Source organism: Leopardus geoffroyi, chromosome E1 (assembly GCF_018350155.1).
Source record: "Leopardus geoffroyi isolate Oge1 chromosome E1, O.geoffroyi_Oge1_pat1.0, whole genome shotgun sequence".
NCBI classification, from domain to species: domain Eukaryota; kingdom Metazoa; phylum Chordata; class Mammalia; order Carnivora; family Felidae; genus Leopardus; species Leopardus geoffroyi.
In genome coordinates this window covers 37,390,839-37,455,100 of record NC_059330.1, presented here as the reverse complement: position 1 = coordinate 37,455,100, position 64,262 = coordinate 37,390,839, and the positions used below count along the sequence as shown (strand labels likewise).

The 64,262-nt window shown below is 50.3% G+C and overlaps 2 protein-coding genes across 5 annotated transcripts; both read left to right on the top strand.

The window, feature by feature from the left end:
* Window positions 1-4,619: 4,619 nt before the first annotated feature.
* On the top strand, window positions 4,620-33,157 carry KPNB1 (karyopherin subunit beta 1). Its single transcript, XM_045488594.1, has 22 exons — window positions 4,620-5,111; window positions 5,216-5,274; window positions 7,459-7,641; window positions 10,820-11,020; window positions 11,961-12,113; window positions 13,972-14,031; window positions 14,857-14,946; window positions 15,304-15,414; window positions 16,217-16,318; window positions 18,142-18,366; window positions 19,269-19,460; window positions 20,238-20,368; window positions 22,620-22,767; window positions 23,093-23,164; window positions 24,380-24,524; window positions 25,729-25,811; window positions 26,306-26,413; window positions 26,784-26,927; window positions 27,038-27,143; window positions 27,787-27,901; window positions 28,898-29,059; window positions 29,989-33,157. Coding segments are annotated over exons 1-22 (2,631 nt in total). The 5' UTR covers window positions 4,620-5,071; the 3' UTR covers window positions 29,990-33,157.
* A 6,971-nt stretch (window positions 33,158-40,128) lies between these two features.
* On the top strand, window positions 40,129-57,698 carry TBKBP1 (TBK1 binding protein 1). Of its 4 annotated transcripts, XM_045488598.1 has the most exons (11): window positions 40,131-40,260; window positions 41,663-41,798; window positions 42,179-42,438; window positions 42,800-42,922; window positions 43,206-43,310; window positions 44,347-44,527; window positions 45,108-45,283; window positions 45,448-45,509; window positions 54,068-54,186; window positions 54,438-55,165; window positions 56,105-57,698. In XM_045488598.1, exons 3-11 carry the CDS (start codon window positions 42,214-42,216, stop codon window positions 56,231-56,233), a joined length of 1,848 nt encoding a protein of 615 aa, XP_045344554.1. In that variant the 5' UTR covers window positions 40,131-40,260; window positions 41,663-41,798; window positions 42,179-42,213; the 3' UTR covers window positions 56,234-57,698. The 4 variants fall into 4 exon arrangements, with proteins under 4 accessions (XP_045344553.1, XP_045344554.1, XP_045344551.1 ...); XM_045488597.1 differs by lacking the exon at window positions 41,663-41,798 and having other exon boundaries at window positions 40,129-40,260; XM_045488595.1 differs by lacking the exon at window positions 40,131-40,260 and having other exon boundaries at window positions 40,851-41,798.
* Window positions 57,699-64,262: the final 6,564 nt, after the last annotated feature.

Sequence of the window (64,262 nt, the reverse complement as noted above, 5' to 3'; positions counted from 1 at the left end):
GCCATTTTCATAGTCCCATGTTAAACTTGAAATGCCCAGGGGAGGGGAGCCCCAAAATTAATGTAGTCCAATGAACAAATTAACAAGAGTACCACCTTGAAGACAGAGAGGGACGAAGAGGGAATTCCAGGTGGGGGACAGGCCTGGGACAGTGATGAGCTACTTCTGCAGGATACAGTGACATGGTTGGCTTGATTGGACCAAAGGTAATGCATGCGGTGCAGTATGAGTAACACTGGAAAAGAGCGTGAGGTAAGTTATAAAGCACGTTATAACACAACTAGACAGTCACTTCTCACAGGCCAGAAGAACATGTTGCATGCTTAGTTATGCTTCATCCATTTCATAAATATTTGAGCGCCTACCACGGTATGAGACACAATTTTAAGCGACAAACAAGACAGACATGATCCCTGCTCTTGTGGAACACGCATTCTGGTGGGGGTGGGGTCAGACAGCAGCAACAGATCATTCCGGGTATCGTGCAGTTCTGAAGATAATCAAGTAGGGTCCTGTCACAACGAGTATCCTGGAAACTACCTGAAATGGGGTGATCAAGGAACGCCTCTCTGAAGAAGTGACATCTGAACTGAGAAGAACGGGAAGGAACGACCGGGGGAGAGTGACCCAGGCAGAAGGGACAGCAAATGCCAAGGTCCTGAGACTCACAGATCAAGGTGTGTCCAAAGAACCACAAGAAGGCTAGAGCCTAGTGAGCAAAGGGCCCGGCCACAGGAAACAAGAGAGATGTTTTATGATAATAGCATTTCTGCCCTGCTTTTCCGTGCAAATGATCTCTTTTCTAAATTACTTGGACGAAGTGGGATGTGGCAAGTCAGGAAGATGGCAATAATATTTTGCCCCATTACTAAGCAGGGGGCACTCAGTTCTCCAGGGGTTGTATTCACCTCCGTTCTTTCTCAGTGCCGAGGAAGCCACGGTTTGACCCCTCTGAGGTCAGTGAGCTTTGCTCAGGAGGAAAGGGCATCAGGCCACAGCCTGACTGCTTCTCCCCCTGAAGCCAGTCTTCTCACCCACAGGCACCGTGGGCTGCGTGACTGGGTGGGGACACGCCAGCAGGTCTGTCCCTTCACGAACACACTTGCTTCAAAGATGCCGGTGAGCGCCTCCTGGCACAAGACACTTGCAACGAGCACTTTGAGGAGAGGTTCCCATTTATGTTCAAAATCGCACAGATTCCCCCCATTTCACGGATCCAAGAGGTTAAGTAATGTGTTCAAGAGCGCACGGCAGGAAGTGGCAGAGTAAGACGAAAACCCAGTTCTCTTTAATTTCAGAATTTGTCCATCGGACGTGAATATTCCTGACGTTCAAAAAGTTACACAGAATAACATATTAAAACCTGAGGACACCAAGTACAGCTCAAGAAATACAACTCGAATGGGGTGCTTGGGTGGCTCAGTCAGTTAAGCATCTGACTTTGGCTCAGGTCACGATCTTGCAATCTGTGAGTTCGAGCCCTGCGCTGGGCGCTGTGCTGACAGCTCAGAACACGGAGCCCGCTTCGGATTCTGTGTCTGCGTCTCCCTCTGCCCCTCCCCAACTCATGCTCTCTGTCTCTCTCAAAAATAAATAAACAATGGGGCGCCTGGGTGGCGCAGTCGGTTAAGCGTCCGACTTCAGCCAGGTCACGATCTTGCGGTCCGTGAGTTCGAGCCCCGCGTCAGGCTCTGGGCCGATGGCTCAGAGCCTGGAGCCTGCTTCCGATTCTGTGTCTCCCTCTCTCTCTGCCCCTCCCCCGTTCATGCTCTGTCTCTCTCTGTCCCAAAAATAAATGTTGAAAAAAAAAAATTAAAATATAAATAAATAAATAAATAAATAAACATTAAAAAGGAAGGAAGAACGAAGGAAGGAAGGAAACTTGAAGCCCCTGTGTACCTCTCCATTCTACCAGACCACATGGCCTCCAATTTCTCCTACTTGGGAAACACTGCAGATGCCATCACATCATCATCCATTACCTAGTGTAAGCCAGAAGTCAAGTAGGCACCAATGCTCCCTCCCTCTTCTTCCAATCAATTACCAAGTTCAATTAATCTTGATATCTATTCCTATTTCCACTATAACCTCCCTTTCTCGCTTCTACATATATCATCTCTTATCTGGATTATGGCAATGGCCTCCTAACTGGTCTCCCTGCATCTCCTCTCCCCTCCTTCCAGTCTAATCTCCACATTATAACCACTGATTTTATGACCTTAAAACAGCCGCTTTTGCTCTTAGAATACAGACAAAATCATACGCATGGCACACGATGTCTCATATGCTTTTTCCTTTACTCAACACTCCCAACTTTATCTCAATCCCTTGCTCTCTGTGCTCTGGGGGTATTGGCCTTCTTGCAGATCCTTATAATGCCGTGCTCCTTCCTTTCACAGGGCCTTTGCACATGCTGTTCCTCCCTTCTCCATCTGAATAACTCTTCCCTTTCTCAGGTAAGCTTTCCCTGAGCCTCTGACTGGATCACTCTTCCAACTTTACATTTGTTTATGAGATTCATTAATTAAAGTCTTTCTTTCCTAATAAGCCAAAGACGAAGAACTGCTTGCTTAATACAAAATAATGCTTAATAGGTAATAGCCAATGCATATATAACATATATAACAGGCCAAGCAGTGTTCCTAGCATTTCACATGTATTAACTCACTTAAGATCTCCCAAAAAACCTATATGAAGTAGGTACAATGATTAGCCCCATTTTACATATAAGCAAAGTAAGTCACATAGGCGAAAATGTGGCACTGCTGGGAATATGAACGCAGCAGGAAGTTTCTGGAGTCTGTGTGCTAAACTCTCATGTTATGGTGCCTCACTAGCATTTGCTGAATGCAGGATAGTGTGGAGTGCTTTCAATAGGGACTAGACAGCGCCATCAGTAACCTTAGTTCAATTAAAAAAATTATTTCACTTGGGTTTTGGTAAGGATCTTACCAGTCAAACGACTGGAACTTTGCGGCAAAATGCGTATCTTCCCAGCATTTTATTCCAGCTACTTTAAAAATGTGTTTGCCCTCACTGGTATTATCATATTGAGCAAACTGCCGGAGGGCAGGAGAAAGTTGGACTGGAGTGAGGCAAAACTGTGGATCATTTGCAGTATGGATAATCCACATAAGGACAACTCAAGGGATTTTCCTGCACGTTGTCTTACTTAACCTCCACGGACTCCTAATAAAGTCACACACACAGTACGGTTCTCCTTCAGTTAACAGATAAAGCAAAGGCTGGGGCTAGGTGGGCTGCTAAGCCATAGGAAACCAACCAGTCACAGGATGGGCTGACTGGTTGGTTTCACACTTTCAGCTTCTGAACTGCAAAGATAGCTCTAGCAGAGAAAGACCTCTTCTTCTTTTAGGGATTAAAGGTAGCTAACCAACCTTCCCTAATTCTAGGGTGGAACCTCTCAGGAAGGATAGAGTTCCTCCTAGGTTTTCCCAGTTTGGCTAGAGTAGGGTAATTATTCTGCAAGCTCAAGCTATATGGTAAAGAGCTCCACAAACTAGCTACATCCAATGAACCCTAACTCCATATGGTGAAAATGTAGCAATTCAGGAAATTCTTCACCAGGAGCCTATGTACCAATCTAAGAGGAAGTCAGTGTATGCACGTTTTCTTTATGTGCATTTTGCTACAGAAAGACTTTCATTAGTTTCTTGCAGGATTTGAACTAAAAAAGGCTAAGAACTACAATCCTTTATGCCTGCAAACACATTCTTTCTGGTTCAAGAGTGTGCGTTTATAGGGGTACCTTCCCAGGTTGAAACACCTGGTAGCTAAGGATAAGGGCATCCAAATGCCCACCCCACCTTAGTTAGGCCTCAAAACCTATCAATAAGGTTAAGGGAACTGGATTAGCATTCACCTCCTGGAAGGGGAGGCTGCGTGTAAGGCCAAGGGCAGTCAGGAGCGCTTATGGTCAGTCCCCAGCAGGCCACTAACCGGCTGCGTAATCTTGGACACGTTGCATACCCTCTCTGGGCTTCAGTTTCCACATCTGCAAACTGGAAGTTGAGCTGCCTGGTCTTCAAGGTCCTTCCCAGCTGAGAGCCTGGTACCAAGTAGGCCTGGCCAAGAAAGCAGCTTCCTGTGGGCGCGGTGCAGGGCTTTAACGGTCCCCCCCCCGCCTCCCCCGCTAGGGCCCGCGAAACCCTCCTCGACACGCCCCTTGGAGTGACGGCGCTTTCCCAACCGCAGCCCGAACATGGCTCCGCCCCTTCCCGGGGGCGTCCCATCGTGCCCCGCGCCGGGCTCCTAAAGCAGCGGGGCGCCTCCCGCCTTTCCGCGGCCCCGACCCCGAACTCCTCTCCCCAGTTCTCCCGGGCGCCCTATCCTATCAACGTCTCGTGTCCCAGCCAATCACGCGGGCCAAGAGTCTCGCCTTTGGTCCACCCTCCTCCCAGCGCTCAGCCGGTCTGAGCTCAAGGCCTTTACCAGGCCAACCCAATAAGCGGCTGGCTCTCGCCTGCCCCACCTCAATTTCCCTCTCTTCAGCCAACCCGCGCGCCTCATTCCGCTGCCCGCCCAGCCAACCCGGGTCTTGAAACCAGCAGGCGAATGGGCGCAGGGCGGCCCTTCAACGCTGACCGCCTGGCCAATTGGGGATTCCGCGTGGCCAGGAGGGCAGCCAATCAACATGGAGCGCGGTGCCGCCGCGGAGAGGTCCGGCCCGAATATCCCTCCGCCTTCCTCCCTCCCTCTCTCTCCCTCCCTGCGAGCCGCCGTTCACTTACTGCCTCCCTTCCTTCTTTCTCCCTCCGCCACCCGAGCACCAGCCGCGCTCTGAGCTACCCCCGGGGTCCCTCCCCCGCCGCCAGAGGAGCAGCTGCCGCCGCCGCCAGCAGCAAATTAGGAGGGAGGAAGGAAGGAAAGGAGGAAGAAAAGGGAGCCCGGGCGACTACCAAGAGGGAGCCGGTGAATGGGCTTGTGGTGACCCCCGCCCCCCACCCCACCCTCCCTTCCCACCCGACCCCCAACCCCCATCCCCAGTTAGAGCCGCCGCCCGAGAGGCCGGACCGTCATCTTAGGAGGAATCCCCGCCACCACCTCCGCCATGGAGCTGATCACCATCCTCGAGAAGACCGTGTCTCCCGGTAGGACGCGGGGGCCGGGGGTCGGGCTGAGGTGACCGGGTGGGGGGAGGGGAAACCCTGGCCCCTCTGACCCTGTCCCCTTCCCGCTTTCCTTTCCCCCCCAGATCGGCTGGAACTGGAAGCGGCGCAGAAGTTCTTGGAGCGTGCGGCCGTGGAAAACCTGGTGCGTGCCACCCCGCCGTCCCCCATCCCGCCGTCCACCCATCCCCTGCGTGCGGGCCTTCCCGCCCTCCCGGAGGCCCAGGCCTCGGGAACCCACCCCGCCCCATTCCGTCCCCCTCCCCCCCCGTCCAACCTAACCCCGCCGTCGGGAAGCCGGTGGGTGTGTCCCGCCCCGGGCCCCGGCAGCTGGCCAATGGCGCGGCGCGCCGGGGTGACTGCCGCCCAATCGCCGCGCGGCCTGAGGGCGGCGGTGCAGCGGGAGGGAGAAAGAGGGAGGGAAGGGAAGTTAGGTTGCGCGGCGCTGCGTGTTCAGCAAGGGTGGGGGTGGGGGAGCCGGGCCTAGGGGCCATGTGGAAGATCCGAGCCCAGCTGCCCGCCCTGCTCTGACCCGGGCCGGCTTCTCCTTCCAGTCCCGTGCCCCCTATGATTCTCTCCACCTACTTCCCAGAGTCTACCCTTTCCTATGTCCCTTGGTTGTGTGCTCATGGCCAGGCCTGGTACCCGAATACCTCCTAACCCATTCCGGCAATGTTTCTCCCTTTTCTGCCTGGTTATTCCTCCATGGGTCATTTAGTTTTGGGTTCGGAGGGGGTTGGGGTTTTTGGGTTTTTTTGGTTTTACTTCGATGGGTAGAGACTGATCTGTATCCATACAGCGGGCTGAGGCTCATCCTTGATCGGGCCTGTTTCCAGATGAAATCACAGAGGAAAGTTCCTCATTTTAATATTTTCAAGTTTAAGGGGTATAGAAAAAATGAAGATGAGTCCACTAGACCGGATCTCTGCATAAAAAATGTGTGATGGATGGGGTTGAAACAGCCTCTGTGGCAGTAACGATTCTCTTTGAGGTCCCTCTTACTGGGGGGGATGGGGAGCAGGTGGAAAGGTAGTTGATACTTGACATCTTTTAAAGGTAATAGAAAATAAGCCTAAATAACGCCATAACCAAATGTGTTCCTTTGTTCAGACAAAATACAAGCAAAAAAAGTGACAAGGCTTATTTTATACAAACTGCCTTAAATCCCCCCCTTATGTGCTAGTTTTTACTACTCTTTTTGTCCATAAATTTTTCATAGAAGGGGTTTTTTTCAGTAGTCAAGACCAGCAATAATACGTCCATTTGGGGTATGTTCCTGTTTCTGCCTCTGCTAATTGATAAGCGTTTTGTCTTATTCCTAACATTTTATTTCCGACATTCCTAATATTTTTTAGTGGTATATAATTAATAAAACCTTTAAGAATTATCTTCTGCTGTGACTGCAGAACTTGTTAGTGGTAAGAAATTGTCTGCTTTGGTTTTTCCTATTGGAAAACTTTTCCAATTGGACAGAGCTCTCTGTAGGGAAGAGGAGTGTGTCTTAAAATTTGTAAACAGGGAGTAGTTTAGGGGTCCTATGCGTTACAGAAGATTGAGTATGCTTTTCAGAAATGCACTATGTTTGGTGGACAGCTCAAGTCCAAAATATATAGGAGCCTTTTGTGTGTTAACTGTTGACTCTTAAACATAAAATCATTTTTCTTGGCAAATTTGCCTTGACATTTTTATCTTTCAGTTTTCTCCTGTTTCCAAATATTATGAGATTTTCCAAGTTGTCTTTTTTCATTGTTCCCCTCTTGCTGAGCACTTCAAGCTAAAACAGAGGACTAGCCTTCTAAATCTGTGTTTTAGGTTTTTAAGTATTTACCTCTGTTATACAAGATTACCTGCCTATGTGAGATCAAAAGCCACCCTGAATATTCATCTTGGACTAAGATTTTTTTTTTTTTTTTGGATTTAGAGAGACAATTTTACTTTTTACCCTGTCCTAACGTATTGGTTCATTTAATAAGTGTTTATTGAGTATTAGGCATTATTACCTAGAAGAATCCTTTGACTACTAGACTGTCAAACTTATTTTTTTCTGGGAGACCTAATAGGAAGATTCGGGCACTAAGAATTATGTTGGTAGGAAAATCTGTACTCTTCCTTGTTAAGTGCTGAGTCTGCAAGGGAAGATGGATGACTTCCTTGTGTACCATATAACATTTTTATAGAAATCTTGAAGTAGTATTGTAGCGTTTTCTGAGACGTGATGTGTCCTGAAAAACTTAAGTTTCCCCCAGCGTTGTGGTGCTCTGGAAGCTATCCTCAATCGGTGAAATTCCCGAAAGAGATTTTCATTCACAAATGCATCTTCTCTTAATAGCCCACTTTCCTTGTGGAACTGTCCAGAGTGCTGGCAAATCCAGGAAACAGTCAGGTTGCCAGAGTTGCAGCTGGTCTACAAATCAAGAACTCTTTGACGTCTAAAGATCCAGATATCAAGGCACAATATCAGCAGAGGTGGCTTGCAATTGATGCTAATGCCCGACGGGAAGTCAAGAATTACGTAAGTAACTTCATTTCCTTTTGGTCGTGTTAGCCCTTGGGAACAAGAAACATCCCTTCACCCCCACCCCATCCTTTCCTCCTGGACCCCCTGCAAGAAACATCTTGATCAGTTCTGTCATTTACATAGGATGGAGCTGACAGTGTAATAGGTTTCTGAGATCTAAGCCTCACTTAAAGATGAAAATTGTATGTGATTAAAATTTCCTTTCTCAGTTCAGCTTGTCTGTACTGTGCCATCATTTCCCATTAATGAATGCATTGGAATTTTTTTCAGAACTAAGGTAAACTGTAGCGGTTTGGGGAACTTGCATTAGATGCCACAACTTGTAGAATCTGTGAATTGACATAGTATATGAATTGGTGGTTCCTAAACTTGAACTATCCGAATCACTTAGGAATGTATAACAGTAGTATATTTCCAAGCTCCCTCCAGAGATTCTGTTTTGGAGTGAGGCTTGAGTATTTTGTAAATATTCCTGTCTTCCAACATGATTTTTTTTTCACAGCCAGCCCCTGCTCTTGTTGAAGTTCTGCTGTAGATAATTCTCATTGTTTGGTGATATAAGGCATGGCACAGTGTGGGGTTCAAAGGGGAACTAGATGGTGTCCTGGGCCTTTCAAGCCCAAAGAATTGGCAAAATAAGAGTGTGATGTTAATGATGCTTTTATCTACTTAGCAAATTAGGAAAACTTCCTTAAGAAACATCAGGCCTTTAATCAGGGCGTTCAAAGAGTGGACTGATGAGGTTTGAGGAAAGTAGGATGTCCCTTGCATCATGGAGTTCTTGTGACTTTGTTGTTGAATTAAAATCCATAATTCTAGCTGCAGCGAAACATTCAAAATATACGGCCAGATGTCCTCCCCACCCACCCTACTTAATGAGGTTCTTAGTGGTCTGTCTTAATGTGGATAAGGCACCAAAAACGGTAAGTCAAGCAGTTGGTCCTTGGTATTTAGGGGGAAACCGGTGGGGGGCGGGGGAGGGGGAGCGGGATTCCTAAATGTGTACTTGTACATGTCATGGTTCTACACATCATATTTACTGTTTCCTGGTTTTAGGTGTCGGCATTAGGTAAATATGTGCCCCTTGAGGCAATAAGCTCTCTTTCAAGTTATATATCCCTTCCCTCTCCAGTCTTACACGAAGGTACTTATGACTGGGAACTAGATTATGAAAGCCAATTTATTTTGAATCTTTTTTGGAATATGTAGAGCTATTTCTATCCACATTGGGTCTGCTTATGTAATAACATTATAATCTTCCCTTCAGTAATTTGATACAAATGAAGCTCATTCATCAGTCACTGGAAATCTTGGTGCGTGTAGTGCCCATTCAGTTTCTCTTCTTCCTTGAATTACGCAGTAGTAAATGAGAGGAGACCTGATTAGAACTGTAATTGACTCTTTTTGGCACATCACTCTTTTAACACTTTTTTAAATTTGGGTGAATTTTGTATATGCGTTGTTGAACCCTTCTGCATGGAAAAAAAAGACCAGCTGATATGGCCTTTTTTCCCTTTCGTAGCACCTCTGGTAATTAGTACTTTCTCAGTGTTGATGGTTATTTCTTTTTTGAAATGTGGGTCTTGGACACAGTTGAGAGCTACTTCATTATTCTTCTCATTTCTGATAATGAATATAATCATTAGGATTACCCCAGGTCAAAAAAAAAAAAAAATTTCTGTACTTAGGAGTTGGACATTTGTGACCCCTAAATCACCTCAAGTAATATTGATTGAGAGTTTTCCAGAAGCAATTTAAAGGAGAAAAGATAAAGTTACAATGGGATTCGGTGCTCTCTGCATCTGTACTAGGAGACGGTGTGGCATAGTGGAAAGGCACCTTGAACTGGAACTCTTAGTCGGACTTGGGTTGATACCTGTTCGGCCCCTGCTGTTTTGGACCGGTCATCTCATCCCCACTTGCCCACTCCATGTCTTCGGTGTGCAGTTTTTTGGTGTACCATTCTAGCTCTGGTAACCCTAGAGAGCAAAGCCTTCCTTTAGAATCAATCAGAACAGTTTGTTACTGGGCAGAGCTGTTGGCAGTGGGGATAGGGGATGATATACTGTATAGGGGAAGGATGGGGAGTTCATTATTATTAGCTACAAAGCAGGATACTAAGTGACCTGACCCAGTCAGCAGAGCTGGCCTGAATATCTGGCAGCTAGTCTTTGTCCTGTGTTCATGCCAGGAACAGTTAACTGTTTGCCTTTTGAGTGCACTGGTGATTCTTAGTGAGTTCATTGACTGAATTAGCTGATTGTGGTAATGATTAACTCTGGGTCAGTTGTGGCTTCATCGTTTATCTGTACCTGTGCCTTTACCCTTTACATAAATCCTTGTATGATTATCATTTCAAAGAAGACCAGTTTAATGATAAGCAGATCTCCTTTTAATTGGCGTATCTAACTAGTTCTTGGTATCTGTTGAAAGCGGAGAGAAGAGTTCTCTGATTCTTGGGCAAACAAAACAAATCCTTCTAGATTGGAAGTTCAAGAAGGATTCATTCTTAGGTGTTGGTAACATCATTAACTTTGTGTCCGCGCTTAGTGATGTTCCCTGACCGAAGGCCTTTCTATGAAAGTCATCCCGGGTGCTAAATTGTCAATGACCAGAGGGAAGAGGCTATGTTCCATGTTTCATGAGTGGGAAGATCTCTTCCCTGAATCAGGCTAGACCATGATCTACAGTGAATCAGACCCATTTGAATGCCCCAGAGTTAGCCTCATTCTAAAACCCCCCATTTTCTGTCCACAAAATAAGGCCGTGAGCATCCTCCCATTGTACCACCAACAAGGAGCCTGGAAGGTGAATTTTGTCATCCCTTGCCTTCTAACGTTGTCTCCCTTCTGACTGTTGTTTTCTTACGTTGCATTGAACGTTGACGTGAGGTGTCTGTCTGGCTTTGGAGAATTCCATTTAGAAGCAGGGGGCGGTTAGTTTTGTTTCTAGGCTCTGGGACAATGTTGATTATGCAGGTATTAGTACTGAGGCTGGTTTTGTTTTTGTTTTTTGACAGCTGACTATACCATTTAGGCCTTCTCTACTTTTGCATGTTGCATGCAGAAAATTGAGACTGATATAAGAGGTTTGGCGGTAGGCAAAATGTGTTCAAATATTATTAGAAACTGATATCTTTCATCTTGTTTTGTGTGTGTGTGTGTGTGTGCAGGTTTTGCAGACTTTGGGCACAGAAACTTACCGGCCTAGTTCTGCCTCACAATGTGTGGCTGGTATTGCTTGTGCGGAGATCCCAGTGAACCAATGGCCAGAGCTCATTCCTCAGCTGGTGGCCAATGTCACAAACCCCAACAGCACAGAGCACATGAAAGAGTCGACATTGGAAGCTATTGGTTACATTTGCCAAGATATAGTAAGTACTGCCTTTTGTATCTAACATACATAGCTCTGATTCCCCCTGGTTGTCCCATGCACGGTACTACGATTGTTCTTTATCATACGATGGAGGAAACCAAGCTACTACAGAGTGTTTTTGCAAGTAGGACTGCTTTTTTGTAATCTAGACTTCTATATTTGGATAGCTGGCTTATCCTCATATTGCTAATCATGCCCTAACGTAAAGAGACTTGAGGGTCGCAAACTCAAAAGTAGAAATCTGTATGCTTGGAGAGGCATAGATTCTAGACTCTTAAAGGAGGATATTCTCTGCCTTAGAACATCCCTGACCTGGATCCCTCTCTCAAGATCCTCAGTGTACCAAGGATGCTGTGTTATTTTTCTTCATTTATTTTTTTTTTTTACAGAAACAGTTTGCCAACCCTTGCTGTAGTTGGCTTAGCCACCATAGGCACAGCATAGTTTGTGAAATGCAGCCCTCCTGGGACTCTGGCTGCTGCCGAGGTTACCACCCTTGGTGTCTGTTTTCATATACAGACTTGATGAAGCAAAGACGTCCACAGCACTTTACCTGGACTTAGACTGCCTAGATGGTGTGCCTAGGTATTGATCCTTGGTCCTCAGAAGCTTTACTTCAGTCGGTACAGATAGACTAGAAAAAACACCAGCCTGCCATTTCCCTTTCACAAGAGGGGGAAGAAAAAGTCAGCATTACCTCATGTCCAGAGTCATCGTGCTAAGAAATCAGATGAAGTTGATGAGTTTAACTTGTTTCAGATTGATTTTGGACGACTAGACCTTGGGATATTTTGCAGGTGATTTGTCCCTAAATGGAAATGTGTGGAAAGAGATCAGAGAAAGTCATGATACTCACTCGAGTGATTTCACAGTTAAAAGGACTGCTGATTAGTCATGAGCTCATTATTTTACTCACTGCGCTTCTCTGCTCGTTTCAGGACCCAGAGCAGCTACAGGATAAATCCAATGAGATTCTGACTGCCATAATCCAGGGGATGAGGAAAGAGGAGCCCAGTAATAATGTGAAGCTGGCGGCTACTAATGCACTCCTGAACTCATTGGAGTTCACCAAAGCAAACTTTGACAAAGAGGTGAGTCTCTTCTGACAAAAAGGTTTAGAAGGTGCGGAGTAACTATTAAATGAAAGGGCTTTTTGTTTTGTTTTGTTTTGTTTTGTTTTCAGTTTTGTGATTTAGCGCACTACTAGGTGCACTCATTTCCATTCAAGATTTGTGTTATGTAAGAAATGGTCTTGGAGTAGGTGTTTGCCTTTTTTCATGAGGCTTTGGGGAAAATGTGATCTGAAGTGTTTCTAAGCTTAGGTTTTTCCTTCTGCAGATCAAAATGTGGATGTGCTCTGAGATTTTAAAAATACGACAGAAGTTGTAGAGCTTACTTCGAAAGGGCGGGGGGCACCTGGGTGGCTCAGTGGGTTGAGCATCTGACTTGATTTCAGCTCTGGTCATGATCCCAGGTTGTAGGATAGAGTCCTGTGGCGTCTCTGTGCTGAGCGTGGAGCCTGTTTAAAATTCTCTCGCTCTCTCTCTTTCTCTGTAAAGAAAGCAGGGGGTTGGGGGGTAACTGGCTGGCTCAGCTGGTAGAGCATTTAACTCTTGATCTTGAGGTCACATGCTTGAGCCCCATGTTGGCCATAGAATGTACTTGAAAAAAAAATTATAGAAGTTGAACTATTTCACACCTCCTTAGAAGGGGGCTTTTGAAAATTAATATATAAAGAAAGTTTATCTTGCCTGAAAGTATTTCCCCCTATTACTTAAGTTCTGTGAAAATCTATAGTAACCTAACATTTACATCTTAACCATTGTAAGTGTACAATTCAGTAGTGTTAAACATATTCCCGTTGTTTTGCAACCAGTCTCCAGAACTTTTTCATCTTGCAAAACTGCAACTGTATGCATTAAACAACTCTCTGTTTTCCCCTTCCCAGGCCCTGGCAACCACTCTTTCACTTTCTGTTTCTATGAATTTGATTACACTAGATACCTTATTTAAGTGTAGTCAATCATACAGCATTTGATTTGCCTTTTGGTGACCGGCTTATTTCATTTAACGTGATGTCTTGGGTTCATACATGTTGTGGCATGTGTCGGAAATTCCTTTCTCAGGCCGAATAATATTCTGTTGTGGGTATACATCATGTTTTGTTTATTCATCTGTCGGTGGACATTTGGGTTGCTTCCTTTCATCTTCTGGCTGTTGTGAATACTGCTGCTATGGGCATGGGTATACAACTAGGTCTTTGAGGCTCTGGTTTCGGTTCTCTGGGACATACATGCTCGAATGGAATTGCTGGATTATATGATCTGAAAGTTTTTTTGTATCTATGTGTGTTGACACTTCAGCTGTGCTTTTTGCCATTTCTTGGTCTTGTGGACAAAGTAGGGAGGTCCAAGAAGACAAAGCAAATTGTAATTCTAATTGTTTAGAAAATAGGCTTTTTCCTTTCACATTTCAGAAGACTTGGCATAGTAGCAAATAAGTTCATTGCTCTGTTCTCCGGTATCTTACCACATTTGATGGGGATTTGCCACCTCCCGGAAAACAAATTTGTCCCCTAAGTAAAGCAGATGTTTTGAATTCTCAAATTTTAAATATGAAGAAATTGATTTTCCTAATGTAGGGATTTTTGTTTGTAACCATTTTTATTTAAACTCTGTGACCTACATTTTCCTTTCTACTTCCTCCTTGGAGTCTTGTTAGTGAAGGTCATTTTGGGGATTAAAAGATTAGGACCTCTTTAGAGGGCAGGTCATATAATAGACACTGGGGGCAAACTCTTTTATAGCTTTCACAGTGCCATTACTATGTCAGGGCAATGCTGCTCAATTGGTCCACGGTTATGGGAGTGCTAGGTTTTCCCTGAAGAGGTAGTCTAGGATCTTCATATATGTGAAGAACCTTATTCTCTTCTTTTTATTCTTCCTACAGTCCGAGAGGCACTTTATTATGCAGGTGGTCTGTGAAGCCACACAGTGTCCAGATACAAGGGTAAGTATGAGGTCAGATAATATCTGTCTTCCATCTTTCCTAGGAAATGCCATCTCTAGCAGAGTAGTTTGAAATGTTGGGAATCTGGGGCACCTGGGTGACTCAGTTGGTTAAGCGTCTGACTCTTGGTTTCAGCTCAGGTCATGATCTCATGGATCGTGAGTTTGAGCCCCACGTCAGGCTCTGTGCTGACAGCACGGAACCTGCGTGGGATTCTCTCTCTGCCCCTCCCCTGCTTGTACTCTCTCTCTCCCTCTCAAAATAAATGAATAAACATTAAAAAATAAAAAATAAATAGATGTTGGGAATCAGGTGATTTCAGAAATAAGGTTTGGCTGACATCTAACATTGTTTTTAGTAAAAGAGGGAAAAACAGTACTTGGAAAATTAACATAATGTAAGTTGCTATGGTCTTATAAAAGGTTTAAGGAAGAAATCGTTTTTGGTCCCCCTTGCTACTTAATTGCTGTAATTACACAAGTGATTGTTTTTCATTGTAGCCATTGAAACAGCTTTTGCTGTGGCTGTAACCTAAACCTTGACCCTCGAGACAGGTGGGAGTAACCTCCAGTCTCAGTGGCATTTGTGACTTTAGTCCCACCACAGGTTCCACAGGCACCTTTAAAGTTGAAAGAAAGAGGAAAAATAAATAGGGCTAGTGAAAAAAACTAAGGGAAGAGATTGATTTTTGGGAAATGATGACATTACCCAAATGTACCTCAACTGACCCTTCAGGTTACTGTCCCATTTGTGTGAAGTAGTTCTATATCTTTGTCAGACTACATTGTTAAGCTAAATAGCAAAGTAATCTTTTCTTCTTAAAAGGTACGAGTGGCTGCCTTACAAAATCTGGTAAAGATAATGTCCTTATATTATCAGTACATGGAGACGTATATGGGTCCTGCTCTTTTTGCTGTAAGTATTTCTGTTCTATGTATTTCAGCATGTAGCTAGTTGCAAAGCCCATCGTTTTTGCTGTCTTGTTATTTCTGTAATTTTTTTTTACTTAATGTTCTGAAATCAAGAAAACTCCTGGAGTCCTGAGTGTTAACGTTGACGCTCATCACTAATGTACTAAGCAGACTTGTACTATCTTTGTGCTGGTAAAGAGTGTATTTTTAAATCAGTTTCCTCTTTCTACCTTTCCTTCCAGACGTAGCGTTCATAAATCTACGTTTTTGACACTTGAGTGTCTGTGGTTAGAAGCAGGGGTCTAACTTGAACTAGCACTTATCGGGGTCTGCGGTGTCATTTTTTTTTTTTCCTCTTAAGATCACGATTGAAGCAATGAAAAGTGACATTGATGAGGTGGCCCTACAAGGGATAGAATTCTGGTCCAATGTGTGTGATGAGGAAATGGACTTGGCCATTGAGGCTTCTGAGGTGAGCCTGGGAGAAAGTCGGTGCCGGGGGGAGAGGGCTGTTTCTCTTTGGGCTTTGGGACATAGCTCCTTTATGGGCATTAGTCTCCTCTGGGAAGGCCTTGTTTTGACTCGGCTTAGAGGGCGTCTCCATTTGTAGAGATTTTGCTTTCTCTGCTAGCCAAAGCTTCTCAGGAGGGAGACAGACCCTTAGTGAGGCATGTCATGCTTTTACCGATCAGCCAGACAGGATTTATTATAAACGTTGGTATTAGTACCGTGAACACAAGGGGGCAGCTGGCAGTCACCATTTAATGAGGTGATGTCTGACGCCGAATTATTTCCTTTTGGAAGTCCTTATGCAAGTACGGGATGCATAATTGCTAGTTTACTAACTCTGGTGAAGGAATTTGATCTAGACAGAGGGGCTAGTTCTGCACTTTGCAGTCTTTGAACTCCAGCTTTGTTTCCAGCCTTCACTGTCTTGCACACTAAGAAACAGTTTTATTTTTGGCATCATTACGTAAACTTAGTACATCTCTTGATCCAAAGGTTAGTTAGATGACATCTTGTTAATATGAATTGAGCTTGTGAAAAAGGAATGTAGTTCTTACGATTGCCTTGGCCCTTTAAGGTGGATTTATATGTATGGCCTAAAAGAATCCCATTGAAGTAGACCAAAAAGTGAGCGCCTCCAGAGATCACAGCAAATGTTACATTTGCTAGGTGTATTTCTGTACAGACCCCTGGGCACCTCTTATTGTATGCCTCTAGTATCCGCCTGTTTGCCGCCGTCCAGAATTTGCTTTTATGTTTTTCCTCAGGCAGCCGAACAAGGACGACCTCCTGAGCACACCAGCAAGTTTTATGCCAAGGGAGCACTCCAGTACCTGGTTCCCATCCTCACACAGACACTAACCAAACAGGTGAGTTACCTCACAGATCTAGCCGGGGAAGCCGTGAAACCTTGTTGAGGATGGATTTGCTGCGGAACAGTTTCCGTGAGGGAACTCGGCAACTCTTCAGCCGGTTGGTGTTCTGTTACGCTTGACTCGGGAACAGCCAAACAGATCTCTAAGATCCTCTGGACTCTGAGTTGTTTGTGAGGGAGGACTGGGTCTGACCGTTTCGGTCTTGATGGCAGACGAGCTACATCCGCTGCCGCTCTGATTTGAGCCTTGTCCAAAGGCGTGCGGGGGAGACCTACGCCATGAAAGTTGCAGTGAAGGTTAGCGAGGGTTAGCGAGAGAGATGTACTAGTTTGGGCCACTTAATTTATCTGCTAACATCTGGATTGTTTTCATGAGTTCACAGTACGTGTGTACGCTTTTCAAATGTTGGTGAGGTTGGCTAAGAATTATTCACATCCCGGTGAAGGACGTCAACCTGTGGAAGAAATTTCTGATCCTTCCTGATTATTAACATCCATAAGATTCAGGACAAAGGAAAAGTAATGACTTCATAAAGATGGGGGTATAATGGATATATATAGAAGTTTATTTTATAAGAAGTGTATCTTGGCATCGTTCCCTTTTGATTTGGGGCATGACAGTTTTTCTTGGTGTGGTGTTTGGAAAGATTGTGTATCTCCTCCCTCCTGATACATGTAAAATATTACCAGAGGGCTGGGAGTGCTCTGAGGAAACCTTGTTGTCACTTTGAGCACTGCAGAATTTCCTTGGAAACAGGGAGGTTACTTGGTTTTAGGAAAGTACGTGACTTTCAATACAACAATCTCAAAAGATAAGTAGAGACGTATTTGGTTTGAAGTGGACTGGGTTCTCTCTCAAATTTTCATCTCCTCTTTGAGTTTTACAGCCACTTTTTATCTTTTGACCTTAGTGTCTTCGCTTTTGTGTATTTTTGTTGTGTTTTTCGCATTTGGGAACAAATCATTCTTTAGGTGTGTAATATCCTGAAGGTGCCTAAGGCAGCCTACCTTAAATTGATTGTGTGGTGTGAGTAGCCACAGTAAGGAAGCTAGACCTTGAATTCTAGTTTCCGGAGAAATGCGAATGGAATCTTGGTTTTGACGTCGGTTTTTGTTTAACTTTTCATTGAACTGTAATAATTATTAGCACACCAGAAGTTGCCTCACGGCTTCTTCCGAGTCATTCACTCCCTCACCTTTACTACCGTAAATTAGTTTTGACTGATTTTGGCCTTTACATAACTAGAATCACACGGCATATACTCTTGCCCTGCCTTTCACTTGCTGTGTGTCCCAGTTTCATCCTTCTTGTTGCATGTAGCGGGAGTCGTCTGTGTCCTTGTGTAGTATGAAGTGGGACTTCCCTCTGTCTGCATCACAGGCTATGCTGCGATGAATCTTTATGGAAGAGATTAAACATAAAGGTTTCATGGGGTGGCTCAGTCGGTCGAGTGTCCAACTCTTGATTTTGGCTCCGGTCACGATCTCCTGGCTCATGAGATCGAGCTCTGCGTTGGGCTCCACACCGACAGCATGGAGCCTGTTGGGGATTCTCGCTCTGTTCCTCCCCTGCTCACGTACCTGTGTGCTCTCTCAGAATAAAGAAGTAAACTTTAATATTGTATATACGTATATATACGTTCGTACGTGTAAAGGTTTTACATTTTATTTACATCCGCAAAACTTAAGTTCCAGTGACATCTGGGAGTAGTCAGAAGACCTTTGGATGTAGTGATTTTCTTTTTTTTTTTTTTTTTTTTTTGAGTTGAAGTGATTCTTTGAACAAAAACTGAACTAGTGCCACATTCTCTTCATCAGGACGAAAATGACGACGACGACGACTGGAACCCCTGCAAAGCAGCAGGTGTGTGCCTCATGCTTCTGGCCACCTGCTGTGAAGATGACATCGTCCCACATGTCCTCCCCTTCATTAAAGAACACATCAAGAACCCGGATTGGCGGTACCGGGATGCAGCAGTAATGGCTTTTGGCTGTATCTTGGAAGGACCAGAGCCCAATCAGCTCAAACCACTAGTTATACAGGTGAGGCTGGGGGCTTTTAAATGGGATATTTATCACTTGAGCTTTTTACTTGAGAGTGTGCCTTTATTTTAAAAACAAAACTGTACGTAGTCCTCCACAAAGGTAATTTCTGGATTGTTAACAAAACTCAGGACTTGACAGAAAGGCAGAAAAAGTCCCCTTTAATCACGTGCTGAAGGATAACATTCTTAACTCTTAGCGTTGATCTGTGTCGCTGTCTTCTGTGTGCACGTATGTGTGTGCGACAGGATGGGCATCTTCCTGTGCAGCAGTCTCAGGACTTGTGTTTTCACTTACCTGCTGTGTCATAAACCTTCCCCGTAATTTTTATGTGATGATTCTGTCCTTGGGATGCAATGATAGCTGTGTAACGAAAAGTCTTGTGGAAACAGGGTGTTTATTTTACTATTACAAAGCGCTACGAGAGCCCATTGGAACTGAGTGCAGTGCGGTGGAACTCGGCCTTTCCCAGTGGAGCCACACGCCATCGCCACTGCACGGAGGTGCACCACCTGAGAGATTCGGCGGAAGTCTGCTGGAAGCTTTTTCTTGCTAGACTTCTAATAAAACTCTCTGCTGGGATTTGGTGAAGAGAGGACTGTTTCACTTTTCCTTTTGTTTTTATCATGCTGTTGGATACAGGACAGACGTATCTTCTAAAATGACACACCGTCTTGATGCTTTGGGTTAAAACCCAACCATCAGGGGGCACTGGGTAGCTCAGTCAGAAGACCGTGTGACTCTTGGTCTTGGAGTCGTGAGTTGGAACCCCATGTTGGGTGTAGAGAGTACTGAAAAAAATTTTTAAGGAAAAATCCCAACCATCGGCATTTTCTCCTCTGAGGTGTCAGTCGACATGAATCTTAATCTTTGCTTCGCTTTGCTAATTGCTATATTTGCAGGCTATGCCCACCCTAATAGAATTAATGAAAGACCCCAGTGTAGTTGTTCGAGATACAACCGCGTGGACTGTGGGCCGAATTTGTGAACTGCTCCCTGAAGCTGCCATCAATGATGTCTACTTAACTCCCCTGCTGCAGTGTCTGATTGAGGGCCTCAGTGCTGAACCCAGAGTGGCTTCAAATGTGTGCTGGGTAAGGGCTCTTCTTTCCACTGAGATATGGAGCTGGGCTGAGCCATGGGCAAGGAGGTAGGAGGTGTGGGAGAGAAATGGGTCTACCTCACTGGAAGGCCTTTTCTGAATAGCATCTCCTTTCTCATTTCTTCAATTAAAATGTGGGGGATGCCAATTGCATGAGCCAGTGGGAGCTGTTGACTCATGGTGAACTGGTTCCCAAACCATTTAGAACAGTCATGCTAACCCGGTGGGAAAACTATCTGGACCTGGTTTTCTTTCTTCAGTTGCTTGGGGAACAAGAAATTTTGATTAAGGTAGAGAGTTGCTAGCTACAAAAAGTACCATTGCTGAGAAGGGGGCAAAAGAGAAGGAAGGTAGGCGGCCCAAGTGCTGAGTCAGTGCAGGCTGAAGGTAGTTCATTAGGGACCTTTGGGGGTGTGGGGGAGGAAGTTCAGACAAGGAAGGAGTGGGGCTAAAAAGCCTTTCTGTAAGTGGAAAAAGAAATGACGTCGTGGCAGGTATTTGTGGTAGATGAAAGAACTCTGCTGCTGAGAGAGTTTGGGGTGGGACAAACAATATAAATAAACAAATACATAAATATTTAATTTTAAGGATACCTCTTGTTAAGTGATTGTCTTAGGACTTTGACAGGAAAAGTTGAGGATTCACTAGCATTGATTTATTCCTAGGTCAGTTGGAAACGAACACTGCCCATAGTGTGTTAAGGAGAAATGAGGTTGTCCTGGGGAGGGATTCTTTTCAGGACTAATGTTGACTCTGTCTCTGTTTTAAGGCTTTCTCCAGTCTGGCTGAAGCTGCTTATGAAGCTGCAGATGTGGCTGATGATCAGGAAGAACCAGCTACCTATTGCTTATCTTCTTCTTTTGAACTCATAGTTCAGAAGCTTCTAGAAACTACAGACAGGTGACTGATATATACAGAAGTGGGTGGTATCTTTGCATCCAAATGCTTTTGCCTTGTGTGTGGTGGGGGGCGCCTCTGTATAACCTAATCATGGGAACATAGTAACAGGAAGCATTAAAAGAGTCTTCTGGTACACTATTTGTTTAAATAAGAGAAAGGGACACCTGGCTGGCTCCGTCGTGAGAGCATGCAACTCTTGATTTCAGGGTCATGAGTTTGAGCCCCATGTTGGGGCTAAAAAATAAGAGAAGAAAATACATGGGCGCCCTGGTGGCTCAGTCGGTTAAACGTCTGACTTCGACTCAGGTCACGATCTCACAGTTTGTGGGTTTGAGCCCCGCATTGGGCTCTGTGCCCCTCCCCCACTCACACTCTGTTTCCCTCTCTCTCTCAAAAATAAACATTTAAAAAAAGAAGAAAATACAGACTATGTCTACCTTAGAATGTTGAGGTTACAAGTGAAGTCAGAAAATAGTCTCATATAAAGAGGAATTGGTCGGGGCGCCTGGGTGGCGCAGTCGGTTAGGCGTCCGACTTCAGCCAGGTCACGATCTCACGGTCCGGGAGTTCGAGCCCCGCGTCAGGCTCTGGGCTGATGGCTCAGAGCCTGGAGCCTGTTTCCGATTCTGTGTCTCCCTCTCTCTCTGCCCCTCCCCCGTTCATGCTCTGTCTCTCTCTGTCCCAAAAATAAATAAACGTTGAAAAAAAAAATTTAAAAAAATAAAGAGGAATTGGTCTAGAGAGGTCCCTTCATTTTTCAGTGTCTACTCGTAACAGGAGCCTTTGGTTATGGTATAAAGGAAATCGTAGCTCTTACTATGGATTTAATTGCCACACTAGATCATTAATTACTACTTTTGAAAATAGGTGAAGAACTTGGCATTAAAATGCAGTTGTTTTAGAAGTGAGCTTTTGAAAAAAATTTTTTTAAAGATTTATTTTTAGGGGCGTCTGGGTGGCTTAGTCAGTTAAGTGTCCGACTTCAGCTCAGATCATGATCTTGTGGTTCATGGGTTCGAGCCCCATGTCAGGCTCTGTGCTGACAGTTCGGAGCCCAGAGCCTGCTTCAGATTCTGTGTCTCCTCTCTCTGCCCCTCTCCCACTTGTGCTCTGTCTTTCTCAAGAGTAAACGAACATTAAAAATTAAAAGAAAATATTTTAAAAAATAAAGATTTGTTTTTAAGTAATCTCTACCCCCAATATGCAGCTCGAACTTAACAACCCCAAGAACAAGAGTGACATGCTCCACCACCTGAGCCAGCCATGCGCCCGTGAAATGTAGTTCTAAGGGGTTATAAGTTGGAACGACCTTTAATTTTGGTTGTATGTGAGCTATACCTAAAGCCATGCTCAAAAGAAACCATTAGGAAGAAGGCTGGGTTTAAACTCTTCCATGCTTCCTTAGTTTATCTTTACTTCTTTGATCAAGAGTATATATAATACCATCTTTCACAGATGAATGAAGAAAATTATCTTTTTCTTAGCTATTCAGGCAACGTCTTCATTTGTCCACATGCTTTCGTCTGCATTTTATTTTTATCCCCTCCCCCCATAAACCTAAATTCTTTTTTTTTTCTTTTAATGTTTATTTTTGAGAGAGAGAGAGAGAGGGAGACACAGAATCTAAACCAGGCTCTAAGCTGTCAGCACAGACAGCACAGCTCACGGGGCTCAAACCCACAAATGGCGAGATCATGACCTGAGCCAAAGTTGGATGCTTGACTGGCTGAGCCACCCAGGCACCCTTCAGCATTTTAAACTAATTTGTTTCCCTATAATGTTAGCCCATTTCCAAAGAGTTATTCTAAAGTTTAACCAGCTCTGGAGACCCATAATGAAGATAGCCGTTGGCTTCACAGTTGAAAATTTATTTCCTGGTTGTATTATGTTGTCAAACTCAAACCACGTTTGCAACCGTACCAGTTCTAGGATCCTTATTTTCTTCCCTTTTTGTTTTTTTTAAACGTTATTTTTGAGACAGTGTAAGTGGGGGAGGGGCAGAGAGGGAAACAGAATCTGAAGCAGGCTCCAGGCTCTGTGCTGACAGCTCTGGGCTCAGACTCACGAACCATGAGATCATGACCTGAGCTGAAGTCAGATGCTTAACTGACTGAGCCCCGTCCCCCACCCCCCCCCACCCCCCAGGCGCCCCATAGGATCCTTATTTTCTTTGCAACAAGGTCTATGTCATAACAACTCTATTCTTTTTCTCAGGTGAGACTTTAAGATTGTTGTTGTGTCTTCCTTACAGACCTGATGGACACCAGAACAACCTGAGGAGTTCTGCATATGAATCTCTGATGGAAATTGTGAAAAACAGTGCCAAGGATTGTTACCCTGCGGTTCAGAAGACTACTCTGGTTATCATGGAGCGACTGCAGCAGGTGCTCCAGATGGAGGTGAGACTGGGCTTTCCTGGCTTGGTCGGAGGTGGGAGGCCCGTCCTTTCTTCTTAGTGTTTATATTTACGTGTAAATATATATTTTCTCAGAACGATGTAAGGCTTATACAAAAAATGTTGCCTCTTTAAATCTGCATTGCTCATCCCAGTTACTTAGACACATCACATCATATACATCTGTGAGTTTTTTATTTCCTACGTTAGAATCAGTAAAGATTATTTAATGGTCTTGCTAAACCCAGCAAAAATGGAAGCATTGAGGAAGTTCAGCGCTCTTTTAGAAGGTGTTTATTCAGAATATGATGATCTTCTTTTCTTTGTAGTCACATATCCAGAGCACATCGGATAGGATCCAGTTCAATGACCTTCAGTCTTTGCTCTGCGCAACTCTTCAGGTACAGTGGTGCTTTATCGCTTACCAGTTCTGAGGCCGATCAGAAAGTGTTCTCTTTTCTTCTCTGTCCATAAAGACAGAATTTGTCTTTTGCCCAGTTTAGGGGAGGAAACTGCTCGTTTTATGATGTTGTACAGCTATGTTGTGTTGGCAGCTTCCAGTCTTGGTTTTTTTATTGGGTTGTCCAAATGTAGCCCAGCCAGATTTGGCTCCCAGCTGTGGTTCACTCAGCTAAAAAAATGAAGCCTTGAGTTTTTCTGCCATCATCTTTTGAAACAACAGTTCCTATTGGAAGCTTTATTATAATTTATGTCATTTATAGTACCTGTTATTCAGAGTAGTCTTTTGAGGGGAGACCGGGAATCTTTAAATCAAACGTCACCCATTCATGACTGGACTCATGGAGTGGCTGAGGTGCTATTCCCTTTTTTAACCAAAGGTAGGAAAACCCTGGAAATTGTCTAATGCTTACATAGGTACTAGGTTTTAGTATTGAGTGATGCTAACTAGGTCATCTTCCCTATGAACTCTCTTTTCTTTCTTAGCCAAACTCAATTTTTTTTTTTTTAAGCTTGACTGTTAAGGTCTTTAGTTATCCGACAAATGCAGGAATGATCTGGTAACATTAGTTGAAACAAATTAAAGGCTAAGGAGGGAAGTTTGAGGAATACTGAATTAGGATAATTCAGTTGGCTTAATTTTATCAAAGCTATTTCTTTCCTATCATCTGTAAATAGGTTAGGATATAGGAAGGATTGCTTTTTTGTTTTATGCGTAGGAACTATAATATAACCTGTTCTTCTTTAAAGCTGAAGTAAATTCAAGTGCCATTCCAGGAAGATTGGAATATGGAGGCTACTGATGGGTTTATCAGACATAAATGAAATGTAGAAGAAATGAGTTTATGTACCATGGAAGATCATCTCGTGTTCATTCTGAATTGGGGAATAGAAGGGATCTTAAAATGCATGTTTTGTTGCAGGTGATTTACACTGTGAAAGCTTTTGATTACAAAAAGTGTATTTGGCATTTCCAAAAAAAAAAAAAAAAAAAAAAAAAAGCTAGAAAGTCAAGGAATTTAATTGATTTTTTTTGATTTTTTTTTTTTTTTTTTTTTTTTTTTTTTTTTTTTTTTTTTTTAGGAATGTATGTTTAGTGTTCTGATTGGAAGGTTTAGAATCAACAGATCCTGAACTCTTTCTTGTTCATTTCACAGAATGTTCTCCGGAAAGTGCAACATCAAGATGCTTTGCAGATCTCTGATGTGGTCATGGCCTCCCTGTTAAGGATGTTCCAAAGCACAGCTGGGTCTGGGGGAGTGCAAGAGGATGCCCTAATGGCAGTTAGCACACTGGTGGAAGGTCAGTGAGCCAAAATTGGGCAGGGAGTGTCTTTAGGGTATGGGAGTTTCAACGGCCATGGGAAATTTTTGACCAGAGAAAGCATAGTCCTGTCTTCTCATTTACTGGGGCATGACTGGAGTGCAAAGTTGGGTTGAATATAAGCATAACTTTGTGTATAATTGCTCTGCCACTCTCACTGAAATAAATGGGGAGCCAGTTTGGATCTCAGATTGGCAACTGTTCTGGGGAAGAAACTATTATCATCTACCCCATGTTCGTCAGGTTCCTTTTAACCCTGAAAGTCTGCTTGCTTTATTGAAGTTTGGTTCCTTTCAAGGATGGAGGAAGGAAAGGTTTCTGTTTTCTTTGCTGGAACTTGCTACCTTCTGGTTCAAGTTGTAATGCTTCAGACTCCAAGTTGACACATCATGCATGGTCCCTTGTATGGAATGGAGTAAAACATTGAGAGTTCTAGGAATTAATTGGTTTTCTGGTTGTTATATGTCTGACTATACAAAATTGCTTTGGGGGAGCCACGTCTGCTTAAGACTCTTCGAAGGGCCATTTAAAAGCACATTAAAGAGCACTTCAGAAACCTGGAATGCTTCAGGGATGGCCTGTAAAGTGTATTACCAAGGCCATTACCAGAGGACTACTTCTCCGAGGAGCAGACCTATTTCTAGCATAAGAAGCATATGTTCAACTGATCTGGCCACATGTAACCACCCTGACAGGACCCGGCAGTTCATTATGGCTCCCGGAGTGGTGAATTCGGAAAGAAAACTAGTCTGCTTTCCCTGACTGGCTTGTTAAATAAGTCCTTGATGGGATTGCCCAGGGATGGACCCTGTTTTAAACCTGGCTGCCAGAGAAGACATGTTATAACCAGGTGAAGAGGTGGCCAAGAGGCAGCATTGTTAGCTCATCCAATTCAAAATTAACCCTGACGCTCCGTGAAAAAAACCACTTGGGTTTTTTTCAGCCAAAGTGAAATCCCGCTCCGTGGAGATTTGGCATTATCTTTGGGGCATAAGAGGCCCTTCCAGCACTTAGGAATTTGACTTGTCTGAGACAGCCTTAACATCTTCATTGGCGAATTGGTAATTAATGCACGCTCCACCCAACCTGTTGTGTGGAGCGAATACATTTTGGGAGAGCCAGGATGGTTATTTTTGCTCATTTCTGTGATATCCTGTGGTGCTAACAGTTTGCTTCTTTGCAGTGTTGGGTGGTGAGTTCCTAAAGTACATGGAGGCCTTTAAACCCTTCCTGGGCATTGGATTGAAAAACTATGCTGAGTACCAGGTAGTCCATGCTTTTCAATAGAACACATTTATATTCTCGCTTATACTGGACAGTCATTGTGGTACAAAGTCCGGACAGTCTCGGTGCATTGGCCCTGGGTATGAACTACTTATTCTGTTGCCCTGAGTGTCTGAACTCAGGGCAACTCCCCAGAAGTAGTCTGTGAAAAAAACCAAGATATTAGCTGCACCAGCATGGCGCCCTAAGAGCCGGGTTTTTTCCTTCTCTTTTTTTTTTTAACCACCTGGCTCTTGCCACCATCGTTCCTGGGGAATACTGTCATTTCTGTCCTTTCTTAATGATAACCTTGGACGGCCTTAGTTTTTTTCCTGAGGTACTGGTTGTTAAAATGAACTGGTCTCAGAGAGGGGAGGATGTTTTCTTCTTGCACTCTAGGCTCAGGTGATAAAAGGAGCAGCAGCTAAGTAAAAATAATGCCTTACCCCGCAGTTGGCCTTTTCTGCTCGGAAGATCATTTCCTGGATTCTTTGCAGGTTTGTTTGGCAGCTGTGGGCTTAGTGGGAGACTTATGCCGTGCCCTGCAGTCCAACATCTTACCTTTCTGTGACGAGGTGATGCAGCTCCTCCTGGAGAACCTGGGGGTGAGTGTCTGCACGCACAAGCCAGTCTACTAGGATCTGAAGAAATCGTCAGTTGGAAACATGGTTAAAAACTCAGTGAGAGGGAACTCTTTAAGTTGCTGGAATGTTGGCTGTAGGCTTATGAAGAAAGGAATTGTTCGTTTTCACAAAGTCATTCTATAAAGTAAGGTTGTAAAGTTAAAGGAATGCATGTGCTCGCTGCATGGAATGGGGGGAGGGGTGGGGGTGGTGCAGGGAAGCCAGTAAAGTGCATACATAATCCCTCTTTTCAGAGATTATGTGGTCTGTACACAGCATATTAGTAGTTGTTTGTTACAGCCTTTGGACGGGACACGTGACTTTTATTCATTTGCTTTTCTCTCTCTATCAGAATGAAAATGTCCACAGGTCTGTGAAGCCACAGATTCTGTCAGTGTTTGGTGATATTGCCCTTGCTATTGGTGGAGAGTTTAAAAAATATCTAGAGGTCGTCTTGAATACTCTTCAGCAGGCCTCCCAAGCCCAGGTGGACAAGGTAGGCTTAAAGCTATCTTTAAGTCCAGCCTGATTGGATGAGGGGGATTTTTGACAGTCGTACAACTAAAGGGTCTTGGAATGATGGACGTTCTGTTTTGTCTCTTACAGTCAGACTATGACATGGTGGATTACCTGAATGAGCTAAGGGAAGGCTGCTTGGAAGCCTATACCGGAATTGTCCAGGGACTGAAGGGAGACCAGGAGAACGTGCACCGTTGAGTATACAACCCAATTGACTCAGTCCAGAGTTCACTTAGCCAAAGGGGCTGTGCCTCTAGTTCTGTCACTTGTGAATGGAAAGGAAGGGGAGAAGGAAGCGCCCTGATGAAGAGAGTTGCTTTGGGAGAGAATACGGCCTTTCGTATTTCTGTTCCCTCTTCCTCTGCTGCTTTGTCTCCCCTTTCTTGGGCATTGTAAGGGATGGGATCCAGCAAGGCTGTGGTGCCGGTTGGCATCTACACCAACCCTGAGCGGCAGCTGTGAGCACATACACACCCCTAGTGCAATTGAATTAAAGGACTGGGAGATCAGATTTCCTCTGTCACCTGATATTTCTGTTACTGACTAGGGAAGTATTTGTCCTTTACCTCTTTTGATACCATGGGCTTAGAGGAAAGGTCCCATTAGTTTCTTCTATATTATTTCTGCTTGTAATAAAAGGACTGTCTGCCTCTTGTGTTGATGTCAAGAATGACATCTTAATCTGCGAAAGGACAGTTCGGTGTAACTATATGCAGCTAATTCTCCCACCTGAAGCCAGCCTTGTGAGGGGGATAGTGTATTTGGAAACTTTGAAATGGGGGGTACAGTCCTGCCAGGGTGGGACAGTTTCATCAGACTTTCTCTTTCTTTTATAGCGGATGTGATGCTGGTACAACCCAGAGTAGAATTTATTCTGTCTTTCATTGACCACATTGCTGGAGATGAGGATCATACAGATGGAGTAGTAGCTTGTGCTGCTGGACTGATAGGGTAGGTTATATCCTATTTCCAGTAGCTAAATAGAACTTTTGGAAAATCCGAAGATATGCGGTAAAGAATTTTGAGGGTAGCCTGGATGGTGATTGTGTACTTCTTTGACATGGATACTTCTTTTTTTAATGTCTGTTTATTTTGAGAGGGAGGGAGAAGGGGCAGAGAGAAACAGTCCTGAGCAGGCTCTGCCCTGTCAGCATAGAGCCCAACACGGGGCTCAATCCCATGAACCATGAGATCGTGATCAGAGCTGAAATCAAGAGTGGGACGCTTAACCTACTGAGCCACCCAGGCATCCTGGTATTTCTTTAATAGAACCCATGGTGTCCTGTTAGGAGTTCTCACAGGTGAGAATTTACTACAGACCTTAGCTTGGGTCTTATTCCAGACTCCAGGTTTCTAATTTCTTTTCGCTAAACTATGAAGTGAGTTCTCAGAGGTATAGGAGCAGCATCAGATCTGTGTCCATCCCATATTCTGAGGCTGGTCAACAGATTGCCTATGTTTAGCCTCCTCTGTTGAGAGTTTCTGAGGCATCATTAGAAGAGAGAACCATGAGTTAGTTGTGGAACCTGCAGTAGTCATCCTCTCTCTTTAGAGTTCATTTTGTGCATCTGTTGAGGGTAGGTGCTCAACTTATCCCTAAAATTTCTTCCAGCTTTAAAAAGTAAGTGAATACAGGGGCACCTGGGGAGGCTCAGTTGGTTAAGTGTCCGACTCTTGATTTCAGCTCAGGTCGTGACCTCACGGTTCGGGAGTTTGACCCCTGCGTCAGGCTCTCGCAGCTTGGAGCCTGTTTGGGATTCTGTCTCCCTCTCTCTGCCTCTCCCCTGCTCGCGTTCACTCTCTCTCTCTCAAAATAAATAAACATTAAAAAGCAGGTAAATATGAAGAAACCCACAACTAGCTTAGCACTGGTCTGGAAGGCTCAAAATGATATGATAGCAGTGTCGGGCCAAGGAGCTCATTGTCAGGTGTGTTTGTTCTGCACAGGGACTTGTGTACAGCATTTGGGAAGGACGTACTGAAATTAGTAGAAGCTAGGCCAATGATCCATGAACTGTTAACTGAAGGACGGAGATCGAAGACTAACAAAGCAAAAACCCTTGCTACATGGGCAACAAAAGAACTGAGAAAACTGAAGAACCAAGCTTGGTAAGAGCTCGTCTCCATTGCCCTCTTCCTTCTACTCTCTTGGGGAGGAGGCACGGTTTCTTCAGACTGTTCCGACAAGGGCTGCCTGTCTCATGGCATTTTGTTTTGTATCCCTTCCCATATAAGTGCTTTTGAGCCAAGCCTTTGTTCCTCAGGCTTGTACTAGTGGAAGGGTCGGGCATCCTCAATCTTTCCTTGAGCCAAATACTTGATTCCTTGTGGTGATGAAGAGCAGAACTTATGTAACTGGAATTCAGTGAAGGCCCCACATGATTTTGGGTCCTAATAAAGTCATCGGTAATGGCATTTTCCCAGAATTTTCTTTTCTACTCGCTATTCCCTTCCTCCTGCTCTTTATACTTTTTTTTTTACTGCAGCGCTTTTAGACATTGCATAGCTCTGCAGAAGATATCCAAAGTCAAGAGTTGTGTGATGCTTGCTTTTTTGTTTTTTGTTTTTTTTTTTTTAGTTTTTTATTTATTTTTGAGAGAGGGGAGGGGAGAGGCAGGGAGAGAGAATCCCAAGCAGGCTCCGCATTGTCAGCATAGAGGGGCTCGCTAAACTGTGATATCGTGACCTGAGCTGAAATCAAGAGTCGGACACCCAGGCACCCCTGACCCTTGCTTTCAGATGTAGTCTTTATTTTTTCAACTCTTCAACATACTCATTGTCTTACTCCAAAGATCTCGATAAAATTGGCTACTTTGAGTTTTATCTTGTTAGCTTCCCTCCTACCCTCTTAATATAGGTGCTAATGAGAGCAGGTAGCTGGCACATAGGAAGACAAGAAAAACAATTAGTCCTTTTATTAGGACAAACTAGACCAATTCATTTCAGGCTGGTGAGCACTTAATTGTGGGAATCAGAAGCGTTTGACTCTTCCAACTGTATGTGGTCTCAAAGTTGACTTGTTTTCCGTCTGTTTTTAGATCTGTTACCATTGGGATGATAACCTGAGACCCCCACTGGAAATCTCCAATCTTTTGAAAAACCCGGAAGTGAGGAGTGTGCACGGATGCTGAATGTTTGGGAATGAGAGGATGAGTGAGTGAGGCTTGAAAACACACCACATTGAAAATCCTGCCACAGCAGCAGCCGCAGCCGCCAACAGCAGCGCTGTTAGTGAGCTAAGTAAGCACTGACTTCGTAGAAAACCATAACGTCGGCCATCTTGGAAAAGAGAAAAACGATGGATGTAATTGCTTAGGGAAAAAAAAAAAAAGGAAGTTCTCTCTTCCCAGGACAGGCTAGAACTAGCTTTTCTGTCTTTTGGCCGGTGCCGAGTGGAGTGACTGGTTTGGGAGAGGAGGAGGGACTGGGTTCAGCTGTGGTGCTTTGTTGTAAAAGGCAGTCTGGCCTTTGCTACTGACAAGAAAGATGGAGCCTGGGTCTCAAGCCCACCTTTGGTGTACCATTGCCACACGGTACTGTACGCGTGCCGGCTAAAAGGAGGGTGAGGGATTCTTTACGGTCTGAGAATGAGTGTGTGTGAGTGAGGCGGTATCCACATTCTCAACTTCAAGTCATTGCAGTTTCTTTTTCCCAGAAAAAAAGGGGTTAGATGTTGCATTTCATAAAACTAACCGAAGTCCTGTCTACTGATGCAGCACAAGAGATGTGTAAAAAAAAACAAAAAAACAAAAAAACAAAAAAAAAAGGAAAAAAAAAAGGAAAGACGCTCTTTAGGTTTTGTTTTTTGTTTTGTTTTTTTAATTACCTTCTAGGGAAAACACTGACGAATGGTCAGAGCTCCCGTATCCTGATCTTTTCATCAAGGCGCCTTTCCTAATAATATGGTTCAACTGTGAATGTAGAAGTGGGGGGGAGGGGGGGGAGAAAAAGAAAACTCTGGAGTTAGAGGATCTAGAAAAAATTAAAATACAATTGTTACAAATAAAGAATGCAGACTTCAAAACAAAAGAAAGCCACAACCCAAACAAACCAAAATTTAGATGCTCAGAAGTAGCAGCACAAAAGAAAAGGTCTCTCCTGACATGTATGGTGGCAGTCTGAACACCCCCAGAAAATTGTGCCAAAGAGTTTAAAAACAAATACACAATAAAAGTAAACACACGCGCACGCACACACACACACACACACACACACACACACAGAGCAAACTTCAGGTAACTATTTTGGATTGCAAACGAGGATAAATTTAATGTTCAAACAATCTGATAAAATAACCATTTGGAAACTGCTTGGCCTTCTGTTCTCTTTTATTTGATTGACTACAATGCGGTATTGGTCTCTTGCTGCACTTCAAAACCAACTAATCAACAAAAGAAAACTTAAAAAACAAAAGTATATATATACATACATATATATATATACTAGGACTCTTGTGATGAAAATGGCACTTGAAAAAGGTTTTATTTTTCCACTGAAGTTGAAGATTAATAAAATGGTGTCAGACATTCCCCTGGTCACACACTTTAATATTTTTTTAAAAGTGTGATGTGCTATGAGAACCATAAAGCAGACTTCGCTATTTTCCCTTTTACAAGGGAACAGGGCACCCGGAATTTTGGGTTTAGAATCTTTCAGCAATAAGGAGGGATGTCGGTGAGCTTTGACCCCCTTTTGGTTTTTGCAGTTACTAGTAGTTTTTTGCTGGCATTTTGAATATGCTGCTTTCAAAAACACCAAGGAAGATCTTTAATTGCTTCCTGGTGTTTGGAGGATTAAAAAACAAGACCTTAAATTCCCACTTGCATTTCCATTCTAGCAAAAAAAAATGTGGGCTTACATTTTTCTCTTTGCCATTTTCCCCTCCCCATCCAAGCCTTCCATTCATAAGTGGGATTGGCTCGGTTTTGCTCATCCATATGGCAGCATCTCTAATCGCTCTTGTACAGGGTATCAGATATTGTGCCTTTTGGTGCCAGGTTCAAAGTCAAGTGCCGATCTATGAACCAGTGTACAAAAAAAAAAAAAAAGAAAACACAAAACACAAAAAACAGGTGTTTGAAGGAAAGACTCCGTTGTGAATAAAGAGTTTGTACCACCTGCTAAGCCCTACTAAGAAGAGACCTGACCCTCTAATCCCGTTTAAATGTTAGTTGTCCCTTGAGGACAGGGTGATACACTAACCATTCCTGATAGATAGGGGTTGGTCAGGACTTAGGGAGGGGGCAGGAATGTTGGGGAGATAAAAAATCTGATCATTCCTCAGTGCTACCCATTTCTGTCCTGTGTGGGCTGCTTAGCTAGACAGCAGGAGAATAAAGTACACCGAGAACCATAATGGAAACAAAACCTTCCGTGTGTTTTGTCATGTTTTGTTCCAGGGAAGCAGTTGACAAGTGCTGTTATTAACGCTTTCTCCCAGATCCATTCAGTGATGGAGAGGAGGAAAATGGGCTGGTTGGACTGTGGTCTTGGTGCCTTGCAGGCGTTCTACACTGGTTATGCATTTAATCCTCTTTCCTAGTTACTTTTGGCTAGTGGGTTTTCCAGAGTCTGGGCTCTTACCCTGAATCGATTGTACCACCTAAGGTAACTGGGTGCAAGATGCATTCAGTCCACTCACTGTCCGGGCCTTCCCCACCCTAGTCTTGGCACATTCCTCCAAGAATGTAGTTACCGTCTGCTTGGGAAGATGTCAGTGCAAATGTGAAGCAAATGGGCATCGGACTAGGCTTTGGTTTGCCGTTAAGTGGCAGCTGCCTGTATCAATTACGATTACACTTATTAATTTTGCTTTTCATTTTCCTGGTTCCCCTCAGCTCCCCTCTGTTGAAATGTTGAACTTCGGACTGTCAGAGGCAACTAATCTTGCCTCAGGGACTTGTGGAGAAAGGGAGGGGAAGTGCTCAGTGCAGTGTTTTCACTTTCAGAACCAAGTAATCTAGTCCCTCTGATATTTCAGAAGTGTGTTAGTCCGACTTCTATGAGAAATCTCAACTCCATCCGCTTTTGATAGCATCTCGGTTTTGAAACAACTTCAGTCTGTAATTGGCATTCAGAATGCCCTTGGCATGCCAGTCTGTGATGGCATTAAAGACCTGTTAAAACACTTGAGCCCAACTTTATTAACCAAAACTGATACCACCATCTTTATCTTCTAAATAAAGTCCGCTTTATTTTTATTTTCAACATTTTGCTGCTTCATTTTTGGTTCCACATGGTGTCACCTTGGAGGCGAAATGAATGGTTTGAAAGAAGCTGGAACGTGTGGTGGTGATGTGCGTGTGAGTTGGGGAAAGGAAGGACACATCGGTCTTAAAAACAGACACTGCGTAGTGTGATGGGAAATGAGTGAAAATAACTGGCCTACAAAGCGGTGGGGAGGAGGTTTTTGTTCCGAGTGCTTCTGAACCCGCAGGAGATGGTCTCTGTCTTGTGCATATTTTTCAGGCGAATCTGGTTGGTTTAATGGCTCCTCCAAAATTGGCTTTTTACATGGCTTGCAGTGTGTATTTAATTTCTACTTCCACATCCCGCCCCCCCCCCCCGAAATTTGTAGAGGGAAGAACACTAACTTGGGATTTAAGAGATTAGGTACGTTCTTCACTGTTGCTTATTAGCGTAGTGATGCCTGCAGGCTACTTTCTGGGTTTATGTTGGGCAAGTGAACTGAGGGCTGACCATAATTTTCCTCCCTTAGCCTCCATGTGGCCTTCCACTTTTCTGATTGCACCCCCGTCAGAAAGTTTTGATCATGCATACCCCCATGTGTTTATAAACTATATACCTGTACTACTGTACCCCTATATTGTGTAACATAAGACACAAAAATAGATATTAAAAAGCGATTATATGAAAAATACATAAATAGAAGTTCTAATATTTTATTTCTATGCCCAATTTTGGAGATTACTGGGTTATAAAGGGTAACTTCTAATTCTTCTAAGACATTAAATCTTGGGCGATGGCAGTCAACCAAGGACATTTCTCCAGGGAACATGCACCGAGAGAAAAAGAATGATACCGGTTCGTCGCGCAGGGAGGGGCTGCTTCTCCCAGGAATTTTTTTCTTCCTTTTCAGGAGTTCTCCAGGTAATTCCCCGTTCCCACATACCCCTCCCCGACAAACACTCAAGAAGCGCACACAGTACGAGGCTACGGTTCCACCTGGCCTCACTAAGGGTTCCAGCTCCGACCTGCCGGAGGTGAAAAACACTAAACACTGAGAAAATGTTATGTGTCCCGTTGTATCAATTTTCACACCAACTTTAGCAATCACTGTTCTCATTTTCCTAATGAGAAAAGAGGCGCAGGAAGACATTCATCAGACCACGTGGAGCTCGAATTCAAAGCCAGGTGTCTCAGATACCAACACCCAAGCTTGTCTCACATTTGCCCTAGACAGATGCTGTCAGTGCCTTAGCGATACAAAACGAGGGTCTGTGCTGTCCATATTTGTAATGTGCCATGCATTCCCTTCGCAGCACTATCTAAAAGTCTATTTTAAATGTTTTATTGCCGGTTTTCCCGATTATAATGTAAGCTCCCTGATGCAGTGACCTTGGCTGTCTTCCTTACCACTGTATCCCCAGCCTAGAGCAGTGCCTGACATATAGCGGACCTTCAATAAACACTTGTTGTCAGTACAGTTCGGGGAGTTGCCGGGAATGGCATCACCTAGCAGTATCCAGAAACCTGAGAAAGGAGGGCCTCGGGATACCTGGGCTCCCAGCTCTTCCCCCTCCTCATTTGCCGGATGACTTCAGGCTAGCCTCTTAGCCTTGAATTAGCTGGAGGAATGGGAACAAGATTAGTCAGTAGTCGTTGTATGGTGTCTATTTCATGCACTTACCCAGTGCAAGGCTTATAATAAGCATCTCATGTAGGGTGGTAGAAGTAATCCTCATCAACGCTGTAACCAAGGTACCAACTTAGTCCCATTTTATAGATGAAGAAACAAGCACAGGGGAGGGGCTAAGAACCTTGCCGCAAGTCACGTGGGCTAAGGCGGTGCTTGTCCCACTGGGCGGCTGCAAACCACGTGGGATGCAGTGGAGCCTCTGCTCCCAGCGAGCTTACACCGTGCGAGCAGGGAGATCCCTGGATGAAGCGTTCTTGGAATTAAACAGCAAAGCCGCGTTGCCTTGATTCAATAATGAGGTCCGCTGTTGACCTTTTGACGGTGGTCAAAGTCTTAATTTAGGGGTCAGGGGTGGCATTTTCTCCTAAAATCAACTTTCCTCCCAATTGGGAGTTTGAACCGTCTCCTCGTACTTACCCGTCTTCCCACTGAGCCAGAAGATTTTTGGGAACCAGGGTTGGGGGAAGGGTGTTAGAGGTGCCTGGTGGCCAGAAAGGCCACAGGGCTGCTGAGTAAGCTCTACATCTGAATTACCTGGGCGCTGTCCGCTGATCCTGGGCAGCACAGCCAGAGCTGTTCCCTCTCCCAGGAGCCCCTGGGCCGTAAGTTCCTGAGCTGAGCTCTCCTCCACGTGAAAAGGACCTCAGCTGAAAGTACATCTCAGCTCTGGCACCCGGACTGAGCTCGGGATGCAGGGGGGGCAGCCTGTCACCATCCTGAGGGAAAGAGAATGAAGAAATGACTCTGTATGAATAATCTCTCCCTGTTATTTTCTGAGCTTTGCCCTTCAAAATACTGTACAGTCTTTTGAGTATGACCGTGGGCAAATTCTTCAACTTCCCTGAGCCTCAGTTTTGTCATTTTTCTTTTTCTTTTTCTTTTTTTTTCTTGAGAGAGTGTGAGCAGGGGAGGGACAGAAAGGGGGACAGAAGATGCGAAGCAGACTATACGTTAAGAGCAGCAAGCCGATCGTAGGGCTGGGACCCACGAACTGCGGGATCATGACCTGAGTCAAAGTTGGACGCTCAAGCCACGCAGGCACCCCTCAGTTTTGTCATTTGTAAGATAGAGATCCCAGTGAAAGGTAGCTCATATAAAGTTCTTAGCACAGTGACTTACCATGCACTAATTAATTGATCAACAGCTATTATTATGTGCCAGGCACTGTTCAAGGCACTGGGGATGCAACAGTGAAGGAAGCAAATAAGGAGCCCCATCTCCTTCTGATGGGGCTCACGGTCTAATGAATAGCGACAAATATTAAGTATTCAAAAATTCAATATAATAATTTTTAAAATTCTAAAAAAAAGTTCTGTTTGGGAAAGAGCAGACATGAACATGGTCTTGGAGAATATGAAGCCATTAAAAAACAAAACAAAACAAAAACCACACACAACTATTTCCACTCAAGTCTTGCTTAATTTGATTACAGGACGTGTGTTACTGCCACAGGAATTTGGGAATTTGTTGAAGGAATGAGTCTTTTTTTTTTTTTTTTTTTTTTTTAATTTAAAGTAATCTCCACCCGCAGCATGGGGCTTGAACCCACAACCCCCCAGAGATCGAGAGTCACATGCTCCAACTGAGCCAGGCAGGTGCCCCAGAGGAATGAGTCTTTCCATCACTGCCCACACCTCTGATTTGATGGCAGACCAGTCCCTGGATGGTTCTGCAGCAAACCCTAATTTTCTAAGGTTTAGAAACTGAGGGCTAAGGTGGCACCCAGACCCTGCACTGTCTGTCACGTGTGTCTAATCAATTTTCCTGCCTGCCTGCTTCTATTTGAGTCATCTGGGTTTTATTTTGATTCACTCTCTTTGCCGGCTGTTAATGCCACCTCCTCCTACTCTTTTCAGGCAAGGTTGGGACAGGAATGACAAAGTTTTTCTCCAGAGCAAGAGTCCTGGGAATGGGAGACAGGCTGTCCCTGATGGTTTCCATGGAGGAAACATGCAAGGGCGACTCGGCCCTGCTTTTGTGGTCCTTTCCTGCTGGGCCTGTGAATGCCCTGTAGAAATGTTTTACCACTCCTGCCTGACCACCACACCCTCTTCTCTCCTTCTCCCACCTCACTTCCCCTTTCACCAAAGGTTTTTACCTTTTCCTGTCTCTGTTATGATGAGCCCTGATCATTCAGACCAATCTCTAGCTTTCTCAGATGAAGAAACTGGCCTGGAGAGGTGAGCTAATTAATCCAAAGTCACTGCCTCATTCATTTATTCATTCAACCAAGCACACTCCTTCTTACCCTTAAAGATGTAGCTTAACAGTCCAGGTGTCCATTGATAGATGAATGGATAAAGAAAATGTGATATATATATACATATACATGCATATACATACACATACATACATATATATGTATATATATATATATGTGTATATATAGATAAACATACACACACACGCACAATGGAATATTATTCAGCCATTAAAAACGAATGGAATTTTGCCACTTGTTAACAACATGGATGGATCTAAGGAGTATAATGCTAAGTGAAATAAACCAGAAAAACACAAATACCATACGATTGCACTCAGATTGGAATTTAAGAAACAAAAAAACACAAATGAACAAAGGGGGAAAAAAAGGGAGAGAGACAAACCAAAAAAACAAGACTCGGGGTGCCCTGCTGGCTCAGTCCAGTGGAGCATGTGACTCTGGAGCTCGGAGTTGTAAGTTGGAAAAAAAAAAAAAACAACCCTCGGCCCCATCAGGTGTAGAGATTACTTAAAAGTAAAATCTTCAAACAAACAGACTCTTAACTATAGAGAACAGATGGTTCCCAGTGGGGAGGTGGGTGGGGGGGATGGATGAAACAGGTGAAGGGGTTAGGAGTGCACTTGTCATGATGAGCATGGAGTGATGTATGGAACGGTTGGATCCCTATAGTGTACCCCTGAAACTAATATAGCACTGTATGTGAACTACACTGGAATTAAAAAAAATAAAAATAAAAATAGAAACTGTGCATCGTAAAGAAAAGATAGGCCATTATGAGGTTTATATGCAGGGTGAAGCTTCAAAAAGAAAAAACAAGATTTAGCTTAAACGTCACCTCACCGGAGACCTCTATTTTACCTAAAGCAGATCCGACTCCCATTTTTCTCCGTTGCTCCCCCCTTGTGCCTTTTTACCCTTTATCATGATTCATAATTTTTAAGTTATTTTTTTGGTCTGATTCTCCCACTAGAACATAAGTTCCGTGAAGGCAAGAAAGACATGTTTGTCACTCAGAGCCTTGCTCATCACTAGTCTCAGTACCCAGCACTTGACAGGTGTCCAAGAAGTCTTTGATGAATAAATGTATGGTGGGCAGGTACCATCACCATTGGGGCATTGGTGATATGAAGATGGATGGGATACAGTCCCTGCGCTCAGAACTGTTTGGAATAACAGAACCGGAAACAGGGAGAATGCAATGAGATCAGGTCCTGATTGGCGGGGGTGGGCGGGTGGGAGGGTGTATTTTAGGGTCACCTAAACCAGGCCTAATCTCTGCTGGGCTTTTGCCACCAGCCATCTAGAGCCCAGGATAAACCTTTTGGCTGTCACTTAGGCCTGTACCCTGAGTGGCCCAGAAGCAGCAAGGGCGGAAAACTTATTCTGTAGAGTGAGTGCTCAGATGGGTACCTGGAACCATTACCCTTTCCAATGAGGGAGGCTGTGCCCATTTCACAGTCAAGCTCATGCCCATCCAGTCCCCAGAGACAACCCCACACCTTGCAGCCTAGCCTCTGATCTTTTGCCTGGTCTTCTGCTTTAGAAGAGAACTTGTGCAGCAGTAAGGAAGGTGAAACCTGTCTACCCCCGGGGATTAGTGGGGTGATGGATGTCCTAGCCCGGTAGCCTTCATATCTAGAGGACAGGTGGGTTGTCCCACATGGCTCTGAGCAAGCTTGTGACTCAGAGAGCAAGTGGCTGACCTGCCTTCCTGTTCTGGACTAGGAAGGAACCCATCAGGAAGAGGAGGAAGGAAGCCAGTTGAGGATCCCCTTCTTTGAAGAGAGTTCACAGTCCCTGCAGGCTCTCCTGGGAGGGGAAGCTCACCCCTAAATCCATCTTCTCGCTACAGCGGGGCAAGATGGCTGCTGTTGCTGCTTCTCAAAGCTCACAACAAGGAAAATGCCTTTTCTTTCCTCCTCTCCCCCTTCCGGATTCATTCCTCCTCCCCCCAGGGGTCAGAAAAGTAGGCTCCAGTTCCCAGCAGCCTGAACCTTCCCTCCAGATGGGAGGCTTCACAGCTAAATGCTGAGCCTACCCCAAGCCTATAAACCTGCTTCCCTGGTTGGCCTGTCAGAAGTTAGCCAGAGTCCTTCAGAGTTTCCTCTCATCATTCACTGCCTGCAGCCAAGGCTGACCATGCCTCTGCCCACGGTGTTTAATCCACCAAAGAATAATCAAAATGACTCATGAACACCTCCTGAGGATCCACCCAGCACCTTTAGTTCTGATTCCCCATTCTTCCCCCAGGGGTGCCTGGGTTGGGAAAGATCTCCAACTTTATTTAGAGAGGTTAAGTAATTTGCCCAAGGTCACACGGTGGGAAAGTGGCAAAACAAAACGAAAGGAAACACACACAAAAACTTGTGCCTCCTGCCCAGCAGTTTGGCAAGTGCTCAAATCATCTTTGTGGAAAGGGTGAAATGTGTTGTTATTCCTTCATTTCACTGGCCTGTGGGTGAGGGGATTGTGTCAGGGGGAGGAAAGCCGCTTCCCTTCTTAAACGAACCTCTGACCTCCTTAGTTCACTCTCACTTCCGAAGAAGTTACCAAATTTAACTCTAATCTCTCCGACTAGACCCTATGGTCCGTGTCTCTATTATCAGAGCAATGCCCCCATCCCCAAGAGCAAGGAAGAGTAACTCGAGTATTTGCCTTCTCCAGAGCAAACACCAAAACCAAAACCCAAATCCAAATAAATAGCTTCACTTTCCCCCCAAAGACACAGCCCCCAAGCAAACCCCAAAGCGCCACCTGAGCCCTTGCGCGGCCCGCAGGCGCCCCGACACGCGCCACGCCACGCCACACTGCGTTAGGGAGGCGTCGGGGAGGGGGCGCGGAGCGCGGGCCGGGCGCGGCGGGGAGCCAGGGGGCGCCGGGCGCGCTGCCAGGCCGCGCCGCACCGCGGGGGCTGGCCGCCCCTCGCCACGTGGTGGTGGCAGCGGCGGGGTCCCGGGCGCCTTCCCAGCTGGAGAAACCCGGAGCAGCCGGGGAGGAGGAGGAGGCGGCGGCGGCGGCGGAGGAGGAGCGGGGCGGGCGGGAGGGAGGGGGGCTGGGGGGAGGGGTGGGGGGTGGGGAGAGACCCGGCGGCGGCGACAGGGCGAGAGCGGAGCGCGGTGCCAGGGGGGTGGGGGCACCGGTGCCCGTCTGGGGAGGGAGCAGGCGGAGGGGGTAAGCTGCGATTACAAGCAGGAACCGGCAGCAGCTGTGAGTCCCCGGCGGGGCTGGGGGGGGGGGGGGGGGGGGGAGGGGAGCGGCGCCCGGGGCCGGCCGGGGTCGCAGGGTGGGCCGGAGGAAGCGACGGGAGGTTGGCGGGCAGTTGGCCCTGGCGGGCCGGGAGGGGAAGGGTCCGGCGCCGGCCTCCCGCATTCCCCCTTTTCCCCCTCCGCCGCCGCTGCTCAGGCCGCACGGCCTCGGGAGCCCCTTCCCCGGCCCGGGGACCGCCGACTGGGGGCCCGGGGCTTGGCCAGCGGTGGGGGAGGGGGCTGCGTGGTCTCGGCCCCCGAGAGGGGAGGGGCGACAATTTCTGTCCGCCGAGCTAAAGGGGTTTAAAGGGCGGCTCTTAAAGGGGCCGCAGTAGGGGCCCGGGGCGGAGGAGGCACCCCCTCCCCATCCGCCCTCCGCGGCTCTCACCCGGGGCCGCCGGGCCGGGGGGGAATGCGGAGGAAGGGAGCGTCTGTCCGGGCGGCCCAGGGGACAGAGCCCCCGCCAGTGGGGCTGGGCCCGAGGTGGCGGGCTGGGGGTCTGGGGGGGTGTGGTGAGCGCTGGCGGGCGGAGTTGGGGGGAGGGGATGCGCCTGGAGAGGAAGGGGTTAAAGGTGGGGCCAGCCCTACAAACACGCGCACACACTCCTTACTCAGACCCGGTCACACGCGTCTCCCTGGCACTTAATGGGGGAGATTTGGGGGGGGGGGGTGCTGGGGCCCGGGCTTGAGCCCCCTTCACTCCAGGCTCCTGCTGCCCGGCTTTGGGAGGTCGCGGACCCCGCTGTCTCAACTCAGACCTCACGCCGAGCCCCCTCTCCTACGCGCACACACGCTCCGGGGCGCGCGCGCACACACCTCGGACATTCCCATAGTGCCTCACGTGACACACGGCCCCGAACGTGCCCACCCTTCACACACGCTCACGCACGCGTGCACACACGCGCACACACAAACACACACGGCTTCCTGGCCACTTTCCAACTCCATTCCCGACCCCCAGCCACCCCCAGCGCAGCCCTGCGAAGGCACTCATTGACTGTGACACACCTACACTCATTCACAGACACACACACTCCCCCCCACACATGCCAACCACAGACACACATTCATAAACAGGGCCAGAAGTACACACGCACCCTCTCGCGCGTACTCTTTCGGAGCCCTGAGTCATTCCTGCCCCCTCTCAGGGCTCCTCACTTCCCTGTGTGCAGGCACATTGGCGGGCTGGGGAATTCTTCGGTGGACCCTTTCCAGGGCCCCCCACCCTCTGTGTGTTCCCTCTGACGCTCTGTGAGGACTTCCTGTGGGTCCCAGATCAGGGGCTGGGAGGGCCTGGAGGGTTGCCACAACCCTGGTCTGAGTGGGGGAGGCACTTCCTTTTCCTGAACTCTGGGATCCTGCAGGAAGAAGCTGGGAAGTTGGGCGGGGGCCCCCACAGAGGACGTGCTGACAGTGGTGGGGCTGACTCTCCCAGAAGCACTGGGCCTTAGTGAGGAGCCAGGGGTGCCAGAGGCCGGGGATGAGGAGCGTGGCAGAGAGGTATTTGGGGAAGCAAGGCCTGGGGCGGAGAGGGGCTGAGGAGTGAATCAAGGCAGCCCCGTCTGGGCCCTAGCCTGGGAAGGCAGTCCTTTCCTGTCCACAGGTCTCCCTGGGTTCTGGAAGGAACTCTTCTCTGCTGCTGGCCTGGTTTACTTGTCCCTACTTGTCAGGCCCTCCCTGCCAGAAGTCTTCATCTAGTTACAGCCCCTTCCCCCAAAGGCAGCAGAGAAGAGAAAACAGGACTGAGTAGTCTGCGGGTAGGCAGGGGTGGGAGCTTCCAAGCTTCCTCTCAGCTGGTCATAGCATTCCTTGGGCCAGGTTGAGGGGTATGGGGGACAACCTCCAGGCTGCCCTCTCCACTGTTGCTCCTGCTCTCCCAGGAGGCCCAGTGGGGGCCGAGGCCCAGGCCCTTGCCATGGAGTCCATGTTTGAAGATGACATCAGCATCCTGACCCAGGAGGCACTGGGGCCCAGTGAGGTGTGGCTGGATGCCCCAGGAGACCCCTCACTGGGAGGGGACATGTGCTCTGCCTCCCACTTTGCCCTCATCACAGCCTATGGGGACATCAAGGAGCGGCTGGGGGGCCTGGAGAGGGAGAATGCCACCCTCCGCCGCCGTCTCAAAGTCTACGAGATCAAGGTCAGAACTTGGAGAAGATGGGGGTCTGGCTGTGTGTGTGTTGTGGGGGTTGGGGATCGATCCCAGGAATCGCAAAGAGGGATCAGGATGCACACTCTTGGGAACCTGAGGGTCCCCCGTGAGGGATGTGGCTGCTTTGGATGGGAAGGGTCAGGAAAGGATCCTGAGCCAAAGGGTGGGACCTTGCATCTAAAAAAGATCTGGTTGGCGGGAGATGCCTCCAGGCCATGTGGATCCCACTTGAGCAAGGGGAGGGAGAGGCGAGGACTTCAAGGCAGGTTGTGAGGTGGGAGCCCAATCGAGGCTGAAGCCTGGGCAGGGAGCCGGGCACCAGCTCTCCTGAGGACCTGCCTGCCCACAGTACCCGCTGATCAATGACTTTGGAGAGGAGCACAGCTTCTCTCTGTATGAAATCAAGGATGGCTCCCTGCTGGAGATGGAGAAGGTCAGCCTGCAGCAACGGCTCAACCAGTTCCAGCATGAGGTGAGTCCCTCGATGGCCTCCCAGCCCAGACTGGGCTCCCTGGACCCCTTGCTCCAGTGTATTTCTGACAGTCCCCTCTCTCTACCCTCCCCCCCCCCCCCACGCCTCTGTCTCCTTGGTCAGCAATGGCCCTAGTCTTCCCTAGAATGGGTTGCAGCCTCTCCCACCCCTCTTCCATTGGGTGCTGGATGTGTGGGTGGGAGGTATGGGGAGCTGCTTGGCCCCCAAGTCAAGGGTGGGCCTGACCACGGTGTGCTTTCCATCCCCTCTGGGCCCCATTCAGTTGCAGAAGAATAAGGAGCAGGAAGAACAGCTTGGGGAGATGATCCAGGCTTATGAGAAACTTTGCGTGGAGAAGAGCGACCTGGAGACAGAGCTGGGGGAGATGGTGAGGCCCAGGGAGCCGGAGGTGCTTGAGGCTGGGACCTTTGTTGTGTGATTGTGTGTGACCCCATGTGTATGTGTTTGTGGTGTGGACCCCAGTGGGTTTGAGTGCCCGTTTGCCCTTGTGAGGGGGGCTGAGTGTGTCATACAAGTTGTGAGTGACCCTCAGGACACCCTGGCCACGTGGTGACAGTAGGTGACTGTGTGAGTGACCCTGTCAACAGTGTGTCTCCGGGCGAATGTTTGTGTCTCGTGCTGGGTCGAGTCTGTGCCTATACGCTGCGTCTGGAAGGCTGTGTGGGTGAGGGTAGAGGTAATCAGGTCTCTGTGGCTGCTGGGACTGGTCCCGGCCTGTGTGTGATTCTGAGTAGGGGTATGGCCACGCGCGTGAGCAGGTGTCAGAATCAGGACACGTGGTCTCTGCCAGCTCCTACCTGTGAGTTGGGTCGAGTCTCTTAGCCTCTGTCCCTCCTCTGAAAAGGGCAAATGATAACAATACTGCTGAGTTGTTGTGGGATGTTTGTGTAAGAATGCTTCGCCTTAATAATCATAAACACTTAACATAGCACTTAACTATGTGCCAGGCACTGTTGTTATCTCTTTAGATATATTTACTCATTTTAATCCTTGCAACAAACCTAAGAGGTAAGTGTGGTTATCCCCGTGTTATAGATGAGGTAGGTGAAGCCCAGAGTGGTTGTCACATGTGCAAATAGAACTTATTATGCTTCTGAGGGCGTAGCTATGTCTGGACTGTGGGGCTGTGTGTTCTTAGAAGTGTCCCGCACTTCTAAGTTAACTTCAGAGGCGTTAACTCTGACCTTGCAAGGGGCAATAGCCAGAAACATCTGCATTGCAGTTGCTGGGAGAGGAGACCTCACACTCATAGCCACTTGAGAGTGCAGTTGGGATGTGTGACCTGGGGCCTCTGCTCCGTTTAGGGGTGATGGCTTCCCAGACATGGGGAAGTCCTGGCTTTGGGGGGCCCACAGGGGTACCCTGGTCCTGTGCAGACCCTACCCCTTTGTCTCACCCTGCAGCGGGCCCTGGTGGAGACCCACTTGCGGCAAATCTGTGGTTTGGAACAGCAGCTACGGCAGCAGCAAGGCCTCCGGGACGCAGCCTTCCCCAGCCCGAGCCCCCCACCTGCCCCTGCCCCACCTTGTACTGATCTGGACCTGCACTACTTGGCACTAAGAGGGGGATCTGGCTTGAGTCACGGTGAGATCTCCGCGACCCCTGATATCCCTACCCCAGAGTCCCCTAGACTAACCCCCGTTTCAGTACTACTCTGGAATTGATGGTGAGCACCCCATTATAATGTCTTATTAAATTTCTCCCATAATTACCCTATGCCTCTTTGCCACCCGTTCCCTCACTTCATCCACTCGTACGCAGTTTCTCCCACTGACACCCCCCTCTACCACCTGCTTTCTCTGGCTACCCCCATGCAATTCCTATGCGTGTCAGCAGAGGGCACCTCCACTCAGAGTCCCCCAGCCGGTCTTACAGTGGTGATTAGCGGAGGCCAGAGGATGCTTGGAGATTTGAATGTGGCCAGGGAATCCTTTCAGGAGGCCATCTTATTTTGTCCTTGGTCTCCTAGAAGATGAGAACAAAGCAGCTCAGGCCATCCTCCCACACTGCCCTCAGTAGAGGCCTCCCTGGGGTATTTGTTCTCTGGCTATCTTCTGGATCTCTGATGGGGCGGTCCTCACCGGTTTCAGTCTTTGCTGACCTGGGAGTTGGTGGAGGGTGCCAGCAGCTGGACCCAACCTGACGTTATCCTCTCTCCTGCCAGCAGGCTGGCCGGGCCCCACACCCAGTGTGAGTGAGCTGGAGCGACGGCGTTTGGAAGAGGCTCTGGAGGCTGCCCAGGGTGAGGCCCGGGGGGCTCAGCTTCGGGAAGAGCAGCTCCAGGCCGAGTGTGAGCGGCTGCAGGGAGAGCTGAAGCAGCTGCAAGAGAGCCGGGCCCAGGTAAAGGACCCCGCCCAGCGCTCCCCGGAGGTCTGAGAGCTGCTGGAAATAGCCGTTAGAGTCCCAGGACGTCCTTCCTGGGTTTCGACTGGCTGTGGGAATGGTAAAGAGGGGGGTCTGGGCAAGGTGACATTGGCGTCTGACCTCCCGGTCTTCCTCCCTAGGATCTCGCCTCCAACCAGTCAGAGCGGGACATGGCGTGGGTGAAAAGAGTCGGGGATGATCAGTAAGTCACATCTGAAATCCTCTCCATCTTAACCTCTGTGCCCTGAGGGTGGCATTTCCCAGGTCCCCGTTTTGGGTCAGTTCTCCCCTCTGTTGTTTGGAGGGCCCCTCTTCCAGCATCAGGCCTGTGGGGTTTGGCTTGCTTGTGTGGCTCTTCATCCTTCACAGGAAGGAGGCGAGGCTCTGGGATGTGCCCCCCGCTTTCTTCTGACACCCAAGCTCGTGTCTCCTTGAGGTGTCACGGGTTGAGGCATTTCCTCAGCTGCTTTGCTGCTATGTTCTGGGTCCCCTGGTGAGTTTCTGGGCCTCTCTGAGGCCCCATTTTTTCTGTGCCAGTAACAAGGCCAGTTAGTTGGGTTAACTGCCCCCTCACGATGAGGAGGAAGGAGGTGGCGTCTTTCAGGGTCTGTGCTTTGTTTCCCACCTCAGGAGAAAGCTGAGGCCGAGAAGAGGGGCTTACCTGAGCAGCCGAGAGGGGGGTTAGGACAGGCTCCACTGGGCGGCCCCTGTAGAATCTTGCTGAGAAAGAAGGGCAGCAGGAAGGAGGGAGGGAGCTATGTCAGTGGGGAGTCTAATGGCAGTGGCCTCTGGGGCAGCACTGGGCAGCAAGGGAGAGGGTGAGCGGCAGCCTGACATCAGTGAGCCTGATGCTTTTCACATCCGCACCCTGAACTCCTCTCCCACTTTCTGAGAAATAGAGAGCAAACCTCCTTCCGCCTAAGCCCTCTCCCCTGAGACCAGTTGTGTGGCACAGACTCCCTACTTTTGTTGGAGGGGAAGCATGAGGCCCAGAGAGGGACAGGAACTAACCCTGTGTCACACAGTATACCCAGCTATGGGACCCCAGGGTCCTCCTTCCAGCGGGCTTCCTTCTCACCTTCCTCCCAGCTTCTGGCTACTTGGGGATACCCCTCACCTCCCTCTGCACCCTGGGGTGAGGGCCTGGGTGCAGCTGTGATAGTTGGAGTGGGGGGCGGTGAGAACCAGTTTGTGGGAATGGTGGGTGGGATCCCTCAGCTAGGCTGCTGGGGAATGTTGAGGGCTCCTGTGGAGAGGGTCTGCCTTAGCTCGTGGCTGAGGCTCGGAGCCCATCCTAGCCCATGTGCCCAGACCCAGAACACACACACACATACACACACACACACACACACACACACACACACACACACACACACACATTCTAGAACCCTAGCTTGCCTCAGAAGTTATACTGTAGGGCTCTTTATGGGTCACTGAGTCCAGCCCCCTCTTAGCAGACCGGCAGTGAAGGCTCCCTCCAACCGGTTGAACCCAGAGAGAGGACTTTTTTGGCAGGGCTGGAATCTGAACAGCCCGACTTTGAATCCTTCCAGGGATGCAGACTGGCTTTGCTTTAAGGACTTCACCTCTGTGGCCCCAGGCATCCTTCATGGGCTCAGAGGACAGTCATTAATGAGAGGTGTGAGAGGAAGGCGTAGGGGGTGGGGGGCCAGAGAAGGAGTGGAGGACCCCAAGGGACCAAAGCTGTATGTGAGTGAGTGAAGGAGAACTCCCATGAGGTGCCTTTGGAGGTTGGATCATCCACGCTGCCAGTGGGGCCAGAACAGCCTCTTTCCCTTCCCACCCCCAAGGCACCTGCTCTACCCAGTTCCTTTGGCCACAGTGGCTTTGCCCAGGGGCTGGCCAGACCACTCTTACCAGAGGTGACCTCCAGCTCCTCCCCTCCGTCCTCACCGTTGGGGCTCTGCATGGGTGCCTCCTGGACCTCTCTCCCCGGTGCCAGTCAGGCTCTGCCTGCCCCGCCTCACACTTTTCAGGCGGAGCATCTCTGGACAGCCCCAGCTTGGCAAGAGTTAATTCTCAGAGGAAGTCCTCACTCCCCCGGCAGTTTTATTTTCTTATAAACTCAGCTCCTTTTGGTAATTGCTTCCCGAGTGTTCCCTCCCCTGTCCTCCCACCTGAGGCCTCAGTCACCTGCTCTCAGCTCACTTTCCCCCACCAGCCCCTCCTCTTTCTTCGACTTGGTCCAGACCCTCCAGGCGAGTGGGAATTTTACCTGTGGGCTTTCCCAGGAGAGGAATGCAGGGCTGGGTTATCTAGATCGGGGTAAGAAAGCTGAAGAGGGGGTCAGAGAAATTCCTGAATCCAGGCCACCCCTAATGTGGGAGTCGTGTGTGTTCCTGAAAGTGCTTACCTGTCTCAGTCTGGACACCTCCAGGGCAGCCAGTTTTATTGTGGGAGTCCTGGCTGTTCAAAGGCCCCCCCCTCGTAGTGCCCTTGCCCCTGTTAATCCCCACCCCACCGCACAGTGGTCCTACTGGTACTAAGTGGACAGGCCCGGGAGGCAGCCCTGGCCCCAAGGATTCCAGTCCCTTCCATCCCAGCCCCCAGCCCACCAGCTCCAGTCATCAGTGTTCCTCCGAAAGTGGGCACCCCGACCAGGCCACTCTGCCACCTTCCATGGCTGACCTCTGGGCAAGATTGCCCCGCTGTTTGCTCAGCCCAGCACCTGGTGGCTGGTGCCCAGGGGACAGATTGTCCCAGAAGAAGAGCTGCTGGAGGCCAGTCAGGGGCCAAAAGCAAGGATGAGGGAGGAGAGGCGGTGGAGACCAGCCTGCTCCTTAGGATGTGCAGGGAGGTAAGGACCCTGGGGGGTCTCAGCCGAGGTGGGGGGGTGCAGAACCCACGGCCCCCTCCCCTCTGAGCCCAGCTCAGAGTCACAGGTCCTGAGTGTGGCCTTTCTGAGGGTGTGGCTAGTGCTGAGGGTGGAGGGGAAATTGTGGAGAGGGGTTCCTTAAGGGGGCTGAGGGCTCAGGCGGGCTGACTCAGTGAAGGGGGTGAGGGCCCAGTGAAGGAGGGGAGCCCCCCTGTGAGAAGACGGGGGCCTAGTATGAGTGATGAGGGAGAGAACGATAGGGCTTGCTTTTTTTCCCCAACGTGGGGGGCTCAGTGTTGCAGCCCTGGCCCTTTTCCGCCCCCCCCCCCCACCCCTCTCTCCGCCCACAAGCCTCTGCGTGGGCTGCGGTTAGTGGTGGGGGAGAAGTGTGAACTCGGAGAGAGAGGATGGAAACTCTGCACAGAGGTCAAGGGCAGTGTGGGGTGGGTCAGGACGGAAGTCGGAGACCCCCGTGTACCCTGAGCTTAACTTCATGCCCCAGAACCAGCAGACCCAGGGCCTCCCCCTTCACGCTTCTCACCCTCCCTACTTCCTTTCTTTCAAATTTCCTTCAGCCAAGGCAGGGGTGCTCACAGGAATTAACCCCTGAGCACTTGCAGCCTTGGGACTCCCCGAAGGTGGGGAGGGGCTCGGAAGGTGAGGCCCACCACTCCCACCTGATTGTGGTCTGAGGGATTGGTGGGCTTTGAATCGGCCTCTGCCTCTTCCTTTGCTAGGAAGGCAGAGAGCAGCTCTTACCCACACTGTCTCCCTAGAAGGGAAACTGCACATCCTCTCCTCCTCGTTCTTAAACCAAAGCCATTGAGCTGGTTGGCGTCTCCAAAGAAGGATCAAAGCGGGTTTCTTTCTTTCTCTTGGGCACATTCCCAACTCTTCGTCCATATGCCAGACACCACGGAAGGCGGTTTACCTACACCATCTCATTTCCTTCTCACAGAAGATGTGGTGACAGTTCTGTCCCCTTTTAGTGCTGAGCAAACTGAGGTACAAAGAAGTGAAGTACTTGGAGAAGTTCAGCGTGAAGTTAAGTGCGAATACCCCGCAGGCCCTCAGCAGATGGGGCGATAGTACCTCTGTGGTGTTTCTCTGGTTCAGGTTCTTCCTCAGGTAGGAGGGCCCTTCTGGGAGGGGTGACCAGTGAATTACTGGCCCAACCTGCTCGATTTTGAAAGTGGAAATTTCAGTATGTTAACATGTCAGAATCTTAGTAATTCGGCCAGGGCCGCTAGTGGGAGCCAGGACGGTCCGGGGCAAGTTGGGATGCCTGCCTCCCCCCCTACCCCACCCCCCCCGGCCCCCCACCTTGGTTCCCAGTCCCACTGTGAGCTGCTCAGCTTGGCTGTGTCTGGGGAGGCTTTCTGGACACTGTGAACTTTTAGCTGTGCTGGGAGCATGGCAGGGGCTGCCATGAACAGCCGGGCTCTGGGGACCGCAAGTCATAGCTGGTCGAGGAGAGTGGAGGGGCTCAAGGCGCCTAAAAGGAAGTGGTACAGCAGTGGGTTGTTGCAGAGTGACTTCCTCCTCCCCTGGCCCGCAACCTCAAGTCCGCTCCACGGCCCGGTGCCTGTGGTTCCCTCCCCGAGGGTCGGGCGGGAAGGCTGCTGCTGGGTGTGCCCGTGGGTGGTGGAAAGTTTGGTCCCTAAATTCCCCCACGAGAGTGAGGTGGCCGGGGACAGCTGGGGACGGCAATGGGCAAAGAGGGAAGAGCCGGGAATGCTGGATTTCTGTTTTCCTCCTGATTCTGAGTCAGCTGGTGATTTTGACCACATGACCAGCTCGGATGCTGACCCCAATCCTAACCCCAATGCCGATCCCACCCCCGAGACTTGAACCCTGCCCCTCATCCTGTCCCAAGCAGTGTCCACAATCCTGACAGAAAATGAACTACCAACCCCAGCCCTCGTCTGACCCTGACCCCAGCCTCGATCCTGACCTCAAGGCCATCCCTAGTTCTAATCCCGTGGCCCGACCACTGGCCCTCACTGTGGCCCAGCCCAGGCACCCAGTGAACTTCCCTGGGGAAGACGCCATAGGGTCTGTGTGCCTCACAGCTGGTTCGGGGTAGAAAGAGCCCCTTTCCAGAGCAGGGTGCTTCGGTCTCTAACCTTCCTCAGCTCAGTTGCTTTATCAATCACAGTGAAGATTATTGTTTCTAGATGAAAATTTGAGATCCCCGAATTATTCATGGAAAGAATGAATGAAAGGATAAGTCAATGAAGGGTGGAAAGACTTGCAGTGGAGGGAGCCTTCCTTCCTGCCAGCTCTGCCATTTGCACTCTGGCTCCTCCGAAGGTGCCAGCTCAGCAGGCTGAGGTGCCAAAAGCAGGTTTGAATCTCCGCTCTGTGACCTTGAGCCAGCTTCTTAACAGCTCCGATCCCCCACATATGTCTGGCACCTTCCTCTCCCCTCCCAGGGCAAGGGTGGTGATGCCCAGGCTACTGTAAAGCTCCCCAGCTCCCTCTCCTCCTGCCCCTCCTCCTCCCCCTCCTTCGCCTCCTCCCCTTCCTCCTCCTCCTCCTCCTCCTCCTCCTCCTCATCTTTCCCTTCTGCTACCTTCCTGTCTCTCCTTCCTCCCTTTCCTGATCATCTTGGAAGGCAGCATATAGCCTAATGGTCAGTAGCCTGGACTTTACCGTCCAGGAGGCCAGGGCCCAGTTTCAGCAACTCCACTGCTACTAGGCTTTATGACTTTGCAAGCCTCAGGTCCCTTATCTAGAAAATGGAGATCATAGTGGCAACACTGTAGGGTTGTTGAGAAGATTCAGTAAAGTTCTTTAGCATAATGCCTGGCCTATGGTAAGCGCTCATAAAGGCTATCTACCGTTCTTTTCTCTCTAGGTCTCTCCCAGGTTCTGAGAGACTCAGAACTTTCTCTCATAATGTAAGCAATCGAGAAGTGCCCAAATTTAGCCATCTGCTGCCGTTCACCTGACCCTTCCCAGACAGTCTCGATGGTGGAAAATAGCATTCAGGTGTGGGCCAGGAAGCCAGGAAATGGAATGTGTGTTCAGGTGCATGTGCGCAACCCTTGGTTGTGTAGTGCAGTTGAGATTTTTTCCATTGAATTGGCAGTGTTTTCTAATGTGAGTCATTCAGGTCGTTAGTGTACTTAGCACCCTGGGCCTGAGCATCTTGAGGTGGGAAGAGGCGCCTGATGAAGGGGGAGGTCCTGAGGGGCCCCACCACCTGGCCCAGGGTCCTAGGGGTCTTTGTGAGGCTGCCTGGGGCTCCAGGAGGACAATAGTCACTTGCCCTCCCCCATCCCACTCCCCCTGCCCCACACCTGGTCAAAGCTGGGGGAAGGTCTGGGCGGTCTGGGCCAGGGGCTTCTTCCTTCCATTTCCTGCTGTCCTGTTTTTCCATGAGGAGGGTGCCAGGAGCAGGGCGGTAGAAACTGGGGTAGCTCCTGACAAGGGGAGGAAGGCATGTAGGGGAGAGATAGGGGCCTGGGAACTGAGTGTGGCAGGTGAGATCTCTAAGGCTGGGTGTGAAGGCGACGACCTGTATCTGTCACCTGAGATACAGCAGTGAAGGCGGATGGGGAGAGAAACTTGCAGCTGCTTGGCCAGAGAGGGCGCTCCATCAGTGCCCTAAGAGCCCCTCCTGCTCCCACCACTCAGGGGTCAGTATGATGCTCTCAAGCCCCTAGTCTGATAGGGGAGACATAGCTCCTGCACTCAGTCTGAAGCGGGGAGCCTGTCATTGGAGAGTCCCCAGTTTAATGTGGGACACACAGGCTAGATCCTCCTGTCTGATGGGGAAGATGCCGTTTCTTCCCACAGACACATGAGATCAAAGTCGGGGAACACAGGACATATAACACAAGGGCTGAGATGTGATGGGATTGAGGGCTGCAGCGTCTTGGCCAGAGTTCGTCCCCCGAGGGACTCCTTCCTCTCTGCTCCTGTCCATCCCTGTGCACCCTCAGATGGGTAATGAGTGCTCCCTCTCCCTGGGAAGTGGGCTTGCCCCCCAGAATCCCAGCCTCTTTGCAGTAATTTGGCTTTGGCCCAAATGAGTTAAAAACAGTTTTGTTGTGGGAGGGGCTGTTGTCTCCCCCATCACCCAGCTCACCCCAGGATTAGCAGAGAGCGCAGAGCAAGGGAGCTCGGTCATTATCTACCCTCTGCACCTCGGCTTTTCCTGCCCTCTGAAGCCCTAACCTCATGACTTCCCCTCCTCTCCTCCAGGGTCTCTCTCTCTCTCTCTCTCTCTCTCTCTCTCACACACACACTCTCTCTCTCTCTCTCTCTCTCCCCCTCTGTGTCTCTCTCTGTGTCTCTCACCCTCTAGCACACTGTTCCTCATGCTCATACTGGCCTCGCTCTTACCTGCACTCCCTTCTGTCCAGATGCATCCTCTCTCCCATGACCATTACTTCAGGATGGGGACAGGGCCCACAGGGTCTGGAGACCTGCCCCTCCATTCATGCACAGCACCCTACAGCTCCAAGAGCAAGAGCGCCTCCCCTGGGAGGAGATCCATCTAGAGTGGCTGAGTCTCTGCCTGCCACTCCCCTCCAGCTCAGCTCCAACTTCCACAAAGCTCTGGAGTCCCTTCTGGACTTGGTAAGGGGGTGGAGACATCAGAGGAAACAAAAACCCCCGTCTCCCAGGCTCTGTCCAAGCCTTGAACAGAGATGAAAGCAGTGACCCAAGGCGACGCAGAGCTGCCTGTGAGGTCTGGAAGGGCTCCCTGGAGGTATGCAGCCCAGGCTGGGAGAGGGGAGGGGCAGTGCAGAGAAAGATTACCTTCGGTAGTTCTGGGTCAGAATGACCCACAGAGAAAGGAAGAGAAAAGGAAGTGGGTTAAGTCTTGGCTAAGTTCAGAGTCTGTTCCAGCTCCATGCAGGTGGGTGCCCAGGAGGAAGTGGGAGGGAGAAAGGGAAGCAGAAAGGCGCATGGATTGGGAGGTTCAATTCATTCTTCACTTCCTGAACATCTACTGGGTACCAGGCCTGGGCAAGGCGCTGGGAATATGAATACAGCCACATAATGCTCCCTTTCGAAGAACTCCCAGGGCAGTTCCAGAACAAGACAACTTCTGTAAGTGCTTATTGTGGGTGGCGCCCTCTGGAGGTGTGCAGTACACGGCAGCTGTTCACAGAGATCTCCACCTAAAGGGCTCCCTGGAGGCCCTGGGAGGTGCAAGACTGAACACTCAGAGGCAGCTCTGAGGTGAAAGCCAGGGCAGTGGACCTGAAACTTGGCTGACTTGGGTTCAAGTTTACCAGTTGGTTCCTCTGCCAAACCCGAAGGCTGTGTCTTCACTTACGGAACGGGGGCTCCTCTTAGGCTGTACGACACTGGTCCCCCGTCTTTCCAAGGTGAGGACTCCTCATGGATCCCCTGCCCCCAACAGCACAGATTGCACTTACGCTTTTACTGGTCGCTCTTTGAGAAAATTCACAGTAACTAAAGCTACTATAAATTCGGCGCAGTTTTTTTTGATGAATCTGTGTCTTATGCGTCACCACAGCTTCTGGACAGATTAGAAAAACGTTCACACATCCCTGAATCAGATGTGCTCAGGCCATAGACTATGCTTGATGAACACATGAATTCAGGGACCCCCCTGGAATCACTGAGCTCCCCAGCCTCAGCCTTATAGTCTGGGAGCCACTGCCCTAGCCCCAGGTAAGGTTCACTGGGAAGAGAGGGAGGCTCCCTGGAAGAGGTAGTGTTGGAGGTAGAACTTAAGGCCAAAGGGAATTCTGCAGCTGGGGTAGGAGAGCCCTGGAGGGAAGGGAGAGCCAGCTGCTCGGGCACAGCCAGTTCTCCCTCCACGCGGGGACAGTAAGCCCACTTCCCTTCTCCTCTTCTTCACCGGCTGCCTTCTGACCTCAGGGTCAGGGCAGGCTGGCGTCCAGCCTTGACTGGGCGGGGGCTGGGGTGTCCTTCAGGGTGAATTTGGCGCTGGCTTACACGGAGCTGACAGAGGAGCTGGGCCGGCTTCGGGAGTTGAGTTCCCTGCAGGGGAGGATCTTGAGGACTCTGCTGCAGGAGCAGGCCCGGAGTGGCGGTGAGAGGGGGCCTGGAAGGGGCGGCCCGGAGCTGGGTCCCAAGGGAGGGGGGTGGGGGGTAGCTGTGGCTACCATCTCGCGTCCTGGGGCCACCCCTGCCTTCCTTTCCCTGCCGGGTCGTTTTTCACCCGCTCGCGTTCCGAGGAGAGAGGGTAGGGTGGGCGTCAGGCGCCGGCACGCCCATGGCTCCCCAGTGCTGACGCCTTCTCTCCCCACCACTGCCCTTCCCCTCGGCTTGCTTCTCTTCCAGGCCAGAGGCACTCGCCTCTGTCGCAGCGCCACTCCCCGGCCCCCCAGTGCCCCTCCCCGTCCCCGCCCGCCCGAGCGGCGCCCCCGTGCCCCCCGTGCCAGTCCCCCGCCCCCCAGCGCCGCTCCCCCGGGCCCCCGTGCCCCTCGCCCCAGCAGCGCCGCTCGCCGGCCTCGCCCTCCTGCCCGTCGCCCGTCCCGCAGCGCCGCTCGCCGGTGCCGCCGCCGTGCCAGTCTCCTAGCCCGCAGCGCCGCTCCCCGGGGCCCCCTACCTGCCCCGCCCCGCAGCCCCGGCCCCCGCCGCCCCCGCCGCCGGGCGAGAGGACGCCGGCCGAGCGCGCCTACGCCAAGCCGCCCAGCCACCACGTGAAGGCCGGCTTCCAGGGCCGGCGCAGCTACTCGGAGATGGCGGAGGGCGCGGGCTACGCGGGGGCCTCCCCGCCCTGGCTGCAGGCCGAGGCGGCCACGCTGCCCAAGCCGCGGGCCTACGGCGGCGAGCTCTACGGGCCCGGCCGGCCGCTCAGCCCGCGACGCGCCTTCGAGGGCATCCGGCTGCGCTTCGAGAAGCAGCCCTCCGAGGAGGAGGAGTGGGCCGTGCCCACCAGCCCGCCCAGCCCCGAGGCGGGCACCATCCGCTGCGCCTCGTTCTGCGCGGGCTTCCCCATCCCTGAGTCGCCGGCCGCCACCGCCTACGCCCACGCCGAGCACGCGCAGTCCTGGCCGTCCATCAACGTGAGTGGGGCGCCCGCTTGTCACCTGAGGGCCGGCCGAGGCCCCTCGCCTCTCAGGGGCAGCCTAGGCCCGTTACTTCTCTCTCCGGGCCTTTTGCTTGCGTAGGGGGGGCCTGCACCGTTACCTCTCTCTCAGGGCGGCGGTTAAGGGCATGGGCTTCAGAGTGACAGTCCCAGCTGTGATTCCGGACTTCACCGCTTAGCAGCTGTGGGACCTCGGACAGGTCACTTATCCCACCTGATCCTCAGTTGTCGTATCTGCAAAATGAGGGCAGTGATTATATGATCTAATTCCATTGGAGGGTTCCTAACAGGGAGGCAGTGAGCCTGAAGCCCTCTCCTGTTAGACTGGTGATGGAGGCCGTGCTGACTGCCACAGGTCTGGGCCCCACACAGGGCCAGGCCTGCTCATCCAGTTCCCTCCATCTGGTCTCAGAGCCCCTGCTCTTTTCCGGCTGTCCTAGAAGACAGCCTATCTCAGGGCTCTATCATTTCACTGAAATAATGAGTTTCCCGAATGTCAGAGCCAACCCTTGCCACCTGGAAGGACCAAAATATATTCTAAAGCCAGACAGAAAATTATTTTTGGGTTGTACATTGTTTGGGATTATCCATTGCTTTGAGTTATCTGGGAGCTGTGTCTTAGTCACTCTGGGGGCATGTCTGGGTCTTGGCCTCCCTCATTACCGTAGATGACCTGGCAGGCTGAGCACACGCACCTCCTGGGGCCGTAGGCCCTGGGTTGGGGGAGTGGATGCTGAGCTGGTGGGAGGTGGGCAGGGAATGGGGAGAAGGAGGAGTGGTGCTGGACAGAGGGTGACCAGACCCTTTCTGCATGCTGCAGCCCTCCCTGCCCTGGGTCTCGGGAAAGGGCAGGCTGGGCTGTGGGGACCGTGAGGGAGGGCTGGGGACCATAGGTGACTCCCCTCTCTCTCCACAGCTGCTGATGGAGACAGTGGGCTCTGACATCCGCAGCTGCCCCCTCTGCCAGCTAGGTTTCCCTGTTGGGTACCCGGATGATGCCCTCATCAAACACATTGACTCCCACCTGGAGAACAGCAAGATCTAGGGTGCCTCCCCCACCCCCTGGCTGTTTCTCCATCTTCTCTCATCACCCCCACTCACTCACTCACTTTGAATGCTGCATGAATCTCGTGGGGGGCCCTTGCCCCTTGCGACCCCCAGATACCTCCACTAGCTACCGAGTCAACGTGTGTGCCGTCTTCCCTGGTCCAGGCACCACTCAGCCCTGGCTCTTCCTGGAAGGCCAGCCGAGGCTGTCCCCAGCTCCCTGGCTTCCACTGGGGAGGTGGGGATCTGGGCTGAGATGGGGAGGGGCGTACCCCACCCAGCCTCTCTCTCTGCCTTTCTGTTCTCAGACAGGGTTGGATCCGTCGCCACCGCCCACCTGCCCGCCCGCTGCTTGGGCCTGGGGGAGGGGGAGGGTATCAGAGGACTCCAGGAGCTCCCCCAGCCACTCCCCGGATGTCCATCTTTCTCAGGCTGTGCTCTGTCCAGGGAGCGCCTCCCTGTGGGGTCCCAGAGCCTGCCTTGCACACTGATGCCGGTTCCTCCATCCCATGGCCAGCTCGGGGCTCTTGGCACGGGCCCCTCCCCCTTGGGGGAAGGAGGCATCTTGTTTCTTGCCATTCCCTGCAGGCCGGTCTTGTTCTCCTCTGCTCCCCTGGGGAATAAGGAGGGTGAGAGAGGAGAGGGAGGACCCTGGAGGACTGGAGGGATTCAGCCTAAAGAGGCTGCCCTGAGGGTGGGGATGAGAGGCGGGGGCCATCCTGCAACTTGACCCTCAGGCCAGGGGAGTATCTGTGCTAGCCTCCCAGGCCCCTGCCTCCCCCTGGAGCCCCTAGCACCAAGACGCAGATTGTTAAGACAGATGCTCCCCTTCACCCTTACCCCTCTCGAGTCCCTGACACCACAGGTGCCCTGCAGCCCGTGTGTGACTCGGCCTCTGATAGCTGGGTGGGTGTCATCATCCCTGCCTCCCAGGCCAGAACCTGTGGATGGGCCCAGGGTGCTGTTGGAGATCAACTTCAAAAGAGCTAACCCCCTTCCCACACCCCAGCGACCCACATTCCCTCTGTGAAATCTACCTCAGAGTCGTACCCTCAGAAGGATGGGTAAGCAGGAGGCCAGGGGGTCCCCAGGGCTGAGGTGGGGAGCTTCCTATGGCAAGAGCCTGCTGCCCCACGATGAATCCAACCCCCCCCACTGCGAGCCTCTCCCAGGTCTCAGCCCCGGGCTGGTGGCAGTGGGCGCTACCGTCAGTGCATGTACCATTCTGATCCAACACTTCCAGGCACCCCCGCCTCCTCACACCCCTCCCCTCCTCCTCAGTGCAGGGGAGTGAAGAGGTGTATCAGGCAGGAAGGGGCCAAGGACTCCAGAGACATGGCATTGTACCTTGAGTGTTCCCCCAGGGAGGGGAAATGAGAAGGGGGCCTGGAGAGGGGAGGTGGGGGCCCCTGAGCTCTCTGAACAAGTTTAAAGTCCAAATAAAACTTACCTGTTCCATCTGCTCTTGGTCTGTGCCCTCCGTGGCTGGGGTGGGAAGAAAACCCTTGGTAGCGGGAGGTCTGGCAAAACCCAAGGAACCACAACTATGGCAGGGTGGGCCATGTTTTCTTTATTTTGATGTTTTTTTATTTTGGGAGAGAGTGAGAGCAAGGGAGGGGCAGAGAGAGAGAGAGGGAGAGAGAGAATTCAAACAGGCTCCATGTAGTGCCGAGCCCGCCTCGGGGCTCGAACTCACAGACCAGGAGATCATGACCTGAGCTGAAATCAGGAATCGGCCACTCAACTGGCTGAACCACCCAGGCACCCTGGCATGGAGTGTATTTAAAAGAGATCCGGAGCAGTAGAGGGTGTCTTTGTGACAATGCAGCCAGCCACCCAGCCCTGAGCAGCTGTCTGGGACTCGAATTTTCCCTCCCAGCAGGTCTGGCAGGTAGAGGTTCTGAAGCCTTGGGGCTTCAGCAGCAGCTGTTTCTTCATCAAATGATTTTTGCATGCCAGGAACCAAGCTGGGCCTCTAAGAGAAAGAACATCTGTGTTCCATGTCCTCGTGGTTCTGAGAGCAGGAGAGGGATTGGACCCCAGGCTCAGCAGCTGCCTTGAAAGCCCCACAGACTGGGAGGTCAAAGCCAGGCCATGAACCTGTGACTTCTGCCCCAGACGGGGCGGTGCCCTCTGTGTGCAGGAAAGGCCTCAGCTGTATTCACCAACTCTGGGTGCCTTTCATTTCCATGTGACCCTTTCAGGCCCAGGATTCACTTAAAAGGCTGGAACCGTTGCTCATCGAAGTCCCAAGGTTCAGCTCCAGATGCAGGATTCCTCCCCATTCAGCACCAAGGTCCAGACCCCAGTGGGGAGGTGGCCCAGCTTCCCCTGCTCCTCTGTTGCAGTTAACGACTACAGCTGGCTTCTAAAAGTTCTTCCAGCCTTGATTCCATCTGCGGCCAAATCCTGAGTGCCAGGAAAGGTGAGAATAGCCATCCCTATGGGACATGGCTTCATAAGCCATGGGAAAGAAGGTTCTGGAGCCTTGTGGAACATAGGCACTCAGTGCAACCTGGGTCTCCTCCATCTCGGTCAGCTCCTGCGGAAGAAGGCAGCACCCAGGTTTCTGGGTCTGGGTCCTCTTTGGATCTCTGGAAACATTTGCTAGAAGGACATGAGTGAGTTAGGGGTGGTACAGGGACACGAGGCAAAGAGAAATCCCAGTCATTGAGGAAAGGGGGAAAGGATGACCCGGAATGAGCTACAGGTAGGGGCATGACCTAGGTAACCACTTCCGGTCCTTGGCATGTCTAAAGGCGCGAGGGAACCCAGGTATCCCACACCTAGACATCTTCCGGGTCACTGGGGTGAAGGGTGCATGGGGACAGAGGGTGCATATTCTGGCAGTTTGTCTCCTTGATTTTTAGGGACTTGGGAAGGGGCTGGCTCAGTTACAGGGCAGAAAGTTGCTACGGGCTGGGTAGGGAAGGGGGGAAAGCTAGTGTCCCCAGCCCAGGTCCTTCAGAACTGCAGGCTTTCATTTAATGACCGCCCCCCCCCCCGACAGGAGAGGACGTGAGAGGTGGGGGGGGGGGTGCTGAAGGAGGACTGAGGAGCCCTGCCCAGAACACTCATCGCTCTCCTCCCAAGTGGGATGGTGATCAGACAGGACCCTGGCTGCTCTGGCTACCTGTGGCTCTGTGGGAGTAATGCGGGGGGCATGAGGGGCTGAGAGAGTGTGGGGGCAAGGGATCCAGATCACCAGGCTTCTGGAAAAGTGAGGAGGATGACACGACTTTCATAGGGGTAAAGTGGAGGGAAGACCCCGCCGCGTCTGGAGAAGACGCCCAAGGGATCCGCTCGCTCTCGCCAGCACAGACCCAGAGCCAGATGTGGTAGGAGTCAGGAGGACTTCACAGAAACCAGGCTGCCGTGGGTCTGTCTCCAACTGCCCAGTGAAGGTCCAGCGCCCAACAACATTCTCTCCAGCTCCAACTGCTCTGCCCTCAGTCCCTCCTTCACCCACGACCTGCCTCGTCTTTGGGGACCCTGCCGTCCTGCCCCCCCCCCCTCACCAGGATTTCCTTAGCCAGACCTTCCAGGCCATGGAGACCCCTGTCCCTCTTCGGGGTCCCCGTGGAGGCTGTCAGGTGATCCCCTGAGGAACGAAACAGCACCTTTCAGAAGCTGGTGGTGTGTGTGCGTGCACGCATGTGCATGTGCGGGAATGTGTGGGTGTGTGTGTGTGTGTGTGTGTGTGTGTGTGTGTGTGTCAGGGGAGAAGCTGATCGCTGACAAAGAGGAGGGGTGTGTGGGTGAGTCAGCCGTGTTAATGAGAAACGACTCACCCTGCTGATTAGGACTAATGCAGAACAGAGGGGGTGGGGGTCTCACTCAATGACATCTTTATAGGGTAGGGGTGAACAGGCCAGCTCCCGCAGTCCCGTTTCTCCCTCAGCAAGGACAGGAGCAGAGCAACCTTGGCTTCTGCAGGAAGAATTGAGGTCAGACACGAGGATGAACACAAGGAGGGCTCTCTCACTGGGACGGGGTGGGACAGGGTGTCTGGGAGCAGAGGCCAGCTCTTGGGAAAACTGAGGGATCTTCCAGCACCCTGCCCCTGTTCCTGCCCTTCCTCCAATTTCTCTGGGTGGATTCCAGAGAAATTCTTGGCTCTCGGGGCTGTGGCCCCTAGTTGCCCGAGTGCCTTTAAGGTCCAGCTGTGTCTGCAGGGCCTTGAGGAGGTTCCAGCCTGCAGCGCCCCCTCCCAAGGCAGCCTGGAGAGGAGGCTTTGGTCTGGGGCACTGACTGTCTATACAGATGTTAATGACCCAGGGAGGCCTGGCCAGGCGGAGGGCAAGAGGGGGCTGGGGCAGGGGGGAGGCCCCGGGCATCAGCTGGCTGCCCTGTCCCTGTGGCAGAGGCAGAAGCCCCTGAGAAGCCACAGCTTCACCCGCGCCCCCCTCCCCACCCCGTCCATGCCAATTCTGCCAAAGGCAAGGGCACCAGGCGTGCCTCACAGATGTTCCAGTTGGCTGTGAGAGTGTGGGCATGGGGGGAGGGAGGGGAGAGGCTGGGAGTGGGGACAGGATGGGTGTTGGCCAACACCTCCTAATTTGCATTACCACTGACACCCTTCTTGACCAAGAAAATGGAGCTAGAAATAACAAGGGGGGGGCGGGAGGTAGTTCCCTGGGGGGCTCTTTGAGGTTCCCTTTCCTTGCCTCCAACACTCCCACAGTGCAGGGAGGGAGGCAGGAGGTCAGGCCTTTTCCAGGCCCACAGCTGGCCCCTGTTGGGGGTGGGGGTAGTGCACCCACTGTCGCTCCTTCCTCCTCAGAGTGGGCAGACACCCCATCCTGACCTCCCACTTCCTTCGGCCCAGACACCCCAGATGCCCCAGACACCCAGCCCTGCCTCAGTCCTTCTTTGGAGCATAGTCCGCTCACCCTTCCCTCCTCCAAGAACCCTCTCCCTGGGGGCCCTTCTCAAAGACATCGTGAGCCGAGCTCTGCCCTCATTGTTCTCTTCAGTCTTCGTCCTGCTACCCTGTCAGATTGGGCATTTCCCAGGGCAGGCCTATCCTGGGAACTGCTCCAGGGAACATTCTGCATGACAAATAGTCCCAACAATAGCAGGGGGGCTTGTGAGTAGATTCTAGCAGTGGCCGGAGGTGGACCAGGGTCCAGTGCGAGGGCTGTTGGGTGGGAGGGAGCGGGGACCCCCAGCTCTGTGAGAGGCCTGTGGTCCACTTTTACCTGGAGGGAGTTTCCGTGCCAGACCTCTCTTTTGTGAGTTCCTTGGAGAAGAGGACCAGGACTGTGGCATCTAGACATATTTCTCACCCACCTCAGTGAGTACTGCGTAAACGCCTCCCCCCCCCCCCCCCCCCCACGCACACACAAGCGCATTTGGTGCTCATTGATGTGCATTGAATTCACTTCTGTCCCAAACAGGATAGGGAATGCCGCGCGGCAGCCACAGCCTGAAGGTTCGGGAGATGGGCCGAGCTAGGAAAGGAGGCTCCCTCTCGGCCAGAGGGGTCCTGGACCTGGAAGAGCCAAGTGGTGAGGGTGGCGGCAGAGCAGAAGGGCCTGGCAGGGAAACCAGGTCGCGAGAGACAGCCCAGAGAGCTGTGAACACGATGTGGGAAGGAGCGAACGGTGAACTGAGAACTCCCCCCCGCTTCCCCCCCTCCAGAGATGCTATTTTGGAGGGAGAGAATATATATGCAGTGCAGGGGGCAAGGCAGGGGGAGTCTGCTGGCTTCCATGAGGGTCAGCCAGACCACCTGCTGCCTCCACTCTCCTGCCAGTCTGTCTCCACTGGCCCTGGAACCCGTCCCCGCCTCCAAGCACTTCCCTCCCCATCCGAAAAGTCTTCTTGCTCTCTTGAACACAAGAGAAAGGATTAGCAGCTGGCCCCTTGGTACCCCTTTGAGGGTCTCCTGAGGCCTCAGAGCTAGGGAGAAGCTTTTGTTTCCGGTCCTTCCTTGGAAAGAAAATGTGGAGGGTACTGTGAAACAGGGGACCAGTATAGCTCGTGGGCCTCAGCATTTCTTTCCCCCAAGCCCCTACTTAGGCATTCTGCATGGATCCCCCCCCCCCCCCTTAACCTCACACTTAGGGAGCGAACTTGGTGTTAAAAGAGACCAGGGCAGAAGGCGCTTCCGCGACCAGCTGGCTTTGCCCACAAGAGAGCGGACCCCTCCAGGTGCGGGAGCCAGTCTTGCCCCTTCTGGGCCAAGAAGACCGGACAGAGGTTGATGTCAAGTGGAGCCCTTGCTTGACATGAAGGGAAATTCCTGCGCCCCGGTTCAACCCCTCTGAGGGGCCTTGACTCATCTTGGGATGAAGGCTCCAATGCCCTGTGGGTTTCTGTGGTGGCTGGGGGCAGGGGGCGGACAGGGTGCACAGAGCAGGCGAGCCTGGCGAGCAGCGGAGACTTTTGTTTTCGTTTTTGGAGCCTGGCTCTTTTTCTGCCTGACGGTCCAGCCTCACCTGAAGGGGCAAGGCTGGCTGAGACGGGAGGAAGGCCCGACTTGTAGCCAGTGAGGTGCACAGTGAGGGCACAAGAGAGGGAACGTTAGGTTAGACTTTAGGAAGAACTCCGTGTGAAGACACTGAACCACGTTTCCCAGGTGAACCCAGGGATCTGGTCCCTTAGATGTTTTCCACGGTAGATGCCGCCCTCCCTCTGAGCCTGGGAGCTGGGGCTGGCATTGGGCAGTGCAGGCCAGAGGCAGGAGATGAGCCATCAGCCACTGTAGGTGGTGGGGGTCTGAAGGCTCCAGGGATGAGGGTGAGTTCAGGGGCAGAAGACATATGTCCTCAAGCCAGACTGCAGGTATGGGATTTGAGTTAGAGAGCCACAGGTGAGAAAACCTGTCTCTCCCCTCAGTCCTCCCCCACCCTGTCCTGTGTCGCTTTTCTCCTTCTGACCTCAGACCGGGGAGGGACGGGAGGACGGAGAGCGGCTGTGGTGAAGGGGCACTGGCCCCATCCCGCTGCGCCTGCGCCGGAGGCCTGCAGGGGGGGCGGGGGTGGGGGAGTTTGGCCTGCAGGGGGAGGGGGTGGTGGAGCGAAACTCCCCCAGGGTAGAGGGACTGACTGGGTGGAGGTGTTCAGCAGAGGGGCAGGGGGAGGCAGAGAGCCCGTGTCGGCCCAGCCAGAGCCCCCTGCTCCAGAGGGACACCCAGCCCAGTCTTCCCCACCCGAAGGGAAGTAGGTGGATGGGGCTGATCGTGTGCCCATCGATCGTGTCCCTCCCCCTTCCTGGGACCCTGGGCCTTGTGGGTAGTGCAGGCGCTGAGCTCTCCTGCTCCCCAGACAGCAAAAGCAAACCGTGGCTGGGAGGTGACAGGGAGGTGACAGGGAGGACGGGGAGATGGTGTGAAGGGGATAGTTCATCCAGAAGCACGGGTGAGGGGCAGTTTCCCCCTGGGGTCAAAGAGCCCCTTGCCTGCCTTGGCATCCCACTCCCTGCAGGCGGGGACTGGAAGGGGCAGAGGGCCGAGTGGGACTTGGCAGAGGGGTTCTCAGCCACCACCCACCCTGAGTCCTCAGAAAACTCTGGGATTTATGTGTCTCTGGTCTCGGGCACTGTCAGAATCCCCTGCAGGGAGCACATGTGGGTCTCCTCCCCAGCAGCCAGCAGACTCAGCCTGTCACGCTTAGCTCCAGGTGCACAAAGGACATGACCATCCCAGTTACACACACACACACACACACACACACACACACACACACACACCCTTCCTCACTTCCCAGGCCCCCAGCGACACCCACCTGCAGAGACGCACTTCTCCCAACACACATGGCATACACACACAGAATCTCACACAACCAGGAACGCAGTGCCACACGGCCATGTCCCAGGTGCCACAGGGAGACAGTCACACACTGCCTCGCATTCACATATGACCTACGTGGCCCCTGGGAATGGTGCACGCCAGCACACGCGTGAGGTCTAACACGCACGCTCCTGGTTTCCAAGCTGACCCCATTACCCCGTGGTGTGCTGGTCCGTGTTTAACAACCGGCTCTCCAGTCCAAGCTGCCGTTGTGCCGGCCCTGAGCCCTGGG

Bases quoted from the DNA above. Each gene is read 5' to 3' on its own strand.
- KPNB1 (XM_045488594.1), top strand. From the start codon at position 5,072: ATGGAGCTGATCACCATCCTCGAGAAGACCGTGTCTCCCG. The intron at 5,112-5,215 runs GTAGGACGCGGG...TTTCCCCCCCAG, and splicing joins CGAGAAGACCGTGTCTCCCG to ATCGGCTGGAACTGGAAGCG. The intron at 24,525-25,728 runs GTCAGTGAGCCA...GCTTCTTTGCAG, and splicing joins AGTTAGCACACTGGTGGAAG to TGTTGGGTGGTGAGTTCCTA.
- TBKBP1 (XM_045488597.1), top strand. From the start codon at position 42,214: ATGGAGTCCATGTTTGAAGATGACATCAGCATCCTGACCCAGGAGGCA. The intron at 45,284-45,447 runs GTAAAGGACCCC...CTTCCTCCCTAG, and splicing joins TGCAAGAGAGCCGGGCCCAG to GATCTCGCCTCCAACCAGTC. The intron at 54,187-54,437 runs GTGAGAGGGGGC...CTTCTCTTCCAG, and splicing joins GGAGCAGGCCCGGAGTGGCG to GCCAGAGGCACTCGCCTCTG.